Source organism: Ixodes scapularis, unplaced genomic scaffold, assembly GCF_016920785.2.
Source record: "Ixodes scapularis isolate PalLabHiFi unplaced genomic scaffold, ASM1692078v2 PGA_scaffold5__190_contigs__length_132052651, whole genome shotgun sequence".
NCBI classification, from domain to species: domain Eukaryota; kingdom Metazoa; phylum Arthropoda; class Arachnida; order Ixodida; family Ixodidae; genus Ixodes; species Ixodes scapularis.
The window spans coordinates 124,680,734-124,745,522 of NW_024609880.1; the positions used below are offsets into that span (position 1 = coordinate 124,680,734).

The 64,789-nt window shown below is 49.1% G+C and overlaps 3 protein-coding genes across 4 annotated transcripts; 1 reads left to right on the forward strand and 2 right to left on the reverse strand.

Annotated features, from left to right (window-relative positions):
* Nucleotides 1-8,044: 8,044 nt before the first annotated feature.
* On the reverse strand, nucleotides 8,045-31,409 carry LOC8023498 (lysosome-associated membrane glycoprotein 1). The gene is made up of 5 exons (XM_029977182.4): nucleotides 31,241-31,409; nucleotides 27,904-28,166; nucleotides 17,520-17,727; nucleotides 13,344-13,523; nucleotides 8,045-8,362 (listed from the first exon to the last, which is right to left on the reverse strand). The coding sequence occupies exons 1-5, from the start codon at nucleotides 31,293-31,295 to the stop codon at nucleotides 8,217-8,219; spliced, it is 852 nt and encodes a 283-aa protein (XP_029833042.2). The 5' UTR covers nucleotides 31,296-31,409; the 3' UTR covers nucleotides 8,045-8,216.
* Nucleotides 31,410-32,033: 624 nt separating this feature from the next.
* LOC8051838 (replication protein A 14 kDa subunit) lies at nucleotides 32,034-36,273 on the forward strand. Its single transcript, XM_029977181.4, has 4 exons — nucleotides 32,034-32,305; nucleotides 33,684-33,758; nucleotides 34,702-34,813; nucleotides 35,878-36,273. Exons 1-4 carry the CDS (start codon nucleotides 32,234-32,236, stop codon nucleotides 35,952-35,954), a joined length of 336 nt encoding a protein of 111 aa, XP_029833041.1. The 5' UTR covers nucleotides 32,034-32,233; the 3' UTR covers nucleotides 35,955-36,273.
* Nucleotides 35,829-55,465, reverse strand: LOC115332710 (GATOR complex protein MIOS). Of its 2 annotated transcripts, none has more exons than XM_040205607.2 (25): nucleotides 55,330-55,465; nucleotides 54,825-54,963; nucleotides 53,476-53,546; nucleotides 53,348-53,409; nucleotides 53,206-53,285; nucleotides 51,460-51,506; nucleotides 49,411-49,469; nucleotides 48,223-48,307; nucleotides 48,062-48,163; nucleotides 47,924-48,015; nucleotides 47,220-47,261; nucleotides 47,092-47,147; nucleotides 46,178-46,290; nucleotides 46,004-46,122; nucleotides 45,805-45,948; nucleotides 45,096-45,171; nucleotides 44,351-44,492; nucleotides 43,322-43,393; nucleotides 42,058-42,164; nucleotides 41,832-41,998; nucleotides 41,706-41,771; nucleotides 41,395-41,648; nucleotides 38,674-38,848; nucleotides 36,417-36,655; nucleotides 35,829-36,032 (listed from the first exon to the last, which is right to left on the reverse strand). In XM_040205607.2, exons 2-25 carry the CDS (start codon nucleotides 54,872-54,874, stop codon nucleotides 35,966-35,968), a joined length of 2,487 nt encoding a protein of 828 aa, XP_040061541.1. In that variant the 5' UTR covers nucleotides 54,875-54,963; nucleotides 55,330-55,465; the 3' UTR covers nucleotides 35,829-35,965. The 2 variants fall into 2 exon arrangements, with proteins under 2 accessions (XP_040061541.1, XP_040355093.1); XM_040499159.2 differs by having other exon boundaries at nucleotides 55,301-55,464.
* Between the last annotated feature and the right edge of the window lie 9,324 nt (nucleotides 55,466-64,789).

Sequence of the window (64,789 nt, forward strand, 5' to 3'; positions counted from 1 at the left end):
CTTGTACTTTACTATGTGTTCAAAGGAGCAGTATCACATCGAACACACCAATATCTTGTTTAAAAAGTCACGAGACGAATTTTAAAACGAATTAAACGATTAGCAATGAGCACCTGGTGGATGTCGCTAACGCCTCGCTTGTAATGCCCGTCTAGGAACCTTGGCAGCTAGTGACGGTGAGTATCTCGCCTCCGGGCACGACCAGAGAAGAGGGGAAGGAGGAACTCCCCTCTTAACGAGAATATCTTTTGTGTGTCGCAGAAGTCGCTATTGTCCCCCTACAAAATTATAAAAGATTAACCCGTCACTCGAAATTCGTACAAAAGCAGCCGCTTCTGTGGCGGGAACGACTAGGCCACCCCCTCGACGTCAACCTCGCCGTAGCTTTGCTCGTCCCGAGACGACCTACGTCACGATTGCGTCGGATGTCACGTGCTCTAAGCTGGGCCTTCTCCGAGCGCTTGCTAGGGTGGGCCGTTTATAACAAAAAATGCAGCCACCAAGCTCAAAATACAAACGTGCGATTGTCATTTACGGATACTGTGGATCATATTCAACCTAGTTTTGAACACGACGGGAATATTTCAAATTTCGTTGAAGTATCCCTTTAAAGTATTTTTTTCTGGTGCTTTCCGAGGAAAGTACCCAGGATCCCTGGGTTCTGCAGCGCGAGCTTTCGCTCTACGCCCGTCGAGCTGAGAGTGGGCTGAAGCGCACACCCAGCTCGACGCGCGTGGAGCGAAAGCTCGCGATACAGAACCCAGGAATCCTGGTTTTGAGCCCCACCCCTGCCCGTTTCGATCTGGATGAGCATCGTACCGGCGTGCGGTCGTGTATCACTACTGCGTGAGCACGTTAAAGACCCCAGGTTAACAGCCGTACTGCACTGGCAAAATACAGTGTAAACCAGTGTCGCCCCTACTGGCAGACCAACCTTACGCTGTATAAATCACTAAAACGTCCAATTTGACTTTTGACAACTCCCGACTTCAAAGTATATTCCTCCAATTTGGTCGCAAGGAAATTTAGCTTTTTGAAGAGCCACGCGCTCGTGTACCTGTCTTTCCCAGTACTGTACACAACTTCTCAGGTCGAGTATAAGAGTTCACCAACCTTTAACAAAACATATTGGCGTACAGTCATGTGAAAATCTACTATCGTACTTCGAGACGTCGTCCGGTCATTTCCCTGAGTGAAGTAATGGCGGCTATAAGACCGATGCAAATAATTCCCTTTTAAGTTGATTGTGTTGAATAGTTCGTAAGCGACAGTAAAACAACTACTCTGTGGCCACTTGACTTCATCCGAAATTCGCCGCCATTTCCTAAAATAACTGATGCACTGTTTAACCTGGTTCAGGTGGCAAATATATTTATTTCGAGGAGCCGAAACTAAGCATGTCTGGCCGCCAGGACATACAGGGCCGAACGTCCGAGCTGCCAGCCACACGAGCCCGTGCACCTGGCTTGATGGTGCCTTCGATGATGATAGCAGGCTATCTGCTACATGCACCACCATTACCCCTGGGGCAAGCATATCACCCTTATAATGATAATGCAATTAAATGCAAAGGTGCAAGCGAGCTGGACAAGAATGGCGAAAATAATCCCTGGAGAAGGGGAACAAGAGGGACGAAGGACAAACACAAATCTCCAAACACGCCAAACTAGGTAACTGGTGACTTCGTCCCTCTTGTCTACTCCAGGGATTATTATCGTCATTCTTGTCCAGCTCGCTTGCACCTTTGCATTTAATTGCATTATAATTATAACCTTAAATGGCAAGCTTCACCCTCGTTGGTGTTAGACTCGTGGCAGCTAAAAAAACCCGTTTGCCCGACTGACGTCTAACCCGTGGTTAGCTCAGTTGGTTGAGCGCTCTACCTGTAATGGAGAGGTCCCGGGTTCGGTACCCGGACCGGGCGGATTCTTTCGGTCGCTCACCAGTCACCTAGCTGTGTTTGGAGATTTGTGTTTGTCCTTCGTCCCTCTTGTTCCCCTTCTCCAGGGATTATTATCGTCATATCACCCTGCATATCCGCGGATACCCGCAGTAAACTAGCGGATGCGGATAAAAATTACTCAGATTTGGCGGATTGCGGATCAGATACGGATTCCAGGGGCTGCGGATGCGGATATCCGGATCTACATTTTTGCCCGGCCCATAAACGTGTGCGACCACAGTGTTGAGTGAATTAGTGAGTGATACCATGAAATGCATCATCAAATGTATTGCGGGAGAAAACTACTCTCTTAGATAAAAGGTGCCAATCGGGGAGAAAATCGTTCTTTTCGTCAAGAAAGATTTCTCACCAAAGATCGCTTTAGAACGCTCTCTCTCGCCAAAAAAAGTGCTGTCCCAAAAAAAAAGTAAAGAATGCAGGAGCATCAGTCGTCCCGGGAACGCGTGTTCTTGTTTGGCAGGGAAAGAGCAGAAAACGTTCTTTGAGCAAGGAAAACCCAAAACGTACAAGGCACAAAAAAGTAGAAGAAACCTACAAGTGGCTTCTTCGCAGTAGATCGAGGAGACGGAATTCACTCCTCTGCAGTGGTGGAACTTGCGCCAGTACGAGCTTCCGCACATCATTCTTGCAGCAGAGTTTGTGCATGCCACCCCAGGTCGTCTGCGTCACTGCCCGCCGTAGACCCTGGCAACTTTCTTGGCCCTATTTTTTACAGAAAGAGAGCGATGTTTTGTAATTTTACAAGAAAAAAACCGACCTGTGAAATACACCTTCGACGAAAAGTTTAGATTGCAACATGCAGGTGTCGATTTTTAAGGTCCATTTTAGATCGAGCCTGGTGACTTGGGTCACCCTGTATATTCGTAAGCTGCATTTCAACTCACATTTTGATGTATTTCGCGAAATTTTGCATAAACTTGTTTGTTGGGAAATAGTTTGTGAATGTGTCTATAAATGTTTATTTGACGCGTTTCATATTTTTTGCATAGAAATGAATTGTCTGAAATAAATGAAAAAAATTAAAGCCGTTTACAACTCCCTGTAACGCTGAATTAGAGCGCAGCATTTGAGAAGGAGGGAAAAGTACTGAGGCAACACCTCCTAGAAGAGAAGGCCATAGCGCTCTTCTCGTGACGTCGCGAAGGAAGGCCATCGGGGGCGCGCGTCGAAGCGAAGGCAACGCGCGTGGATCGACCGTCGTAACACGCTTTTAGTCACATACGCGTGTCTTATTAGCTAAAATCATCAAAAAGTCCCGCATTTCACACTGTCGTAAAATTCACTCCGCAACTCATGGTGCTGCCGAACAACGGGGCACACGCGGGAAAGCGCGGAGGTCGCATGGTAATCGTGTGAATCGCAATGATGCGCCATTTTCTATCCAAGCATTGCGGGAAGCAACCTTCGCTCTTGCAGGAGGTCCGACGGGCATGCGCCGTTGTGCCTCTCTCTTTTGTGGCAAAATATCGTAAGAAAAATTGCTCGCCAAAAGTTTAAATATAACATATTGTACTAATTTTCAAATTGCTGTGTCAATGCAAAAAGTTTGCTGTGGATGTTTTTTTTTTTTTTTTTTTTTTTTTAGTGAACGCAGCCACATTTGCAGCGGTCGAAAAAGACCATAATGTTAAAACACTGTGTATGACCATGTTGATAAAAGTAAGTGTTGGCAGGAAACAATAACCCGAAAAAGATTTCCTGTTTCTTATTTCCATTTCACGCATTGAGCTCTGATACAGTCGATTTTTATGTTTTCAACTTCGACACATTTAATAACATGTTTGGCATTAAAACAAATATACCACTGGGAGTGCAAATTATTTGAGCTTAACTGCTGCCATACAATTAGCAGGTGTATAAACAGTGCAGGATAATAAATCTGTTAACAGAGCCTAGGTTCGTTGTGTGCGTGTTAATATATTTCCTCTAACCCCCCCCCCCCCCCCCCCCCCCTTGCCCCGCGTGTCCCGCATTTCGCTAGGTCACCCTAAGCAACGGGTCTAGAAAACATTTTATTTCACAGGCAAAATATTTCACCGCTAAATTATCGGTATGAAATGGCACGAGGTAGTCGTATAAGAGAAAACCTTGAGTCACGCAATTATTGCTGTAGGAATGCATATTTTGAACAGAAATACTTCGACAAAATGGCAAGACTCAGCGATTGGACACAGCAAAACAGATCACAGTTAAAAATCAGGTAGACATTGTCGACGTGGATACGGCTAGACAAGGGTCACTTACGATCATGCAAGCGATGTTATCGCGTGCAGTCACTGAATCCTTGCATTATAGCCCGGCCACATGGCTGAAGTAATGTAATTTCGATCGAATGACATTATGGGGTCGACAAATCAGCTTGCGAAGCGGTCACGACGCCAACTGCTGCCAACGAACGAGCATAGGCGCCGAGAGCCGGTGTCATTAGCAGACGATCTTTTCGACTCAAAAGCGGTATGCGTTCCGCAGGCGGCGAGAGTCGCAGAACCAAAAACAGGCGCGGTAAGAGCAGGAACTGCGAAGCAAACGACATAAGTACCCCGAAAGAAACTGTCTAAATAACCCGACAAACCATTGTTTTAATCGCTGATGTGTCCAATCAATGCGTTTTATTAGTAAGGATGAAGAAATCATGCATTGGCATCTAATATCGAAAAAGCTCGCGCCGGCCGCTTTCGGGTCGAAAAGATTGTCTGCTAATGACGCCGGCTCTTGGCGCCGTATGCTCGTTCGTCGGTGGCAGTTGGCGTTAGGGAGTGCAAGTCCGGTCTCAGCAAGGAGGTTAGAAGTACTAGGAGAGGGCACGTAGCAATATTGGTGAATCCTAGTCATAAAAAGTTTAAACGATGTTGTGGCCAACGTGACCGAAAACCTCTCTGGCTATTGGTGCGCGTGATATGTCACGTGTGAGATGGATGGTTGATTGTAGAAGGCCTCCTTGCAGGCTTGCGCGCGTTCCGTCCGGTAGGTTTTATCAGATCGAAGGCTAGCCTGTGGTGAATTCTAGTACCCCATAGCTAGACGAAGGCTAGCTACGGTCACGTGACGTGGTCACGTTGGCGTGGTAAGTCAGGAGAGTAAGGAGGAAAATGAGAAAGAGGCGAGGCGTCAAGGGAGCATGGCTTGTGGAGGCTACACGACTGTCGTCATGCCCTCTCCTACGCTTCTATCCTCCTTGGGTCTCAGGGTGCCGCCATCTTGCCCGGTGGGGTGCGCTTGGGGGCGGCCATAATCCGATTATGACGCCTTAGCAAGGCTTTGTAATTGGGTTAGGACGCGTCCAAGCGCACCCCAGCGAGCAAGATAGCAGTGCACTGAAGCCGGACTTGCAAACGTGTATACACGTTTGCAAGCCCGGACTCATGGCGCCGCCATCTTCCTCAGTGGGGTGCGCTCTCGGGAGCGGCCATAATCCGATTACGACGCCTTAGCAAGGCTTCGTAATCGGATTATGACTGGTCCAAGCGCACCCCAGACAGGCAAGATGGCAGCGCCCTGAAGCCGGACTTGCAAACGTGTATATAAAAAAGAAAGGTGGGTGCAACTCAAAACCTGGAGAGCGTTTACATTCAATGGCGGCGCCTGAGAGAGAGGATTGGGAAAGGATATGCGCCAATGTTGCCTACACGATAGCAGACGGCCGCTGTTGCAACTCTTGCTCCGATGCGCCTTTCCTCCTCCCGCCTTCCATTGTAAGCAACGTTACTAAAACACTCAGTTGAGAAACTCGCCGTCGAAACCTGGGCCGCTGGCGTCCACCGAGACTGAGCTAAATGCGACAACAGCGCCACTCTTTGTCACTTGTCTGTACTGTGGTCACTTTGAGCTTTTTGAAAGCCTGTTTTTGCGTAAAAACAAACGGAAAAGACTTTTTGTATGAAATTTATTGGAGTTTAGTACAAAAAGAGGGGCGCATTATGTTTTTAAAATCTTTAGTTTGCAGGGTTTTGCGGCACAATTAATATTGTTTTTAAACAACCATCCCTCAGCGGCCCTTTCAGGTAGCGCGTCCCGACCTAGGTGCATTTTAACTTCGGTAGGTCGACGCGGTGCGTCCGCCGGGGAGACGGGGGTGGCGCCCTTGTAACCTCTTCCACTGTATCTGTTCTTAAAGCCAAATTAGGAGTCACGTGCAGTTCCTCGAGTGGCCGCTGCGGGAGAAATGGTGGAGTTGTGTTCGTCATTAGCTCGGTGCTCGGAGACAGATTGGGGCCACTTTTTCAAAGCTGTCTCTATGAGAGTTTCCCAACTGAGTGTTTTAGTAACGTTGATTGCAAGCAACGAACGCCTTGGCGTAGCCTTTTTCGCTTCCTTCTTGCTCATAGAAGAAAGCAGGGTTGCCAGATGTAGTGATTCCTCGTCGCCAAAATGTAATAATTAAAAGAAAATGCGTACACCCGTGAAAATAAAGAAGAGCAGGGCCTGCGTGGGCCTGCGGAAAACGAGGGGTCTTACATGCCGAAGAGGTGAACGGCGGGCCGGGCGCGGGAGCCCCGGACAGAGAGAGAGAGAGAGACGTCCGGCGAAATCGGTGGTTGAATCGTAACTAGTTTATTTAACGGTCAACAATGTGGGGTTGAGCGCCACGGGGACGCAACCCTGTTAACACGGGCAATGGTGTAACGGTGGCGCCATCTAAGCAGTGTGGCGAAATATACTTAAATGAAAAAATTGAAATACTACACCAGACAAGCAGCAACGTCCAAGATGTAACTTACCACTTTTCGCGTTAAACAAATACTTAACCTAACGGAACAAAACTGGTGGCTACGGAAAAGTAATCATTTTCACCTTGCGTAAATTATTCAAGCACATTAATGGGTTCTTATGACCCGAGTTAGGAAATATAACGCCCCTTTGCCTGATAGACACCCAGCCCGTGATCCCCGTTCTAGCAGTTGCACCCACCCTCACTTGAGCCTCCCTACTGAAATAGCATTGAAAAAGACCGCCCGCCGTCCCCGGGAATGAAACCCTAGCCCGCTACACGCCAAGCGGAGACGTTACCATTGAACTATACCACAGCATTGTTTTGTTTTGTTTTTTCGATGTCTTGTTACAGGTTTTGAAAGCTGTCAGAGGATAAATAGTTCCCCTCGATCAGCCACGCAACCCGGTGAAGTTTTGCAGAAGCTTGGGTTCACATTCACCGAGCACAAAAGGGACTGTGTTGATAGAGTGCATGAAACTCGTGGTCTGGCGTGCGACGTACATCCGGAAAATCAAGCAGCATTGCCTATACAACAGGTCTCCCTACTACGTCGAAGAGACCTGGGTTAATTAACACTGGCCACCACGGTCTAAGATTTGGATGGGTACTTCTGTGGAGACGCCAACTAATGCCTTCAACAAGAGCTTCCCAGTCTGACTCTAGAATCCCTCTGGGAAAGGAGACTTACGGTGGCCCAAAGTGGCGGCTGACAGAACTCTCAAATATGTGGAGCTCTATGGTGCCTTACCGAAAACTTACAAAAATGGGCCCCATGTTTGCTACATTTGGGAGAATAAGCATTTGGCGATGCATAGTTCTTTTACAGCGAAAAAATCTTACATTTTTGGGGGGACACACAGCACTTATGTAGTTGTGCAACTGATTACTACAGCTTCTTATGGTTCCTACTCGCAACATTGCAACAAGAATTATCTGTTATAAATGACAAGTTCAATGGTACATGTAGAAAGCACAGTGGCAGCTCAAAGCAATCACATTCTCAAATTAATCCACAAATGCAGAATTAAATCCCCTGAAGGTCTTGCAGAGCATTTGACGGATCGTAAAAGGCAGGGGGTACAAGGCCTCGGGGGTCAATCTCCCGCCTTCCGAACGAGCCTCGTACCGCCGCGAGATTGTCCATCACTACTGCATAGTGCACGTTAGAAGCTCCGGGCTAGCAGTCGTATACTGCACTGCCTAAACATCCTCGGCCAAGACACCAGACGCCCACTGAGGAAGACCGGCCATCTACACATACGTACAACACAGTCCACTCCTGTAGACCAGAGCAGCAGCCCTCTCGCAAGCTGCAGCACAGCCCCAAAGCAGCCTTGCGTGCCCACCGTGCCCGAGCAAAACCACCCAAAGGAGAAAAAGGAAAGCACTCGTTTATTAAGTCTCAGTAAAAACAGCATTCATCCAGCCAAAGTGCACTTGAAGCAGGGGCCATTCTAAACACTCCCAAAACATTAGTAGAAAGCCGAACATTTAAAACACCCACAGGTCCCCGGTATGTACAGTGGCGCCTCCGGCGGTCTTCTAGACGGACTGGTAGCCCTTCTGACGGCTGCGACTGCGTCCTACCAGGTAGGCCAGCAGCACAATCACCACCAGGGCAGCCAGGGCAGAGCCCACCGCTATGGGCACAATGTTGCTGATGTCGTTGTTCTGCACACAGTGCACCGCTGCAACGAGAGAAAACAAGTGCCAGTCAGCACACCCTTGGCCCATCCATAACTGCCCTCCCCCGTGCTCCCCAAAACTGTCGTTGCAAGCCGGTACAGCAGGTAGCCAGAGGAGACTGCAATCTGGCAGTGGGCTCGACAGGACAGAGTTTCTTCCATGGTCAACACACTGAAAACGATTCACCTGAGCCGAATGACCGATTTTCATTTAATTTAATTTATTTGACCCTTAACTAGCAGCGGTGGCGCAGTGCAATGGTGCACAGGTCTACCACGTGACTGACTAGTGGTGGCTCCCAATAGTGCCAACTACAAATTCGTTTCGTGCTATAAATATAGCTTCAGGAGATTTCTTCCGTTGTAAATTTATTTTATGACATCCTTTTCCCATCCCAACTGTTTAAAAAAATTGTTTTTCCTTTGCACATGTTTTTTTAAGTTCCAGGCACTACCAAGAATTGCAAGACAATATAGGGTAGACCATATCAACCAGAGGTCACTGGCAAACAGTCTTTCCCTCAACTCATTAAAATGCTCAGTCATGCTGGTGACACACAGGAAGATTGCCGACAGCCCGCCGATGCAGACTTTTGCAATCGCTGTAATGACGACAATAGCCGAACCATAACAATGTCTGGAACTCAGTGTGTGTCCAGTGCCTTGCCAACACCAGCGTGTGGCTATGATCAACGTTGGCGGCATATAATCAGCTCCAGATCGTGTGTGTGCTTGTTTTGGCAGCGAGTTGAAAGGGCAAACGCTGCTCTTTTTTGCTCAACTTTTTCTGAGACTTCGACTGCATGTGGTGAAAAACGTGCGAGTGTTTCATAAGTCAACATCAAGAATACATTCTGAGCAGTATTCGCGCAAAGTACAAAACTTCTTGTATCACTCCTTTAACCTTCCCCTTTTCTTTTTCATCATTGTTATTTTTTGCATTTTCTGTACTCATGTGTCATCTTTTCCCTTCATATTTGCATACATGCATGTATGTATTGTGTTGTGCTTTCTACTTCTATAGCTTACCTTTATAAACAAGGAGTCATACCTTCTGCTATGGGCCATTGGCCTTCTGTGACTGCCCAGCTCTCATAAAGAACTCTTTCCTTAACTCTTTCCAGCTGCACCCATAAGTCGTAGATCATCAGTGATCAATGGTTTCCAAGCGCCGCCAAGAAATTAAGTTTAGTGCAGAGAATTATGTTCCACAATCTTGTGGATAGCCAAAGAACTGAAGTTTCAATTTCAACTTAGGTTTGAGCCTTATCACAAGCTGGTGGGCTGTCAAAAATAGTCCTGGGAATGGTGGTTGCACCTGTCTAACACGGCAAACTGCTTGCATCGGTCTCCATAACAAAGATGGCAAGATTTACACAGCTCAACCGTATTGTGGCATATTTTTTAGACCTCAACAGCTCTGGGGACGCTTGAAATGATGGTATAGGCATTGCTTAACAGATGGTGTCGGTAAGCATCACTTAAATTTCCAACGCTGTTCTGAGCCGGCGTGCATGTTTTATGTTCCCAACAAGGTGGACGAAAATGCTAAATATGAAGGAAGTGCAATTAAGGCCAAACCAAGGTAGAACAGAAAGAAAGCATTCTGCTAGGGGTGTGAAGTGTACTATCTCTGTTTCATCAATAGAAGCACTCCTTCATTGAAAAAAGCACATGTCATGGAGGCCAACTCTCCGACGAACCAAAAATAGACATCATTTGGAGCACAGCAACTTCCAGGTGGTAATAGCTGTGAGTGTGGGGCACGTTTTGTATATTCGAAATTTTTATTTTATCTGTTGTTTAACTTGAATAGCTGCAGAAGTGTCGACGTTTATATGCCTTCTGCACATACATTGCATGTTAAATGTTAAACAATAGAATTTTAAAACCTTTTCCCCACATTATAATGACCTCGGCCTTTTTAAAAGAACAAGTACTTGACCATGTTTTGACGTGTCACGTTGCTCCATACGCAAACTAGTCAGGAAAATAGAAGCGTTTGCACGAATCCTTTTAAAATTGCTACTTTTCCCGTGGTTAAGAAAGAGCTAAAAATGAAAAGACAAATCTAGGAAATAATCACTATACAATAATGAGTTTTGTTCAGTCACACAGTCTAACAGAAAATTGGTGAATAACAAACTGCCGCTTGCGGCTTTCTGTACATTGCACGATCCCCTAGTAAACCCTTCAGAAGAAATTCAGTTCGCAGGCTCCTTGCACTCGCAGAACGGTCTGCGACGCGGGACATGCAATGCGAATATCCCGCCGAATGTTCAAAAGAGGCATTCCTGCGAGCCACTCTTCAATCGTCTTCGCCCGCAGCCACGTCTTCGAGCGAAGAAGCGTCAAAAATGTGTGCTCCGCCGAGGCGGCACTGACCGGCAGGGATGCTAGAATTAGTAGTAGCGTTCGCACATTCGAGTGCACATTCCCCGTCGCAAGCATCGAGGGAGGAAGTTGGAACATCAGGATTCAGGCGGAGAAGCCGCATGTAAATTGGCCACTTCCAGCAAACAGATGTGCTCTTCCATTATACGAATAAACTATAAAAAGAAAATAAACGAGTGAAGGGGTTTTGGAAGGGGAAGATGGGGTGCCTCTCCCCTTAATATTGCCACTGAACAAAGCTATCGATAAATTCTTGTCTGCCATCTTTGCAATGTCCGAACGAGCTCGGCATCTCGTCTGGTAGAGCTTCCACTCTTCCTTCTCGGAGTCAAAACGTCCCGAGATCATGAAACTGCCGGCGTCCACCGCGCTTCGGTCGTCGCAGCTGCCTTTCCTCGGGGGTCCCGGGTCCTCATCGCCAACGCGACCTTGTCGGATCGGCGCCAGGCGCCTTTAACCGTGCGTACCGTCAGGGCATTCGCAGAACAGACTATCGAGGCCCCAGAAACGCCGCAAGAAAGCCGACGGTGCCCGGGACGGCGATCGCAGCCGTTTACAACACCAAGGAACCCTTCCTAGTCCATCGAGGCACCGACAGAATAATGCAGAATCTCTGGTAAACAATACACTAGGGAGTGTTCAGCTCGATCAAATAGAACCGGTTAACTATCTTAGTTATCTGGGAGCTCCGCGAATGCACAACGATATTCTTTCCCAGGTTCTTAGAAACCCGTCCAAAGAAGGTTTTAAGAGAAGGCACAACTCCCGAAGGATGTTGTCAAAGTTTTATTCCTGTAGATAAAGTATTTACTTCTAAATAAATTATTTTCACCGTACCGGCGGCCGAGCACGCTTTGTAGAAACGCTCGCGGTCGCACAAATTTGCCATTCTCGAAGCATGCTCGCTCCGCTCCTTTTGGTGTAGAGCTCCTTGCGAGACATTGTGCACACGAACCGTGAAACCCCATACAAAACAACACTGCATGCTCTCTAATCGGCCACACTGGCGAAGAAGGAACTCAGATTCGCTCGAACCTGCCACGTGACTACATACCCCATGCAGCGTGGAGAGTATGCAAGCCTCCTGCCTTCATACTCCACTGACGAGGAGCCAAGGAACATCGCTTGTTCCACTGGGATGGACACCTGATGTCCCATGAACCGAAACAAACCCCGAGTAAGTGGGAGAATCACCAGCATCTCAGCCACACAAGCCAGCCTTCTCCAAGAAGATAGCGAAGGAGCTAGTGCCCTTGTGAAACTGCTTGTCAAGGAGGGATTTGTTCGAAAGATGTTCCCAGATGAAAACCCACACGTCAATGACTCTTTCAACATCTTGATTTGGAACAGGAGCCCAAAGGTAGAATCTGCTTCTCTAAGTACTGTCGAGTGTGCCGTGGCTCTTGCAGTCTTGGAGTTCAACCTGGGTCCTCGAGAAAGTTTTTTTGGAGATGGGCATTGAGCCAGGGAGCCACTAGACATCACAAGCCACAAAGGCCACTCAGACAAAAGTTACAAAGGGCCGAGTGAGAGCACTCAAATCCTCCAAGGCTTCGTGCAAGAGAAGAAAGATGGAAGCTGTGGCCAAAGCACAGAAAGACCGTGCAAAGGAGGAACCGACATAATCCTGGAGCATTTTAGGTCAAGTGGCAGGTGCCATCTAAAGTAGAACAAAATTTTCAAGCGAGTTTTCCTCAGCTTCATGTTTTGACCATTCTTTCATTGATCAAAAAACCATCGTTCGATGACTGAAGTACCCTTCATAACTGCTGTGCAGTTCTTTCTAGAGTGAAATTTACTGGAGAACTCAACTATTTGCTTATTCTCTCGAGATTGTTACTTTTGAGAAAATGTTGACTTTTGTAACAGTAAGAAAATTATTGAAATAAACAGTTTTCAAAGTCAACTTTAACGCTAAGTATGACACTCAACATTATTTGGAACTCATAACTGATTAATCTAGTCCAGGGGTGGCCAAGCTGCGGCTCGCGAACCGCATGCAGCTCTTCCCACGATACAGTGCGGCTCACGGCTCCCTCCGCAACCTCCCCCCCCCTCCCAGGCCTCCCTGCCGGTCACACGAGCACGTCCCCAAAAAGAGAAAAGGAACGCGTTTTAAATAGAAAGGCAGGTTGCGGTTTGGTAGTCTTGTGCTACTGGCTTACGTACAGTTGGACTGCTTTTGACTCTGTTAGACTGAAAGTAGTTAGAGTTTCTTTTGATTGCTATGAACAAAAACTGCTGCCCCCCCCCCCCCCCCCCTTGCGGCTCTTAGGCCGGGTCAGCCTGGCCACACCTGATCTAGTCACTTATCCTTATATCCAAGCAAAAAAACTGGGACATTTTGGTACTTTTGTGCAACAAGTTTTTCTCCTCTGCACTACTATAGTTGTATAATATTTTTGATGTACGAAATTTACCTTTTCAGCTGAACTTTGGTGTAGCCTCCCAAGTTTGCATACCTAGTACACCCTGCCAATTTCATTGAAATAGCACCAGTACTTAAAAAGCAGTCCTTCCAAGGGAGTGCCTCCTTTTAAACACTCCAAAGTGCAAAGAGCACGGTCGGAGCAACCCTGGGCAAACTCACCGCTGCCAAAGCCCTCGGGCTGCACGGTGGTGTTGACAAATGCCTGCAGCTGCACGTTGAGCACGTCCAGGGTGGTGTTGCCACCCAGGGGCACGGGGGAGTCCGCCCCGCACAGGTACGACCGGCCCTGCTCCACCCCGAACAGGTGCAGGCTCTCATTGCCCACCTTCACCAGCTCCCCTGCGCAGAGACCGCCACCGCTCAAGACGCCGTTCGAGAGGCGGTGACCGCGGTGGCCATCTGGTCCGAGAGTGTCACCCGGGTTGCGAGGGGCTTTTTCCCAGGATGGCATTCCGCTTCGCAGGAAGGAAGCAAAGAAGGAAGCAAACTGCTCCGCGCACAGAAAAGAATTTGAGTGCGGCCGGGCAACCACTCGTATCTACGATCGTACCATTAATATCGCAAAATAAAACGTCCATAAAGTTGCAGACGGAAGCGGAACGCAGCAAGTCCCGAACGCCAACATCAACAGTCATTGGCGCTCGCCTCAGCCCCCCCCCTTTTCAGGGAAAGGGGAGGGGGTTGAGGTGAGGGCTTTGCGGACCTTAGTTGAGAACCACTGCTCTAGATTATTACATTAACCCTACGGTGTCTGCGACTCTTGAATTGTGCATTAGCGGTGTGTCTGCAGCTTAAAACATAAAACTCAAATGCTATTTTGGGGAATGCTGGCCAAATCGCTCCTGCAAAAAGCATGCATTGTGCAGGAAAAGGGTCCTATTGGTCTCTATCAGATGGACTAGTTAGGAAAACTAACCATGTTGGGTGTAACTTGGCTTTCTGCCTACTTTCGAAAAAGTAACTTCTTAACTAGTAAATTGAAAGGCTCGATTTTATTTAGGAACTTTCTGGGCACTCTCCAGCACCGCTGAACGAGGCACACTTTACAAAAATCTAACAACAAACAACACATTTGGCAGTTTTACGTGCCAAATCAACGAAGGGCACGCCGCGGAGGAGGATTGGGGATTACTTTGGACCGCCTGGAGAGCTTTTGAAGTGCAACCGAAATCTAATTCTCTACAAAGAGGGGCCCCTCGACCGGATATTCTGACACCCGGGGATCCACAGGCTGGCGCTGTCCAAGCTTCTACAAAAATGTGTTACGAAAAAACGCTCAATACAAAAGCGCTTAGGAGTTTCAGTTTCTTAAAGCACATCTTCGCATCGACGGTGCCTCTACCCAGTGATGAAAGTGCTCAACTAACATGCACCACCATGCATTCTTTGTACGACTGATGTAAACTGAAGAATCAAAGCTAATTCTCACCATACGACTCGAACGGCACATTGCTTCATTTCGCAGTCTCATACCACATCTTTCTATACAAGGGAGGTGGCAGTTGCACGCTTTGTTCGAGGGGGCCAGACCGCCTGTGCAGAGATGAACTCTGATAGGAAAATAAAAACCTAGAAACGCAAGCATTTTTTTTTCACAACTTCATAAAATGCAGCATGCCTTATATTTAGGGTTCGGAGTTTTCGGTTTAAACCGATAAAAACCGATAAAAGTATGCCGAATCCATTTTCGTAAATTCGGTTTTAACCGAAAAAGGTCAGGTTTTAGGTTTGGCCTTTTCGATTTAAACCAATAAAAACCGATAAAAGTACGTCTAATTCATTTTCTAAAATTCAGTTTTAACTGGAAAAGGTCACTGTGACCTTCCAGTCGTACCGCAGAGCCTTGGCGAAAAAGGGGAACGACAGCGTCTATCGAAACGTGTCCGAATGTATGGGATACACGTATGCCATCACGACTTTTTGGTTTAGTGTGCGCATCATCGCACATTAAATCAAAACGTGAAGTTCGAAATTCTCCATGACTTCGCCATGTACGAGCGTGTTTTCAAACTCGCTGTGAGAAAAACTGACTTGACGCAAGCTTTGCATGTTGTGTTGTGCTTCAAAACGCCGCACGGTGTCTCTTTTCGCGGTCACAATTGGTTGATTGGCCGATTTTGGCTCAGGTGCGCTTCACCTCCTCAGCCGGCCACTGTCCAGTGTTAGCGTTAGGAGGGCATTCTCGAAGCTCAGGGTCATATTAACAGGCAAGAAAGGGTGCGGATCAACGAGGAGAACCTGGGAAAGTACATGTGTGTGTACTATAATAAGATCACGTAATCCTGATGTACAAAAGGTGAAGTTTCATGTTATTTCGGCATAGGCTTTGTATCTGACTTGCTTGTACTTCTGTTGTTGTTTTCTTGTTTCCTTTACAGTTGCACATATTTGCCAAATAAAGTGTCCGTTTATGTTTCAATGTATCTGTGCCGTTATTCTTTGAGTGATCACAAATACCAGAGTTAAAAGGACCATCTTATCCGGTGTCCGTTGGTGTTCGTTTTATATTCACCGAAAAAAGCCGTTAAGCTTTTGTGGGCATAAATATACGCCGAAAAAAAACCGAAAATTGAGTTTTAAAATAAACACCGAAAAAAGTACGCCGAATTTTGAAAAAATAGAAACCGAAAACGAGGAACCCTACTTATATTTCTGTAAAGTGTACCAATTTAGTAGTTTTAGACGATGCCCAGAAAGTTTCTAAATGAAACCACGGCTTTATATTTACTAATTAAAGAGGTGTTGATATGAAGTTAGTTAGGAACTTAATTATATAGAATGTTATTAGTTTTCCTAAATAAGCCCTAAGGGTGGGACCAAGAGGACATCAACCTTTTATTTGTGTTGCTCCCTTTTCAGAGGAGTGATTTTACCATTTTTTTGTGAAACAGCCTGTATAGCTAGAACGTTCCTTATAGAAGCCCAAAAACTAGCATAACAAGTGCTTGTCAATGGATATATTCTTACACGAAGTCCAAAAAAATCTGTCGACTCCCACGTACAAAAAGCAGGCCAGCTCGCTCGCTCGAGAAATGACTGCATCATTCAATATCTATAAGCGGGTGCAGCAGCAAGCGGGTGAATAAGAGTGGAATGGAAGAAAGCTGGTGCCTGCAGGGGTATGGGAAACGCATGCCTACTATGCAGGACTGCCCTGTCCTCCCGATAGCAGCCTGTGCCTTTGGGTGAATGGTTTTTGCTACTTTTAACGACCGTTAGCATCCTAAGAGACACGCACGTGTTATTGCCTGTCCACAAAGACGGGCAGCCGCAGCGTTTCCAATTTCTTCCCCACTTTGCTTCTTTTGAGTCACATACCCCCCGTGATGTTAAAAAAAGTATTTGCTTCATTACTTTCAAACTCTGTAGTCTTCTTTTTATCTGGCACTTTCTCGGGGTCTTTGCCCGAACAGGAGGATGTGCCAAAACATGCGCTGGGCGTCTCCAAGAAAGGCTGACATCTGCACCAAAATTCTAGCCAGCGTGTGTCCCAAAACAACAGGAACGGTGCACAATAGAAACTGCTTGCCGAGTGCTTACTCGTCCCTGCTGCTCAGGATGAGTAGAGGCGAGAGATCTGTTTTCGGCACTTTACGACTAAATGGTACATATCTATGCACTTTAAGGAGTAGAGCGTATTTGTGTACTTACACGTGATATTGTATTATATCCACGTTAATGGGGAGTGCAGGTTCATCTACTTCTTTTGCAGGTGTTTTGGTTATGTCAGAAGGCCGAGTTCCGATTTAAGGATAGAGGGTACACCTCAAAGTAAGCTGTCTTGAGGTCTACCCACTATCCTTCTATCTAAGGCAATCGGAGCTCAATGTTCCGACGTCACAACACCCCCTGCAAAAGAAGGAGCAGACAAACTTTCACTCCGCATTGATTTCACTTTGGGAAGCTTGTGTCAAAATAAATTGGATACAGATATTAAAGACTGTCGACGATGCATTTTTCATTTTACCAGATCATTCCCACCTAAGCCAGTTTTTCTTCGCGGAAAAATGGCAACCCTGGGCAATCGCTCGCTTCTCTCTGGGACCAAGAACGGTCCCACTCTTGGTGGACCATGTCGCTGCAACCACAGTATCGTACACGAGCCGACAGAAGTGCCACAAAGGCACTCTGCACTGCATCCAAGAGCTCTCGCCCTTCTACCCTCTCGGCAAAGGGAGCACCTGCAGCGGGCCTCCTGCGGCACTAGGAGCAAGCACTGCCATTCCCTTGCAGATTATGGTCCATGGGTTGCAGAGCCGCTTGCGCAGCAGTCACACCTGCCCTTCTAGCCCACCGGAACGTCCAGGCAGCAGCCCCTCCCCGAGCAACCCTCACCCTGGTGCTGGGCGTCCGGGAAGTGCACCGTGTCCAGGACGTACTCCGCCACAATGCCAGACAGGAAGTTGGTCTCGTTCTTGGTGAAGGTCATGCTGAGCAGGCTGGTCCCACACCTCAGGGCCAGCGTCTGCTCCGAGTGGCCGCACGAGCTGTTGGCCGGGTCCACGGTCGTCGTGTTGTCCAGCACCAGCAGGGCATCCCTCCACTGCGAGTGAAGCGAAACCGGTGGGGTACCAAGATTGCCACTAAACTCCACAGAGAAGCACACATTTACCCACGCCCTATGCGCCTCCAACCATTGTGCCTGCTGCATTTTTATTTTAAATGCTTTATGAGTCACACGAGAAAATCTTCCCTGACAAGCGACACGTTGGAAGTGTTATAGTCCATTGCAACTCAAGAAGGTAGGGCGAGGGAAGAAAGGCCTGCAAGGAGGAAGCAGATGGACCGCTGGAGGGGAGAGGGGGAAACCTCTCCAGCATTCGGTCTGCTTCCTCCTCCCCGGCCTTTTTCTCGCCTTACCTTCAAGTTGCAATGGACTATGGACGACATTAAAGGGACACTGACACCCCACAAAAATTTTTTTTCAATCTTTACCAGGCGATTTATAATGGTTGTCGAAAGACTACCCAATTAATAATTTGCTACAGAGTCATGTATATTTTTAATAAAGCCAAAAAACGCAACTGCTCGAAACCGAAACCTGCACACGGAGGAAGGAGAAGTAGAGAGGAGAGAGTGAGTGGCAGAAGTCGCATAGCTATACCCAACTGTCACCCTTTTTTTTTGCACGCAGCAGACGACATGTTTTGCAGAAACCCTTTTTATACACTGAAGAGTTGGAAATGAGTAGCGAGTGCCCATGGTGAATTCCCGTGATCGGCTTCGAAAGGAATACCCCCAAGATGTTGCGTGAAGAGCCGCCTCACATGTCCTGAATCTGAAAGTGTCATTGTGTGGCAGAGTCTGCACAAGTTTCCGAAAGATCAATGGGATCGGGACCAATGGCTGGTTGCAATTGCTGTAAAACAGTTATGGGCACCTCAGAAAGCGGACACTACCGATTCATATGTTTCTCGCATTTTGTGGAAGGTGACTACATGAGTTTGCAGGTGTCGAAAAAGAAATCCCGTACCATTTAGTTCAGTGGCAATTCATCCACAACATTTGTTTTTTTCAGCAATAATTGTAAAAAAAAGCAATGCAAATATCACAAAATGTTGGACAAAAAAACTGTATGCCCACACCAGGGTTTGAACCCATGTCCGCTGCGTGTGAGGTGGACATCTTTCCACTGGACTACAGGGTGAACTTTTCGTAGTAATGCAGCCGGCTGTAGGTCGGAAGTTTGCTACCGATTTCCCTCCAGCAAAGGCACTCCCGGCTAGAAGTTCGGCAGCACCACGCACTGGCCACATTCGTACCTGGTAGAAATCGTATGTGTGCATATTTAACTCGAAGTACGCACTTCGTGCTTGATCTTTGAGCGAGCGATGTCTTCAGCCACGTGAAGAAGCGACGGCTCGGCGACGTCTTCGTGCAATCGGCTTGGTGGTCGGGCGTGTCGTACAGGATGAATACCAATTCTTTTGATCGGTCCAAAATTCTTTTTGAAGGAAGACAGAATACGCCAGTACCGCAAACAACAGTTCTTAAGTAGAGGTCCCACACCCATCGTCCACTGCCATCGCCGTCAATCTGCCCCCGAGTCCCACCATATGCGAAACGACGCCATGCTTTAATATTGAGTGTGTGCCTTCAATGACCTACGACTTTGATTAAACTTGGGGGTTATGTCTAAACCTTAGAAAACGGCCCGTGACCACAGAAAAGAGAATGAGCGAGACTCAAACCGGCCAGTTCTCGATCGGTGGTTGTCGGGCAAAAAGAAAGCAAATTTCAAGCCGCAAATTTTGTTCTGGGTAGTTGGACTCTCGTCACGTACAACTAAAAACCTCGGCGAGCATAAATACCCTGTCAGTGTCCCTTTAAAATTATATCTAAATTTTGTAAAAAAAAAAGCAGCAGCAGAAATTATTACTGTTGGTTGCCAAGGAATTGAGATAGCATTCATTGTGAGACTCGCGACGCAGCTCACTGTGAATACGACGACGCACACTATTTTACAAGTGGTTTACGAAACGATCATCGACATCAGTGCGACTGCAGCGCACCACTCCAAAATTGAGTAATTGCTTTGTCTGTGTACAATCATTTAATCTTTGGTCTGTGTAATTGTTTTATGTTCAAGCTGCTTCCCCACCATCATTGCAGCTTTGTGCGTGTGTCTTGTCCTGCCTCTGTAATCGTTTAATGTTCAAAGTGTCTCACCATCATTGACCATGTACCAACTAGCTCAACCCTAACTGATAATTGCTTCTTAGCTTGGGCGCAAATGTAAATGTGTGCATACTGCTGCTCCGTGTATGTGCGGCGCGGATTTATCTGCTTACACTGCAGCCACGAGTGATTGCTTTGTAGCTTGGGAGCAAATGTGCATGTGTGCGTACTGCCGCTCCGTCTATGCACGGCACAGGTTCATCTGCTTGCTAGGACAACGTCAAAGACTACCTCTAGGGTGATCTCAAAGACTACCTCTAAGACGTTGTCTAGCGACCTCTAGGACAACTTCCAGGAAGACTTCAAGGACTACATAAGACAATGTCTAGAATGACGTCTTAGAAGACCTTAAGTATGACGTCTCTGACAATGTTTGCATACGGACGGCATCTGCACATGCGAACATCCTGCATTTGCAAAGGCGCCGTGCTGCCGAATGCAAGGCACATTTGAGGTCAGATCCTGTATTATGAAATAATGCAAAGCTATTGGAATATCCTGAGTACAGTGCGTGGATTGTGCACCTACGGTTTGTGGCTGTAGAGAGCCTGAAATAAGAGTGTGTTTAACTGTTCAACTCAAACCATGAAGAGCGTGTGCAATTTAATGGCGGCATTAGAGATGACGGATTATACCATTTTTCGAGTTTAAAAAATACTTATCCTATTGGAACAAAAATGGCATCTAAATAAAAGTTATTTTATTCTTCGCAATCAAAGTAGCCAAATGAGAAAACTTTTTGACTACGACGGGAACGATTTGAAATGCAAGATTGAAGGGTGTGGCATGAAGATAAAAGGAGACCATGTGGCTAACCTTGAGTGGCATGTCAAAACTTTTCACCCTGACATTCACGAGACAGCAAAAACGCGAGAGGCTTCAAAATCCTTAAATACACGCACAAATAAGCATTTGGCCTCGTTGATAAAAAAGACCTCGTTCAACAAGGTTTTTACCGTCCTTCCTCAAGTCAAGAAACATCCAAATGACAATCAACAAAGGAGTTATCATCGAAGCATGCATAGAAATGGTCACAGTAAATGGACGACCTCTTGCATTGATGTCTGACTAGGTTTTCCGGAAAATTGTGGATTACCTTCTCCAAAGCTCTGATGCAAGATTTCTTTCAACCCCTCGCAAGAGGAGTGACCCTTCGCGGGGTCCGGTGCGCAGCGCACAGGCTTCAACTGGCCGTAGAAGACTCACTCAAAAATGCGGACGTGAAGGCTCTTCTTGACAAGCGTCGTGCACTCCGTGAAAGCTGCATGTACTCCCAGCAATGATGCTAGTCAAGAAACTGAATCTCAAGAAGCCGATCCTAGATTGGCCAACTAGGCGGAACTCTACCTGTGACATGTTGGAGAAACTAATCAAACTCAAACCCTTTTGCATCTACACGGGGAAAGCGGCACTGACTTTGTGGTGAGTGACGAATCCTGGCCAGCTATGGAAGGAATCATTGCCAGTTTAAGGCCTGCAAAGGTCGCAACCAAGGCTCTTCAGAAGAAGCAGCTGGGCCTCTGATTTCTTCGGTATATGGCTGCAGTGCTCACTGGAAACTGCAAAGGTAGGTTTTTGTTCTGGCTGAATGACTGACACTTCCCTTAAAGCAATGACAAAAAGGTTTGCCTTGGAACAACGCTTTTCAAGCCAGCATCCTCGTTTAAACGTCCACCTAGAACATGAGAAAAAATCTGCCAGGGACCACCTGATGAAGACTTCGGTGGCTATGAAAAAGGTGCATAAGCCTCCTTTGGCAGCCCCAGTGTCTGCCTCGTCCGACGAAAAATTGGCAGCGGGTGACTCTGCCTATGATTTACACGCCTTACTGCGACTGAACGAGATGGAATAGAAAAGTCAACGAACAAGCTTACAAGCAGCGGATGCTTCGATCAGGCCACTGCTTGACTCCTTTGGAGGACCAAGACTAAAGAGATTGGAAGATATTTTCAAGTACTGGGAAAACCAAAAGAGTATAAAACCAGAGCTCTACGAAGTGGCGTCAGTCGTCTCAGATGTGCCTGCGACACAAGTAACAGTAGAGAGGAGTTTTCAAGTTTGAAGTTTGTTCTTTCCCCACAGAGGGCAAACCTCAGCGAAAAACATTGATCTCTATTATGCTTGTTCGTAACAATGCAAGCAGAATGAGCACCTGAGCTTTCACAGGTGTCTATCTTTCTGCACCCCTACCGTAACGTTCCGAAAAGACGCCCACCCAAAATGAAGAGATAAAAGGTGAAAAACATGCGATGCGCTATCTTTGGGGATGTCCCAGCAAAACTTTATCAAAAATTAATGATAAACAACCTGGCACCGGCTACAAATTACGTGACGCGGGAATTGATACCACGGATTGCGGACACCGCAAATTCACATTTTGCGATGCGATAAACACGCGGAAATTCACTACAATCTCATGTGTCGCGGGAAAAGATACCGCAAGTTGCGGACGCAGCAGATTTGCATTTCATGGTGCAAAGGACCCGCGAAAACCTGCCAAGAATTTGCATCTGACGAGAATGAATACCGCAAATCGTGGACGCCGCAGATTCCAGCTTTATGGCGAAATAAACATGTGGAAACCCGCTACAAACTTCCTTGTCACAGGAACCGATGTTGCATGTGCAGATTGTGGACAAAAACGCAGGAATCCGCTACAAACTCTTATGTTACGGGAACAAGTATCGCAGATTGTGAACGCAGCAGAATCGTGTTTCACGATGCAATACACACACGACCAACATGCATGGAATCGACACGCACATATCGCAGACAAAAATGCGGTAACCCGCAATAAACTCGCTTGTCAGATGTGCTGGTACAGCAAATTGCGTAATAGATGCGATTCCCGTCAAACATTGCGGGACGTCCGACAAGAATCGAGGGGTGAGCGATGTTTCGGAATTTTTATGTTACAGATATGTAGCCAGAAAAATGGGGATAACGATCTCTCAGGGGCAGATGTTCTCTCGGAACTTTACAGTAATTTATTTAGCAAAGTCGAGCGAAGACGAAGAATAACGAATACATGCCTATACTTGTGCGGCAGCAGCAGTACCCCACAAACTTATTATTGAATTACTCAGTGGCCTAACTATTTGCTATTATATTGAGTAAAGCAGTACAATTTGCGCAAGTGCCCTTCAGCTCATCGGGCTTCCAATCTGAACTAATGCGTCCTATCTCGCGTTCTAGTGCGGAAGGTCAGATTCTTGGGTGAGTTTGGGTGACCCCAACAACGTTTTCCTTTTTTTAAAAGAAAATTGAGAATGCACGATAAACAATCCACACCTCACAACATATTGTCTAATCAATAGTATTTAAAAAATTTATAATCAATTTTGAAAAAAAAAAAAATTACCGCAAAATTCCAAGAGATAGCCCAACTAACATCAAGAGAAAATCGGGTGAAAATATGGAGTGGGCTATTTTTGGTGTACAACAAAGAAAAGTAAAAAAATTGCTATATTTAGGTTGTGTCTTTTCCAAGCTTGTTTTGGTGGGCTTGGAGCAATGAAACAATGATGACAACGTTGCTGACTTCCTAGTCAGCAACGTTTGTTTATATCCAGCCATAGCTAACTAGTCACATTTACGCTAAGGCCCATCATTGATTCCGACACTAGTATTTCTAGGAGTGGGCTATCTGAAGCCTAAAATAGGGGTAGGCTATCTTTCAAGGGTGGGGTATCTCTCGGGATTTTAGAGTATTTCCTTGCTTTTGTGTGTAACATATTGCAAATCACTTATGGGAGGACTATGATTGGTCTGGTTGCTTCAGGAGTTCAGCTCTGCCCCACCACATTCCCATCTGTAATCTCCAAGAGTGATTTGAGTCTGAGGCGCGGTTGAACTTTGAACTCAACGGAAGTACAAAGTGTGGCAACACAAACAAGCGATTGCCGTATTTTTTTTTTCCACAGCTAAACTGTGCACTAGTCTTAGGCTACAGGTTGCGTTATTTCACACTCCAGGTGTAAACAGGAGGGAAAGACATGTTGGCGCTATGTTTCACGGTGTGCGTGTCATTTAAGCTTAACCATAACGCTAATATGAAGTCTTCATGAATCGATTTGCATCCCCCTTTGTGCACAGCGAGTCCTTCGTAATGTGACTTCTCGTTTGTCCTTTCAGTATTTGTCAATTTGTAGCTCTAAACTCTACCACTGACATATGACCTTTGTTTTCTACAGAAAAGATGATCACCTTAAAAACGTCAAGGCGCGATGGCTTGACATTGACACAAAACATAGGACCGCCTGCCTGCCCTGCTCCACCCCTTCCCCCCCCCCCCCCCCCCCAACCTTGTCTAATTGCCTCATAAATGACAAGGATGGATATTATGGTCAAAGCAGTGAAAAGTCAAGAGGGTATGGAAGAGGACGTACTGAGCAAAAATTTAAAGCACAAAGTGTTGTACAATATCTTTCACAAAGGCTTATATGTCATATGTGCGTTACAACTAGGGATGTCGTGAACCGCTGAGGTTCCAGTTACCACCAGGTTTGACTTTTCCCAACTTTTATTGGAAAGTTCAATAAAGTTTTAGTAGGGTTCGACTGTTATGCACATGCGCGACAGGCTGGCTCGGTTGGCTTTGGATTGGATGGTGATGACCAAGTGATCAAGTCAAACATTCTGCTTTTAGTAAGGGCAGCACTGTTTGGTTGTTTTGGTAATGCAGCAAGAATAAACTATGTTATTAACTTTTGAGTTATTAGAATTATGTTTCTTTGATTGTAACTATTTGTATAATAAAAACCTACCCGTAAAATTCCGAGAGATACCCCACCCCCAAAAGATAACCCACCCCAGTTTTCAACATGATTTTCGATTTCTTCAAAATCACCGAAAGATAACCCACCCCTGACAATAGCGTCATCCAAGCCGGGGGCGACGTCCACAAAAACGAGGTCAGCTGGCGTGAGTAGGGTGCGTGGAAGATAACCTAACAACAAAGACTGGCTGCAATAACAGGCCACAGGATCTAAAAATAACATGTGCGCACTTGGGTTGGCAATGCAGCCCGCACACATGTAAAGTCGTTGCGAAATATTTTCCCTTTCAATTTATTTCCTGTTCGGGAAATACCTTTGCTTTCCCGCACGAATCCGAAACGTGACTACCACGCATCCCTGAACAATCCGGTCATTCGTCGTTGCGAAGCAAGAACAGGAAGATGCAGCAAAGCTTCACCGTGGAGAAGAAAGTGGAGGTTGTCCGGTGGCACTGAAAGGCTGGCAGCAATGTGAGTAAGACCGCACGCCAATTTGGGCTGGATCGTAAGCAAGTAAGGCAGTGGAACTCTACGTACGAAACTCTCCTTCAGGAGTGTCACAGAAAAGGAAAGTTTAAGCGGTCTTTAAACAGCGGTCGACCAGTGTTTTCCAAGGAGATCGACGACTGACTTTTTGAATTTCTACAAGTAGAGGGCGGCGAGCAGGGCGCAAGCACAGAAGCTCGCATCGGAAGCCAAGGTGGGCAACTTCAACGCATCGAGCCAATACCTGTCCCGATGGAAGAATAGATTCAATCTGTTACTTCGCGCCGCCACCAATGACAGCCAGAAGCTCCCGATTGACCATCCGGAGGCGGTATCGGCCTTCCGAAGGACTGTAGGCACGCTGCGCCTACAGCATGACTACAATGACTTCTCTATTGCCAACATGGACCAGCCGATGGTGCGAATGGACAAACCCGCAACGCGAGCCAACAACGTCGCCAGGGAAGCAAGCATCCGGATTGCAAACACTGGATGCTCCCGTCGTGGGTTTACGGTGGCGTTGTGTGCGACTGCGGCGGGGATTAAGCTTCCGGTATTTATAATCCTGAAAGAGCCAACCGGTCGGATCCCTCCGAAGGTGCTGTTAACCCTCAACGTTCCAGGTATGATTTTTTTTTTTTTTTAATTGCAAAATGATTTATACTAATACCTTAATACTTTTTTATTTTTCAAACTAAGAAAATGTTCAGCTCGCTCACTATTACGGTCTGTTTTCCGCAATATTTTCGTTTTTTGCTTTTGTTTCCGTTCCGTGCTTTGAGGCGTAGCGTATGGCGGTTACGCCTAGCGACATACTTGGCCCTTGGCCCCGTAACGTCACCTGTGTGCTCGTGTTTGTATCTTATCTGCTCTCCAATTTGTTAAATTTCAGCCAATGTGCGGCTGTCATTCTCAAAAACGGCTGGATGACTTCCGATGTGCTTCTGGAGTGGGTGTGACGGATTTAGGGCCCGAACAGAGATGTCCGGCACCTGCTCGTCCTGGACCAGGCCCCAATCCACAAGACTGACGCCGCCCGCAAGGCGATCGCAGCAAAGGACACCAACGTGGTGTTTGATCCGGGTGGCTGCACATCGATAGTGCAGCCAGCTGACATCAGCTGGATGAAACCATTCAAGGACAGCCTTCGGGAGACCTGGGCAAGCTTCATTCGAGCTGGGGCAGTGATGCGCAAGGGCAATCTCAAGAAGCCATCTCAACAAGATGTCGTGCACTTCGTTTCCAAGGCTTGGGCGGCCGTGAGCGAGTAAGTTGTCGCCCGCTCCCTCAAGTGGTGCGTTATATCAACAGCCCTCGATGGATAAGAAGACTGAGAGCTTCATGAGCGGCTCGCCTCTGCGGTCCCTCCTTCCGCTGCCCTGCCAACCTCGTCAAACTCCATGCGTGAGGAGGTGCTCAACCTCTTGTTCGACAGTGAGAGTGACTGTTTGTTCGACGGTTTTGACGACGAATGAATACAGAGCTAATAAATGCGTGTGTTTTTTTGGCTGTGATACATTTCTCAACTTTTTTTTTTTTTTTTTATTGAACACTGAAAGTTAGCTTACGTCATATTTTCACTCAATTTGCTCTCGATTTTAGGTGGGCTATCTCTCGGGATTTTATGGTATTCCGTAAAAACATTTTCTCCAAACCTAGACATGCTTGTATCTAAGTCTAGCCACACTGTCCACAAAGTCGCACCTTGAAGAACCTGGTTAAAAGTTTGGAAGTTCGTCGATGTCGAGATTCGACGAAAAAATCTATTCAATGTAAGTTTGTGACATCCCTAGTTGCAACATATCTGTAGAAAAAGTTCTGCCTCCAAACCCCAGAAAAAAAAAGGGCACCACTATATAAATGCACAATTTTTCTAGCGACACAGGGTCGGACAGCGAGAAACATGCGCTTCTATAACCACATGCATTTGTTTGGAAAAGCAAACGTGACATAGGTGTAAAAGCACACAGCAATGAAGACTGGGGAAAGGAACGAACAACACAGGACATATTTTACAGCTTTTGGTGTTGTTCATTCCTCTCCTTAGTCTTTCTTGTTCTGCACTATTGCATTTACATTATGTTTAACTTTCACCAACTAGCACAGCTCTCAATTGTATTACTTCATTCCACTTAGCAGTATTTTACTAGAAGAGGGCTATACATAGTTCTGCTCCTTTCAATGTGGGCAAGGATGCATTCTAAGCACCGAAGGATAGGCACTGCCAATGCACAGGAGCCCCGCGAACTGCCCCTGGCAGATCGCGGGGTGAGACAAAACTGGAGAGCGCTCCGGTGTTGCCGGCTGCTGCCTCTTCGCAAGGGCTAAGGCGTAGCCAGACTATCAGAGCGTTTAAGCACGGACGCGGGAAAGCTGGGACACACCGCACTGCTCTACAAAGGTGCGGCACAGACTCCCCCGCAAAATAAACTCGTCCTAACTACAATTAAGCTTTGCAAGCGCTTATTTCGCAATCATCAAGAACCAGGTGCCCTCTCATTTGGACTTGGCGATTTAGTCCTGCGCCAATTTTTTTCTTAGCCGGCCGAATCTTTGCTTGCCCTACAGGAACGGAGGGGCAACCTCTGCAAGAAGAAATCATTGCAGACTCAATGTTTCTCACTTATCTCCGCACTTTTTCTAAAAATATTATGAGTTGGTTAAAGAATGAATGGTTCTTTGGCGCTTACATCTGTGGGCTTTACAGAAATTTCAAACAAAGTGGAAGCCGAAGCAAGGGCCAGGCAAACGTTTCTTTGAGAACGCCGGACTACGCACCTTAGAGTCCTTGGCGAGGTAGGACACCTTCAGCTGGAGGGCTGCAATCATCATCACGCAGGTCTGGTTGTCGGCATCCCTCAGGACATAATTGTTGACAGGGGGCACAGGCGGAGTTGGGGGCGCAGCAGTGGTCGTCGGGGCCAGCGTCGTGGGTGCATGAGTCGTGGGTGCGTGCGTCGTGGGGGCATGGGTTGTGGGTGCATGCGTTGTAGGGGCATGTGTCGTGGGTGCATGTGATGTGCCGGTCGAACTCTCCTGGCCTGCGGAGAAAAAGGACTTTACTCGACAATTCACCAGCAAGAGCAGTGGACGTTGGCGAGGCATTTGTAGGAATTATGAACACTACCCCCCCTTCCACCTTGTGCAGCTACAGCGCACTTGAAATGCTCCGCCGCAGCATTTGAGACGCACATTGAAGCAAAAGAATCTGACCAAAATTAACCAAAACAAAATTTTATGCAATCATAATTAGAAGCCAGAGACAAAATATCACACATCAAAGAGTGTGTCCTGCTGACGTTTTCAATTACAATTGCCTATCGCTAGGTTACCTATACACTTACCTCGGGTACCCAAGTAATAGCGAGACAAGCTGGCTAGACAGGTGCCAGACAGCTCATTAATATCTGCGGTTGCAAGTGTACGAAGTTTACTAAGGCCGTTTCACACGAGCGAATACCCCCGGCTTCGTGACATTGCAAAAGTGATGCTCTATATTTTGTTTAACGGCATCGATAGAAATACAATTCCATCGTACAACTTGGACACCGAGTCGTCTAGTAATGTGTTTATATGTCCTTAAATAGCGCCGCAAATGTATGCCAGAAAAAGTTAAATTTTATCGCAATAATCAGCGCCACATAGAGCTGCATGAAGGTATATGGCATCTCAGATTGTTGCAACCTCAAACCTTTCAGTTATCAGTTTCAGTCCAGATCAATGCTTTGTTTCTATATACAAATACTCTTGGGGCCTCTAGGGGCATTGCAGAGGGGAGTGGTTGGTTAGTGCCAGGCAAAACTTTGTGTTAGTTACCGGTGATGGTGACAATGTCATTGGGAAGGCCATTCTAGCCGACGATAGATTCGGTTAGAAGTGAATGCTGGTAGGCTGTTCTTACATCGAGCCTAAGGTACTGTTTTTGAGCCTGAACCTGCATGCTGGTTTTGTACAGGACATTTCAACAAACTTAATTTTACGTTACCCATGCAGCTTTGAAAGAAGAATGCTGAAAAATCTTTTCCTAGTCTAGATAGAATGATGGGCAGCTCAGATGGGCTGGTGAAGGCAATCAGTTCCATGGTATTATCTCTGCCAATATCAGTTGAAATGCCGCTCCGTGCGATACTATCAGAGTTGCCCGTGCATTTTTCTGCAGATCGATGCACGCCGAGGCCCAGACAACTCCCCTTCAGCGCTCGCTGCTCCACTATGCACTTACTTGCCATTTGCTACTGAGACTGCAGTTCACAACTGTGGCAGGACTGTCTGGATAGACACCTCGATTGCCGGGTTTTTTCAAAGTTCCCGTACCAATAGATTTACCTCATCAGCCAGTTTCGTTACGCTGCCGCTGTCACAATTCATCGAGGGAACTTTAGTCTGTCCACGTAGGACAGCCTCTGAGCTTTGCACACACAAAGCACAAGATGGCACGAACAAACTGCATGACACGCTTAGTGAGATCGGTCTATTCGAAAGATTGGAAACTGTACACCAATACAGCTGCGACTACCTAGTGGTTCTCCTCGTCCCTCGAGAACGGCTTTCCTGCGGTGCATTCCCAGGTCAATTTGCATCCCTGTGGGTGTGAATTATCCAATTCACGGCCAGTAAAGACCTTCTCTATACTACTGCCCGTTGCCAGTACTCTTTCAGACGTCACACATTGGTCAAATTTTTTGGATATGTCTCCAGCAAATGCAGAGAGACATCCATGTTTGAGCAACTCAACTGTGGACTGCTCACTCTGTGATCGTGAGTCTGGAACCTGCAGAAATTGTTTCAAAGAAGTTTCCAAGAATTATGTTGTGCCTTGCATAGGTTTTACAGTTTGGTTAAACAAATGGATGTCACCACCACTTTCTCGCTCGCAGATGGCACTGAAGTGCACTGCGGTACCAAGAGCGCCGTTGGGGAGTTGTCTTACCCTCAGCATGTCCTATAGTTCTAAAAAAAATGCAACAAGCGGCTCAGATAGTACTGCGCGCCACGCAGTGCAACATTTCGGCTCGTATTGGCCGCGATAGTACGGTCCGCAGTGATACGAGCATGGCCCTACTACGGAGGGCAACGCTTTGTCGTATGCACAGCTAGAGCCTGGCGGAAGACAACGAACGTGTGCTGGAGGCATAGCTTCCGAATTTCTTAGCCTGACCATAGCGCTAGCCGAAAGGGTTAAAATGCCGCACAGGTACCTCCAGCATGCCAAGTCATGGAACCGACTGTCGCATTGCGACAGCGAGAAATGTCCATCTCAAGCTCCTGCTTAAAGTACCTTCATGCGTGGCTTTTGTGCAGTTCTGGGGATGCCACTGGCCCAGTTCATACTGCCAAACTCTATAGCCAAATTCGCCGACTGGAAGTTTAAACAGCAGGTGGTTAGCCTGCAGTGGTGTCTTGTGTAAGCTCCAGATGAGCAACTTGGCCAGCGTAGCGAGACTTTTATAACACTTTCGGACGACACAGCCGCGTCGCCCGTGTTGTCCGGCGCATTTCTCAAGTTTATGCGTGCCCTGTTAACCGACACGCTCACCGTTCGACGGGAGGATTTTATGTTCTCGTCTGAAGAGCGTCGGTGTACACATCCCAGAAGCACGGCAGCTTCTTCCGAGGGTGTCGTGTTCGGCAGTCAGTTGTTCCCCTTTCGGGGTCGAGAGCGCCGAGAGCGTTTCCAAAGCACGGCCCTGGGTCGCCCGACAAGCTGAATATGCGGCGCGGCGGAGAATTACCGGCGACCCAGTTCGCGAATGAGAGCGTCGCTAATCAGTGCGGCGTTCGGGACTCGATCCCGAGCATTGCCGGCGCCGAACTGGACGGGCCAGCGTCCTTGGGGGCGTCCATTGCGACCCCCCCAGACCGCTGGTAGCGGCGGTAGCCCTACACTCGCCCCTTATCGCCTCCATTGTTGTTCGGGGGGGCGTCGTTTTATCGGGACGTAGCCACCCCCCGCGTGCGCGACAGTTAGGCCCAGCGGACGTATGGCACGGGGGACAGAACGTCCTCGGCCGGGCGTGAGTCAACACCCCGAGACTGATCGGTTGCTGCGCAGCCGTCACGGGCACGCGTCACCAGAATTCGCAAAGTGATGACCCGCGGGGCGAGCTTTACTCACCCGCTGCCAGAGTCGCCGATGCCCAGACGGCCACGAGGACCACGAACCACTTCATGCCGACCGCCGGGAGCGAAGCTGAACAACGCCGCAGAAGACCTTCGGGACACCTTTGAGACCGAGAGGATGATGAGCTCAAGTTGTTGCCAGTGCTGTATCTGCTCGCACGTCTCACATCAGATCGCGGATCACGAGAACGACCGGAAGTGCGCAACTGCCGGAAGTTCCCAAGTTTCTAACGTCGTAACGTTGGCAACGGCAGTTGATAAATTCGAGGGGAAAAACTGCTTCAAGCGGTTTCCGCAATACACGGGCCCAGACGTGCACGAACCCTTTCGTCCCGACAGTAATCACAAATACATCGCGCGCGTAGCGCCAAAAATGATTAATGTTGCAGCGTGTTGTCGATCAAGCCACCGAACGGCCATCTTGCATGCCAAAAAATCGCGTTTTTGGAGCGTTGCGGAGGCTGGCGGCAGCGCACTGATAAAACGATTTCCACTCGTTCGTCCTCATTCTTCATTGAAGTTATTTAAAACCTCGTGTAAGCCGTGGGACTTGCCGTTGAGAATACGTGGCAGTTTTTATGGAAGCGTAGTGCCGCAGGCAAAAGGTACAACTCGTCGAAAGCAAGATTCACCGGTCTCGCGGCGTGATTGAAGCTTTTTTGGCACGCGGAAGCGCTGCATCTCTGTGCTTTCGCACTGTTGGATACCGATCAAGAGTAGACACCGTGTGGATCTGTTTTGCGAGTGCAATATGCGTGAAGCCATATGTGCCTCTAAAGCAGCGTCCAACTTGCCCTTTTTTTTTTTTTTGTTTTGTAAAAATTAGCCGAATTGAGCCAGAAAAGGTATGGAAAGCTGGCAACACGGTGCAGCAGTTTCGCGCCCTTTTTATTGGGTGTTGTAATCGAGGAATCCGAATGATCTTGCACGTTATCCAAATGCAAGGATAACTTTTGAACATAACCCAGGTATTCGTGAGCGCCTGAAGATGAGGGTGAACGGAAACTTGCTGTCGAGCTACCAGCGGCAGACGGTGTGCCTTCTCGGCAGGGTGCTGCAGGTGGGTACTAGATACTGGAACGAAAACGCATGTGCGCCTTCCATTAACTCATCACCAGTGCTTTGAGGCTCGCGCCAACGTTCCTGGTGCTCTGCCGGAACACCGCGAATCAGGGATTCCTGGGAAAGGTGGATTCACAGCGCTTTTCGTTTTGAAGTAAAGAGAAATCTCACAACAGCTATTGGGCAGCGCACAACTGAACGAGCTGGTTTCCAAACAAAAGCTCTCTGGCAGTGGGGGCTCCTTCCTCGACATTTATAATTTACGCGTTGGTTCTTTTCTCCACGCAATGGCAGTCGTAGGAAACAAACGAACAGCCTTTAGCCCCTCAACTCGCAGCCAGAACAAGCGGCCACGTGAACTGGAACCGATTACTGCCACCAATCAGGGATGGGCAGTATTTCAAATACAAGTATTTAAAATATGTATTTAAAATACTTTGTGTATTTTGCATTTGTATTTAATTACAAATTGGGTAATGCATTTGACGTGTGTATTTAAATACTAAAACGTGGGCATTTCAAATACAATTGTAATTAAATACAATTATGTGGGTGAAAATACATCCCTCAAATTTATTGTCACTGTCCAGAGCAGGAAGACGTTCTGCACCGAATGCAGTGTCTCTCAATCAAGCACAAGCGTTTAGTGACTTTGTGATTACGGTGCTAGTCCAGGGCAAGAATAGTGACGAAATCGACGTTCAAAGGCAGACTGGCTAAATTAGTGCCTTTGACAACTTGTCATGCTTTCCAGCCTGATTTCCATCCATATTTTTGCCTGGAACATTCTAAATGTGCAGGTTGTCCAGATTTTCGTAACTGGTGCGAGTTGCAACGATAAAAAATTCTCTGGCTAGTGATGCGCGTCTTGGTCGTCTCGGTTCTTTGTTGGTCTATACCGAAATGTAATCGACAATAAAAACTGCTTGAAGCTCTGTACTTTGTTCACATATTACGTCCAAGCTGATTAATTATTATTAGCTGATTAATTACCCAAGCTGATTAATTATTACGTCCAAGCTGATTCACAGGCAGACTGGCTAAATAAGTGCCTGTGACAACTTGTGATGCTTTCCAGCCTGATTTCTCTCCATATTTTTGCCTGAAACATTCTAAATGCGCGGGTCGTCCAGATTTTTGTAACTGGTGCGAGCTGCACCAGTTACAAAATGCCGATTTTTTTACTCCGATTTTGGGAGTGCAAGTTTTTATTTGTTGCATGCCAGGCGTTAAACTTGCGAGGCACAAGACGAAGTGCCGGTTAACAACTGGATGCGAGGAATTGGAACATTATTGTGCGCTAGGTTGGCCATGGTAGCCTAGCTTGGGCCGACGGCGCATTTGCCTCAGTGTCGAGCGGCGTTCTCTCATTGCAGAGCGAGGTGTCCGGCATGTCCCTGAAGCTGGAGTCCCCCGACAAGCAGGTGGTGCAGGTCATCATGAAGAAGCCGGTGAGTGCACAACCGCCCTCCGGGGAGAGGGGCCTCGGTGCGACAGAGGTCCGGCGGTCGGAGTCGCCGACCAAGAGCAAGGCGGTGCTCGGTCTCGACAGCGTTAGTGGGAGTGCCTCGGAGCGTCTGGGACCTTAGCCCCCCTCTGGAGCCCGCTTCCCCGCATGCCCGTCTAAAATTGGGGTTTTTGCGATGGACAAAACAAATTGGTGACAGTCTAGTGGCTCGGTAAATGTATACTTCGGAATAAATGTTTCAGCCGTAAAGGGTGCGATGGGTATCAATGTCAACCGTTGAGCGAGTTGGTGTGAAATCTTTGAAAACATGGTCGTGCTTAAAGACACGGGCACGCGAGCGAGCGGTGTTCTCCCATTGCTGTGTTGTCTATTCTTTTAACTCCACTAGAGTTTCAGAGGTCCCCTACACTGGCACTCTCTTTTCTCCAAGTAAAAGTAAAACACCTAAAGACAGGTCCAGAAGGTAGATGCTAACAAGACACGGCATAGCAAGTCCAGAACGCCATTGCGGCGTTTCTGGGGCCTTGGGGCACATCTCTGGAGGGAACCGTCTTGGGCCCATCTTTTGAAGAAAAAAAAAACTAAAATTGCATTTGTTACACGGTCTGCCACGTGCAGGGCCGAGAGGGGGCGCTACTCAATACTTCCGGAAGATTTGTGTTTGCTGTTACCTAGAATGTTCAACGCTGAATGTTCAAGATACCGAGTGTAATAGATAAGGAGGCCAGTGCGGCCTTGCCGACTCACTTTCCCGCTAACCAGCTGTCACACCGACACCTCAACGCTCGCTGCAGCTTTTTTCACACTCATTCTTTTGTTTCTGGTGCAAGTTTGCCAATTTATTTTTAGGTTTCCGTTTGTCTATCCCTTTTCATCCACACCTTTGCATATCCCTGATGCCCGAAGGCGCTTCTAACATGCCGCAGATTGAGGAGCCCCTGGAGGGCCTGCTGGAGGTGGTGGGCGAGGTGACCGCCAAGCTGGCCGTTGTCTGCCACAGCTACGTCCTCTTCCCGCCCGGCATGTCGCAGGGCTTCGGTGAGTGTCTCCGAGCCCGGATGTGCACGACCGTTTCAACCCCCGAGGAATGACTTTCTCCAAGTTAACTGCTACTTCAGCCGATCCAAAGCTCCCGTCGATGCGTAACTAGGAGCCAAACACTCGCCCGTGTGCGCATTATAGTCTGCAAGGTTCCAAGGCTTGTTCTGGGGCGGTTCTTTACCTGATCGGTGAGCGGAACGGGGGTTCCTCGAGGTCAGAAAGTCCGAGCTAGAGGATTCGCTCGCGCACTCTCTGTGGCAACCAAGTTTTGCTTTGGACCACTTCAGGAGCCACAAGTCTAGTTTTGTTGCAGTATAAGTAAACCTTGGAGCTGGTAACTCGGGTCAAACTTGGGCTATAACCACAGAGGTGTTTTTCTAAATACAAAAAGATATTGCAATGAAAAAGGATCTCTCCATCCGACGTTCCAGAACCATTTCCACGATGGCGCAATGGCACAGCGCTTCCACGCATGTCTTTCTATTCTCTACTGGTCTGTGCTGTAACCATATCTGCTTTCTGCCTTATAATAGTACTTTATTATGTTTACCACTCTACTCCCCTCTGTAATGCCATTGGCCTTGAGAGTATTCAAATAAATAAAAAGTGTACATCATAAGACGCTCATTTTTCCACCTCTGGCAGGCGAGGATTTTAGACGTGTTCAATAGCCCGCGTAATACGAAAACGAGTTACCAATGAAAAGAGCAGTTCTAAAACCGTACGCAAAACATAGTGTTCATTTTGAACATAGTTTGTTATCCAAAAGCATAAAGAAGGGTTCCCGACAATGTCGCTTAATGCGTAACACGCGCAAAAGAGCCCTTTCTTCGGAGCAAAGTTTTGCACTCGAGTCCATCCAACTTGGCACAAGCTGTTTGAGCGGCCGAGGAGCAACAGGCTGCACACGCCACTCCTTGGCCGGCGCGGGGACGTCTCAACGGGTGGTTTAGCAAGAGACGTCGTCGGTCGATCCTCGGGGGACGGTGGCCCTTGCGAGAGAGAGAGAGTGTGCTGGAAAGACGTTTATTGGCCGGCCGTACGTCTCCCCCCGCCCGCAGACATGGAGACCTACAACCGGCTGGTGGAGCTGATGAACGAGCGCAAGGAGTACTACCCGACCATGGCCAGCTGCTAGGCCCCCCCGGCTCAGTCGATGCGGTCCATGGCCCCGCACTTGCAGCTGCAGCCGGTCACGGGACACTCTGTGTGGTCCCTGCAAGACCAACCAGACGTCGGCACCCATGCCACCTGGCCGCACTCCCTTGCGCGCCCCATTGTTTGTCCTTCTAAAATTAAAGGATTACAAACGCTCCTTTGTCACGAGGCGACACGCCGTGCTTGTGTCGACGCTGGCTGTCGCAAGCGAGTGAACCCTCTGTTACTGTTACAGACTCGTTCTGGAGTTCCAGAAAGAAAGCCGACCTCCGAATAAATGTGCTACTTCTCTAAGACAACAGAGTCCAGAAAAGAAGCTTTCATACGTCCCTCCAAAAAGCGTCGTCGATAATGGCGGTTTCCCAAAGAGCGTTTAGGCGGAGTGCATTTATCGTCCCCGGAAGGAGCTCTCGCACGGTCGGTACGAGGGGCGGCCACCCACCCGAACCAGTCTGCCAGGTGCACGGCGTGTCCCCCGTGGCGGCAGCTCTGGCACCAGGTGAACCAGGTGGACAGTCCGGAGAGCTTCTCCTCCTCGGCGGGGTCCGGTCGCCCCTCGGGGTCTCGAGGGGGCCAGTCCCCGTCCCCCTTCTTCCACAGGCTCCCCGCTGGGGTCCCCATGTTGGTCAGGCACAGGGCGCACCGGGGCAGGGGCTTGCGGCAGCTCGGGCAGCACGACACCTGCGCACGCCGGGCTTTCGTCCCTTCTCGCCGGTCCCCCTTTTCCCACCCGCCATTTTGGACTCGAGTCCACTTGGCCGGTATTTTGCCGAGAATGAGCGCACAAATGATTCTCGTGGCGTCCGATGTGCTTTGTCCTTGGTGCTCCTTCGTTCGTTGGTCCACGTCAACTCGCGTACTGTAGCAGAATGCTCGCGATTTCGGAAGAAAGCGCAGGACGTCGATCGCTCCAGAAGCAAAATAGCAGCGATTACGATGTCGGCCTGCATGCCATATTGCTTCGCCACGGTAGTCTGTTTGCAGTGTACTTCTTTTTCGTTCGCTAGCGGACGACACGCGGCGTTCTTTGCGGACAATGCTTTGTAGCGGACCGACCCCATTCTTAGCTCGTGTTGCTGAATGTACTGTTTGCAAACGACGTCCAAGTTCGCTGCCCAAGAAGCAAGTCGGCTCTAGTGGCGACCGGGGAGTTGACCAGGCAGGACATGCCCGGTGCTCGTGCCCCCTCGTCGCACACCGGAAAGGAAACATCGGAGGAGAAACGAATAAAGTATGGTAGGCCCTCCCCGATACATTTTAGGTCGATGCTCTCCCGGCAGTTGCGTTCACAACCGCCATCGCAACTCCCGCGGGGAGAGTCGCATATATTTTTAACGAAGTAAAAAAACTCAACTGCTCGAAACACGAGCACGGAAGCTCGTGGCCACACCCTACCACAGTTTTTCTCCAGCGTGTGAATAAGAAGACGAAGTTGCATGCACCAATTGTCGCGCGATTGTTTTGCACTTGTATCTCTTCCACTCGACGTTCTGCAGATCAATTGGCCGGTAGCACGAATGACAGTTCCAAAGTAGCGGCCCTACGTCTGCCGCAACGTCGATCTGTCGTGCGCCACCATCGCGTCCAGCCCGCGGTACGTCGTCGTATCAAGAATGACGTGTACATGTAATTTTCGTAATCTGTGCAACACTTTTTTTTTTTTTTTTTTCAATGTGTTTGCAGTTTTTGGGGGGCCACAAAAATAGGGTTTATATTTTGTATTTTTAATATTGAATGTGCGTCTTGATGACCCACAACACTGAATATATTTAGTACACATAGTTTGAATCCCACATGACCATAAAAAAGAGTGAGCGCTACTGAAACTGGCTAACTCGCGAGCAAAAGAAAAAAGAATTTCGAGCCGCAAAATGTGTTCTGTGTAATTACTTGTACAGGTCACGTTCAAATAAAAACTTTGGCGAGCATAAATATCCTGTCGGTGTTCCTTTAACGGTTGTTACGTCCAAAAACCGCCCCTTGCCGTGGCCACCCTCTTTTAACATCTGATTGCATTCTAAGAGTCGTTTTCTGCGAAAAAATGGAAATGAAAAAATTCTAAAAAGCGTTACCAAAAGAAAAAATGTCCGCCGACATTTGAACACGTACAATAGTTTTTCGAAGCCACAAAAACTTGCAACAAATAAATAGTGGTGCCGGAGTTGCTCCCTGCCTTATCTATTCACCCTTAGGTTTGCATATCTGTAGCCCGGAGTGCACTCTCTAAGACCAGAGTTCGTCGCTAGCAAAGCACTCCCCATCGCGAAAATGCCAACTGGTACCGGCCCAATGCCCTTTGTCGGACCAATATTAGCGGCGTTAGGTGCGAGTCATAGCAAGAGGGCACCGCCCTATTTCGTGCCCCGCCTCGCGCGACGCCTGCGATTGGGTGACGGTGCGAAACAATAAGAAAATCAAAAGCGTGTGGGGGCACGCTCATGGCGGGCGGCAGAGAGCTCGCTAACGACGAAACACCAGCCATATGCCCACAAAAACATGATTGCTTGTCGCATTTTTTTTTATTGAGGTCCTCCGCCAACCCGTCGACAAAGTCGTACCCCCGCAATATCGATCGTCCCCATAAAGATGGGAGTCCCCACATTACAGCACCAACGCAGGATACAATCGGGTCGCCTCCGCGAGGATTCTCAAGACGGCGACTTTCGGGACGACGGGGGACATCGGAAAAAAAGCCGTACCTTGGTCTTGTTGAGGGTGGGTGCGCCCAGATGGGGCCGCGGGGGGGCCCTGCCCTGCGCCCCAAGGGGCAGGTACGGGGTGGCTGCCAGGCCACAGAAGTTGCAGCTCACCACAACCTGCGGGGGAGGCACGCTCGACGCGTGCTGCCGCACCCACTGGCAGTCGAACTGGCACCTGCACGGGGAGGCCCCAAGGGTCACGCTTTCCTCCAAGTGCGTTGCAGGAGGACGCTACGGTGCCCGGAACGTGCTTTCCACCAGTGCGTTCCCCGCCCGTGCGTCTGAAGCAGTCCCAAAGCGGCAGCGAATTGCGTCGTGGGAGCCTGCGCATCGGACGTTGCAATCCCGGCAGCCGGTCGTAGAAACGCTGCCAAAAGGGGCAGACACAAGGGTCACCGCCCATCGTGTTGTCTTACATCTACTTTGGTTTGGTTTCCGCCGAGAGTCCGGCTGCAGAACGGGCGTCTGCCACCTCTGCCGTCGGGATAGCAGCGGGCAACAACGTAAGCTTTTACTACGTCCTCGGGCGGTGATCAAGGGACCACGTTTGAGGACGTAATAAACACACCGATCGGAGACACTTCACAAGCACCGTGGCAGCACTTCCGAGGACAAGATTCTGCCCGGGCGGGCATGTCAACGGCTCTTGGTCGTGTTTCAAAATTTACTCAGTCTCGCTCCGGAGTAAAGGTACTTAGGTGCCGGATGCCAAAAACCTATTCGCGTTGGGTGCCATTTTATCTGCAACTTGCGAGAGAAACTGGGATCTGGCCCGGTGAGATTTGGAATGTGGCCGGCGCGGGGAACCAGAGTTACGCTGCTCCTCCCACAGTATGTCGTTCTATGTTAACAAGTATCCCGTACTACCCGAGAGACTCACCCATTTTAACTGTTTTCTTACGCGTGCGACAGGAAAATTTCCCAAAGAAGCTTAGAAAAATGCGGCAAGCCTGTCTCCACCCGAGCCCCGTTTTTTTTTTGTTTTTTTTTTTTGTCTGGCCACGTCTGCAGAAATTAAGATCACACTCTATCCGGAGACCTTATTTGATCTAAGCTAGCTGGCTTGAATTCTCTTTGTCTCTTTCATTCTCTTTGTCACTAGTGCATGCCTCGGCGTAAAAGAACTACACGACCATACCTCGAGCATTGTGTCATTTGTACTTGCAATATGGGCGGTTCCCATGGAGGCAAGAACAATGTTGTTGCCCACATCCAATCGCAAAAGCACATCGGCCAATGTTTCAACCAAGAGGAATGACGGCAGCTAGTGCAATTCTTTTAAAAATGGGACGGTGAAAACAACATTTTCTTTGCAGAGTGCTCGTTTATTCGTATTTCTACTAGAACACAACTTCTTTTTTTGCCGCCGCCGACCACGTGGGTTTGCCGCTCCCAAGACGTTTCCCACTTCGGATTCTGACTTTTTTGAAAATGGCAAGAGTGTATAGCTTAGATAGGTGCTGAAGATGCGCGAGAGCGAAACTTCCAAAAACTCCTTTTGGGACATAACGCTCCGGGAAGGGGTGGCTTCAGCTGCGCTTTGAAATTCATTTTCTGCAGCCTCCATGCACCAAATTGAAAAATAATTTCGATATTCGTGACCCTGGAGGCCAAATGAAGACTATTTACTAAATGTTTTTACTCAAATACAGAACCACTTGGTTCCCTTTAAGCTCAGTTGTATGGCATTCTACGCCATAGGTATTAAACTTGGTCTGTGATTAAAGGAAAGACGAAACAAGTTTTCAAGTTGTTCTTTCTAAGCTTTAATACTCGACTCGAACGCGAAATTAGAAATCACGTGTTCGTGATGTGCTGAGGCACCGGAGGCAATAACCCCGAGCTTCGACCGTGCTTTTTAGGCGCACCATGGAACTTATCATTCTCAAGAGAAAATAAGTGCAGTCTCGGCACTCATAGGCCACGAACATGACTTCAAATACTCGTTGACAGATCGATCGCTGACGAGTGTATACTTCCGAGCTAAGCGGCGCTCGCGTCCAATGCGTGAACTGGGTTTGGCTGATGTGCTCGGGCACTGTGGATGCATCAGAGTGACAAGGCAGGGAGCTTTCGAACGAAAGAAGGTTTAAAATAGTCCGCTATATTTTCAAATTGTCTTGTCGAAAATTGGGTTTTAGCTTTTCTACACTCATGCGCTAGTTTTATTTTGGCGCACTAAACAATATGCGATTAGTAAAGGCTTAGGAAATCTCCCCGATTTTGTTTCTCTGAACCTGGCAGGCGTGCCATAGAAACCGTCTCGAAAAACATCCCGCGACGACATGCGGTGCACACGAGAGGGCGCCGGCGTTCTTTTGAGCCGCCCGCGAGGAATTGGAGGTATTCGACCTTCGAGATGTGCCGCAAACTGAACGAAGTGTGGGAGCGGCAGTAAGGAAGAGTTTGAGAGGAATCGGAAAAAAAGGGGGTCGTTCGTTCAAGAGCTCTCCGACTACGCCCTGCATACAACCGAACCAAAGGTGGGGCTCTCCCGCATTGCCTCAACACCTGCAACCATTGATCCAAACCCGTCCCAAGCGTGCCAAACCAGATGAAGGTCACGCCAAAAAAAGCCAGACGGCATCCATTGAGGCGAGTCGACTCTGCCACTCCTCAGCGTGCAACTTTCACGTCGGAGGGAGAAATTGCCGGGAGTTCTCCACATGCCCAGCGACCGTGTGGCGAGCAGTCTTCGGGCGAGCAAAAGGGGGCCCTCACCGCTGCTGCCAGAGGCGCCACTGGTCCAGCAGGTGGCGGTAGTGGTCCACCCAGAGCTGTGCCCGGGGGGAGACGCTCAGGACACTGGGGTGGCTCTGCAGGGCCACCAGGCTGGCCGTCTGCACGTCCCCCGTGCGGTCCAGGTAGCGCTGCACCAGCTCCACTCCGTCCTCCCCAAGGCCCGTGAGCAGCACTGCGTCAAGGTTGCCTTCTGCCACCAGGCTGTTGGTCAAGTCCCCGATGTACTGCGTCAGCTAAACGGAGGAGGAAACGTTGAAAACGCCAGAAGCTACCCCTCCCGGAAGACCCACCTTGGAGTCTGGCAGGTGCAGGCAGGCGAAGGCCACCCGGTCCTCCACGGCCATGTCGCACTCGTACTGCGAGTGGACCCGGTCAAAGAGGCAGGGGTTGAAAATGGGGGAACAGGGGGGGCTCACCAGCAGCTGGCGGTAGGAGTCGTCCTGGGCCGTGAGGAAAGCAAACAGGGCCTGCAGGTAGGGCTCGCTCAGGGACAGGCGCAGCGAGTGCCACACCTCCCGCCAGGCTTCCCGGGTCTCTTTGGAGTAGCCCGACAGGGCCAGGGCCACCAGCCCCACGCTGCTGCCTGCACCGCAGCCAGGGGTGTCAGACCGGCCACCCCCGGAGGGCAGCACCCCACCTCACCTTTGCCCGTCGTGGCGGCGTCCCTGAGCACGGCCACGGCCTCCTTCAGCCGCAGGTTGAACATGTGGATGGCTGCCTTGCGCGCGTAGTTGGCCTCCTTCTCCAGCCTGGGCAGACGAAGCGGCCGCTCGGTCTCTGCCTCGAGTGCAGTGCCCCCTTTCGAGATTGTCGGAAAGTTTGGGATGTTTTCGACCGACCTTCGACGCCGCCGAGACGCACTTGCTCGGCTCCGCTCAATTTGCCCACAATACGACACTGGTCGCAGGGCACCAAAGGGAGCGCTTCGTGCGGGAGAGTGCACCTCCGACGCTTCGTTTACGGATGATTCTACCGGCTTCCGAAAAGAAGAGAGACTATGGTTCTTACGTGCACGAGACTCGTTTTTTTAACCTAATTAAGAAAGTATACATTTTTAAACGGGGATCGTAATCCTTGGTTGTGGGGCGGTTTTGAAGAGGGGCGTCACAGACAAATTTGGCGGGCAGTGCTTCCGCGGGAACCTGGTTTAATCCGGAAACTCTACGGCCGTGGATTGTTTCTTTGCGGGAACTTGGCGGCAAAGCCCAAGCATAGTTTTTGCTTATGGGGTTTGAACTCGTTAGAAGCAATGCTTCGAGAAACGAAGGAATCGAAAGCATGTGGGCAGATCAGAACACCGAGCTCCGATTGGAGTGGGTAGACCTAAAGCTAGCTGCTTTCGTATCCACTGCACTCTAAGAATGCCGGCATTTGTCTTTCACATTCAAACATGTGCGACCAGAGCAGTTAAGACAAAGGCCGCGAGCTTTAGGTCTACCCACTAATCATTACAACCAGAGTTTGGTGTTCCGAAGTCCCCGCTCGCTCTCGTCTCCCGCTATTCGTCAGTTTCTCGGTGCATTTGATCCTACTGCAAAGTATCCAAATTTTGCATCGACCCCTGGAGCTTCGACTAGAGGACTACCTTAAACTGGGGCCTCCGGGGAGGACTCCACATTCACATCTTTCTCTGCGAGTCGATGGGACGTACGGGGACAAACGTGGGCATTAACTCCGTGATGGAGTTCCCCTGGAGCAACAAACGGAAACGATTGACACGGACCGATCTTGAGCACGTGCAGCATGCGCACTAAGGTGCCTTCGTAAGACTCCTAGTGCTCGAAAAATAAGCATGTGTGACCGCGGGCCTGCCCAAGAAACGTGCTCGAGTGTGCTCGCTCGAGCGTAACTGGAGCGTTTACCTGCGGGCAGCGTCCGACAGGGCGCTGCGAAAGGATGCACCCACCTCCTGTGGAAGATGTTCCCAGGCAGGCCGTCGTGCTTTGCCTTCCAGCCGCACAGCCACAGCACACGCTCCCTGCAGCCCAAGGCAAGGGGTCACAGCCTACCTCGCCACCGCCCCTGCACTTTCTCATTCCAGAATGAGCCAGTAATTATGAACGAGTCCCCCACCCGACCAAACTTTGCAGCAGGGTGCGAGGAACGGAGGGGCTTGCCGGAAAAACAGCCACCCGCGCGAAACGGGACGAAATTTCCCTTTAAGTACTTTTAGCAACATATTTTAGTGTTCTGCACGGTGACGCGCCATTTAGACGTACCATGGATGCAGTGTACGGGCCATCCTTCTGTTTACTTTTTTCTCCCCGCCTTTTTTCGGCACTGAGATGTCTGCAACGGGCATACTTTTTCTCCACACTTCTTCCAACCAATGGGAAGCTCCCGAAACAACTTTTACACCAACATCACTATGCCTACCTCGAATAAACATTAAAAAAATGCAAGAAAGCACCGTCTGTGAACTGGCATATGCAAGCAGAGGAAACTATCTTGAACCAGAAATGGGTCTCGTGAGGCAACTATTGCATTAGTTTATTTTCTTTCGGAGAAAGTACACCTTGTTGCATACTATGTGGTCTATCCGGGCAGTTCTTGATGAAAGTTATTCTTTTAGAGTTCCCTCTAAAGAGCAGAAAAAGGCACAGCACAAGAAGATTTTGGTCTTGCCTCCTTGGCGTGGCACCGGCAAACAACCAAAGGGCCCGTAATTGGCGAAACGGTAGAGAGCCCAGACAGGGAACGAGCGAAACCACGAAGAGCGTCCGCATTTGGCAGACGCCCTTTGTGGTGGATGCCTCCGGGGCGAATCGAGTGCCAGAGCAGAGGAAAGGCAGAGGTGCTCGCAGACAACTGGCGCCCCTTCCCGCAGCCCATACTGCAGACGGAGACGCTCCAAAACCTGGGCCCGAGGCAATCGACCCCAAAGCTCCTCCGCTTTGGGTATAGCAGGGTGCAAACGGAGAAGAGGGTGGCTCACCGCTCCCTGCTGTGGTAGGTGGGGCCCAGGGGGCCCCGGGAGGGGCCCTCCAGGCTCGAGGGGTCTGGTCCCAGCAGGGCCCTTACCCCGGCACACTCCCCGCGCCTGCCCCGCATGCCGGACTCCTCCAAGGAGCGCACCAGTGGGCCTTGGTCAAGGAAGAAAACGGCCCACGGGGTTCCGCCGTCTTGTTGCCCGTGGAGAGCGATTGACGACGGTTACCGTTTCAAGATGCAATTTGAAGTGGCGGCATCGGAAAGCCCGAGCAATATCGTATCGCTCCATCACGGACCTTTTTAACATTCCCGGAGGACGGAAAAGCATATCCCGTAACTCTGGGCCCCCGGCACCGAGACCGCCCAAGCATAGCTTATTTGGTGGCTCGAGCATGCACAGGCTTCAACCGGCGCGTGGGAGCCCGCCTCTTTCCCAACCGCGCCACATTATAGAGCATGTATTTGCATTAGGCCTTTTTCGTCACCCTTTCACAATATCTAAAAAGGCCAACGAATGAACCGACGGAACGGGAACAAAAGTAGGACCCAGAATTGGAATCCCACCTCCGCCACACTTGGTCTTCCGGCGACTTTCCGACCTTGATTCCAGCTCAGCTGTTACGGTTTGTGCTCGTCCGCGCATTCCAACAATTCCCGTTTGTCGGAGCCTCGGTCGGCGGGAAGGAAACGATTGCAGCCCTCGGAAGGCCCTCCGAACGGCGCCCAGACCGACCGCCATGCAAGGATATGCTCAAGCCAGGACCAGATGCCCCGCAGGTGGCCGTCGCCGTCGCACAGCTCCGCGTTGCGCCACAGGTCTTCCGGCTGCGGGAGAAGGTGACCCCGGTGGCCGTTAGCAGACCGCACGCACAGGCCGCTCTCGAGCCTCGGGAAGGGGTCCTCCAAGAAATGCCCGGGCAGCTGCGGGAACGCTCTGGGCTCGCGAGATCGAGGCCTCGCGGGTCGTGACCACCACCTGACACGGGTGGACTACGTCTCCATCCCACGAATAAAGTTGGTCCGTGCATGACGCAGAGTTCCGACTTTATTTGTGGCACAGATGTGAGTCGAGCGCGTAAATCTGTAATCGCGCATACTTTACGTTTCCCACAACGTCAAACGCTTCCCTGATCTACCAAAGCTCTTTCAAATCTTTGCGAAACTTCTAATCGCACAATACGGGCAGACGACGGGTTATCCACGCGCTTTCCGCCGTCGGCACCAAGAAATTGTCTCTCACCGCCCGAGTTTCCTCTCGACACGGCAATAAAGTGTCAAACTCGCAGTTTCGGGGGTCCGACTCTCGTCAGGGCGTGTTCGGAATTTCATTCTCCTTATCGCTATTTCCGCTCAAACGTGCATTCTTCTGTACCGACTCATCCTCCGAAATTCACGACGGGCAATTTTGTTGCACTTCTTTAGAAGATCCCGGAAGGGGCGTCGGAGAAGGACGCCCACCTCGAGGCCGTAGTTGAGCAGGGCCCTCCTGCGGATGCGCACGGCCGTGTCGTCCAGGCAGTCGTAACCCCGGTCCCGGTCGCCCCAGCAGTGGGCCAGCTTCTTGCCTCGCATCCAGATCAGCTCGCACGAGGGGGACCAGTTCTGCGAGGGGAAAGAGAGGCACTCTTCGTCTGGCGTGGGGCAGAGCTGCACTTACCAGGGTGATCCTGTCCAAGACGGTGTAGTCCCGGGCCGCGCTGTCGGGGGTCACCGCCAGCATGCGGTTCTCGTGCTGCGGGTGCCAGCAGAAGGAGCTCAGCACCGCCCCCGGGTAAGCTGCACGGGCAGACGTGAGGGCTCGCTCCGGGGCGTCTGGGACGGGCTCACTCACGCTGCACGCTGCGCTCCACCAGAGTGGGCTCCAGGTCCTCTGCCGGCGACTGCTGCACGTCGTACAGCTTCACCACGCCGCTGTCCCGCGTCAGCACCCCCATCAGGTGTGACCTGCAAGATGGCCGTCCTCACCGGGGAGGCCCCGCGCTCTGACGCCGGCATTTGGGCACCCTTCTCTAAGCAGGCCGGCAGCCAGCGCTCTTCCTCGTTTCGCCCGTCCTTCTCTAAGGCCGGGAGATCTGCCGTCCGACGGGCGCACAACCGAGAAACAGTGCTCGGAGCTGTCCTACGCCAAACATTTGCTGCTGCCATCGCAAACCACTTGGCGACGGACGACCCGAAAGTGCTTACTGTCCTTTAGTTCCTTTGGTCTTGCACATGTGCACGTGCTGTGTTTTCTGGTTAATAGTACTCCAAGCCAGTCGTAGAAACCGACTCCGAAACTGCTCGACATGGCTCCCTGGTCAAATGCCACCTCCCTCGAGAACCTTCTTTCGGTCCACTTGCCTGCAGTCGAAGATTGCTATTCCTTGCTCCTCGTGGTACGAACACCGCATAATGCAGCTACGGCTCTTGCGCAAGTTCTTACCACCTTCCACGAAAGATTGTGTCGGTCGCGACGAGGCTACAACCACAGTCCCGCAAAACAGCCGTGATTCCGGCGGCTTGCTCGACTCGAGTGCGCAATTCGGCCAGCGGCATTTTGGCAGCACGGGGCCATGCACCTTGTCGCATATTTTGCGCAATGCCAACCGAGCGGCAGCTACGAGGTTGCAACGCACATTTGCCATAAAACTCCTTGAGAAAGAACGGAAAATTCACAAAAAGCATCTCGACAACGGGATGTGAAAGAGGGCCTTGCGACTCCCGCAACCTGCAAAAACTTTCCCCCAGAGAACTCTGGGCGCTTACCTCGTGGGGGACCAGGCAATCTTCACGATTTGTCCGTTCTCCGTCTGGGTGGTCACCTGTTCTGGCGAGTCAAAGAGCAGCTAGGCCGAGTGGCATGACAGAGAGCTCACAGCGAGCAAGAAGGATACGGGCTTCTCGAAATTCCTCACGTCCCAGAGGACCAGCTGGTTCTGAAACAGACGAGAGATTCACCCCCAACGTTGCAGCTCTCAACCCCCGCAACCCCCGTCTCCCTTCAACGCCGGCAATCCGATCAAGAATGCCAAGGAGCTTATGTCAACCAGTACCCCGCAGTGTATCGCCCAAATCCCAAATCTAGAGCCCGTCGCAGTTGTTTGTTGCTTCGTACGGGTATTCGGGTAGCCGAGAAAGGTTTTTCGACCGAACGCACGGCCCGCAATGACGCTTCGTGTCTTCACGTTTCGGGCAGCGCTCCCGGCCGGTTGCTCCGTGCACCTGCCGGGGAACAAGGCAAGCAAGGGCTCCTCCGGCGCTCCTTCGGTTGCTGAGCGACGCCGTCATTTTCGTCGTACTACTCACGCTTGTCGGGAAGAGTACAGCTTTAAGAGAGGGTGTCCCCCACGAGTACCCTTACCCACATGAGTTTCCCGCATCCAACGTAGTTTACCCCCCTTCAAACTTTTTGGGAAGTCTGTCCGTTAAATCCTCCATTCCAACTTGTCTTTTCATTGCTCAAAAAAACAAGACCTACCAGTTACTTTACGCTTCACTCGAAATCCTTTCCGACGCAACGCCGGGCAGGCATAGACTTGTAGTTTTGGTCGCGGTCAAAACCCCATTCGCCAAATGGCTCGCGGCCGTGCGCACCCACCGCATGGAAGGAGGCGATGCGGTGCTCCGAGAAGGGGTCCACGCACACACCACCGCTCGCCTTGGTCGTGGTGCCGCTGCTGCGTGACGAGTCTGCGCCAGAGGTTGGGGCCATGCCCGGTGCGGGCGGGGCGCTCACCTCTCGTGTCGAAGATCTTTAGGTGCTTATTGTTCATGCCACACACGAAGCTCCGGGGCTGGTGGAAAAACCAGCTGAAGGACTGCGTCGACTCCGAGAAGCCTGCGTGGATGCCCGGAGTGCTTTCTCGATTGCTCACGCGACGCTCCAGAAGCACCCACCGAGCTCTGTCTGTCCTGGCAGGTGGTTCAGGTCCCAGACCAGGATGCAGTGGTCCCCCTTGTGCTTGTCCAGGCCCGCGGCCAGCTGCGAGGGGACGTGGACACTCTCCAGGCGGCTCCCAAAGACGCCGGTCCAGGCGACCGTGCCGCTCTCCAATTCCCATCTTCTAAACGTTTTGTCGCTTCGTTGGAAGCTCACTGATTCCGAGCACAACTCCTAAAAGTTTTCCGGAGGCACCGCCATTCCCGTCCCGAGGACCCACACCAAAATTGGCGACGGCTCTCTCTCCATTTCCAGGCGATTAATTTTTTAGAGCTTCATATTTCTCGCTCGCATCGCCGCTCTATTATTTTTAGCAGTGTCTACACTCGTTATGATTAATCTTTTCCGTTGATATTCGCGTATGTGCGTGTATATATTGTATTCTGCTTTGTACTCTCACAGCTTACCTTTAGAACAATGTGTCGCAGATCTTTGCCTACATCACGAACTACCACTGTCACAAGCTCCTAACTGCATCTTGCTACACAATTGTCTCATCGCCGTGACAACTCTCGCAACTTTAAACACATATCTGGTTCCACTGGTGATTTTAATCAATCATTTTTGCCACTCATTATCGCTAACTAGAAAAATCACTCTCGCGTCAATTAGCGACCCAAGGTTTCTAGAAAGTCTATTATTCCGCATTTTGTTAGATGCAATTAGACTTGACATACGCATTCTCCTTTATGTTAGGCTTTTGCGTGTTGTTTCTCGTTCTCTCGTTCATTTTCTTATCACATTCATAGTTCTCTCACTGGCGCTTTGTTTTCTTTGGGACTGCACCTTAGTGCTACTTTAGGCTTACTCACAAAAATGCAAATCTTACCGTTTTTTTGTTTTTTTTTCGTTTTTAAAGTTTTTAGTTATTCAGCGTCGTTACGTTTGCCATCCCGCTCCTTACGCAATTCCCTCCAAACGAGGCTCTTAAGGAAGAAAAAAATTATACGAACGAAAGAGGTTGGGGATAGCTCATCCCTACGGAGCTAAGACAACCTTTGCCATGGTGCATGTTCGTGGCACGTCTCCGCCCTTTACTCAATTTTGTCGATACACTTCTCGCCAAGATTGACCGCTCAGTCGTCCCTGGCGGGCCGGGAGAGTGCCGTTGTGGGTTGGTGCAGGCACGGCACGGTCCAACTCACCAGGCTGAACTCGACGGGGTTCCAGGCCACCACGTTGCAGCGCCGTGGTTGCTTGGGTGCTGCCGGTGGAGAACAGACAGAGAACAGGCACTCACTATCGAGGGACGCCTGAAACTCTTTCCTGCCATCCGCAACTTTTACGCCGTTTGTTGCCGTAGGAAGTGGGCAATACGGGACAAAGCGGGAAACGCTCCCATCTTGGTGGCGTCTCGACGCCGAAGTAGAATCAAGGACGCACATTTACATTACTAGTGTAAGTTTACCACGCTCATTGGTATTTACCGACACCTATGCCAAATATAAATTCACCGAGCCTGCGCAAAAAAGCGTCGCCAGGCGTATGACCAACCAATCTGATACCTCGCACCGGCCAATCTCATTGTGTGGCACAGATAACATTGGAAAATATTACAGTGTAGAAAATGTTCTTTGAGCATTTCTTTAAACTAAAATATTTCGTTAGATACGGCAGCAGTTCCCGAGATTTCGAGAATCGGCACGGTCGTCCCGGTCCACGCGAGTGGTACTTAATCGTCTCCTTTAAATTACAGACCTATCTCTTTCACTTCTGTACCTTCGAAAATACTTAAGCGCATAATCCACAAGCAACCCATCTTGACTCCATTTCATTTTTAATGAGGCACAATGTGGCTTCCGTAGAAATTTATCTCGTGAAACACGGCTTCGTCTCACTAATGACCTTTATTAATCTTCACTCCAGTTTTCCTACCAGTGCTACATTTCTTGAGTTTGCTAAAGCCTTTGACAAAATGTTGCATAACTGACTGCTCCTAAAACTTGTGTCATTAGACCCTGACATACTCTCCTGGATTCAACCTTTTCTCTTGCAACGTCGTCGGTAATGCTAACGACACTTCGTCTGGTTTAGCTCCCGTAACGCCTGGTGTGCCTCGGGGAACAGTTCTAGGTCCCCTTCTCTTTCTCATCTACATCAACCATCCACTTCGAGTATCTTCATCAATGTGCTTGTTTGCAGACGACTGTATAGTTCGTCGTAAAATAACATCCTCCCACGATACCACAGCGCTATAAAATGACCTTGACTCCATGAACAGCTGTCGTAATATTTGGCAAATGTCCGTCAACGTTAACAAATGCGCTTCTCTCGCTCCTCTAGAACAAACTAACAGATATAAAAGTGTTCCCCTAAGCCTTTCTTGGGATACGTAGTCAGTAATGTGTTCTGCCAACTGAAGCTTGGGTTACCCTTGTCGTAACCTCTCAACTTAGAACGGCTCCATTTCTTTGCTTCAATCTAACTTAGAATACCTACTCGTCTTCAATTTGGTGCCATAAGCTTTCTACATTGACAGACAGGTCAGTTTAAAGCCACCCGTTTCATTCAATCCGATTATTTATGTTTTGCCAGTGTTTCCCTACTCTCAACCCGGCGAAAAAATTTTCGTCTTTGCCTTCCGCACAAAGTCCTCTAGTCGCCGCCAGCTAAATCAGCGTCCTCTCTCCACCAAACTATTCTTCGGCAAGATTAGATCATTATAACAAAATAACCCGGCTGCTATGTTTTCCTACGGCACACCAAAACGCTCTTCTCCCCGACGCAACTGTGGACTGGAATGACCCTTCCGAAAACATTGCTAGTGTCGAGGGCCTCATCAGATTTTGGGAAGCCATTTTCAACATTGTGATTTAACATCCAATCCCCTCTCTAATGCCTCGTGACCCCGAGGGTATTGTACATAAATAAATAAATAAATAATTAATGAAAGAATCGAGTCCAATGTAGACATTGCTTTGGCATAACCCCGGACGACACGAAATTGGAAGGATGCAATCGTTATGTCGCATGCACGTGCACTTAAGTTTGGTGCGTTGCTTTTTCGCGCAATTTAGTAGAGATCCAGAAATTCATGCAATATCCAACCGCCAAATCGTTGGACGAACAAGCGTCGAAACCAGAGACCTTGACTACGGGTGGAGAGGCACCGGCCAACGCGTGCCGGCCGAGCTCCGAGCGAGCAAACCGAGCCAACGAGGAAGAGAAGAATGCAAGCGCACTCTCGGACTCACCAAACTCCTTGCCGACCCAGTCCGTGTCGTTGAAGGACCTTCCAAAGCTGCAACCAACCAACCCAAGGTGTGAGGTCCCGGCATCCAGAAAAATATTGCCACTACGGAAACCCACGGTGCAATCTTTGACTGCCCATTGTAATTTCTCAGGTTAGGTGCTTTGGGTGAATTATCGTAGGCAAGCAGTATGACATGAATTAGAGTCTTGCATCAATCGAGTTTCGGTCGGCGAGCATTTCGGCGACTCGCCCTTGTGAAGTGATACAAGTGTTCTGTTTCGGGACACGTGCACTGCAGGTTAAAATGTGCCCGCCGGTGCCTATTCCAACTCCAGCAATCGAGTTTTAAGACTGTCACGAGTGTGAGCCTCCAAAAGACAACTTCGGATTTCACTATACTGGAAAGACAGGTAGGTGAGTGTCTAACATTATTTCCGCGAAAATGTAAAAAGAAAAAATATGGCCCCGACCAATTGACTGCTCTACATTGGATCATCCTTTTGTTATTCGTGGTTTCTTGCATGTCAGCGCTACAAAGCTGACACTAAGTCTGACTTCGGTTGGGCCATTACCGCTTTGCTTCGACTACTGGCTACCTCAGACTAGCGCAATAAATAGAAGAGCACGCTCTATACTGCGGGGTTTCAACAGTGTTGTGCTCCGCTGTTTTTCATGATTTTGCCCATTACACGATTAGGAGTGCCATCCATACTAAATGGCTAAATTAAGTACCGATTAAATCTCGGCGAAATAAAAACAGCCTTTTTTACGGCAAAGCGAGCGAGAAATAATTGTCAAACACCACAAAGTCAATCAATAACCAGAGGACCCTGTTATAGCAGAAATGGTAACAACGTTCACAGCCTACGGGAAAGCAATGCCTAGGAACAGAACGTCAAACTCGCTCGCGGTGGTGCCGGGGGATCGAAGACACCTTCCTTTTTGCACGAACAACCAATCACGACGCAGGAAGGAATGCACAAAGAATCAAACTCTCGCGCACTCACAGACCGTCGAGCACAAGGAGAGCCAGACGTTTTCTTTGTGTTTACCTCATCTTAAGAACGTACACCGTGGGTGTCACAGTCGCATCTTGCACAGTGAGCTGCCGGATTACCTAGAGCTCAAAACTGCTTGCAAGCATTCGAAACAACTTACATTTTTCCAACGTCGTGGAAAAGGCAAAACTGAAAAATCGCGGCCACTTTTCGTTCTAACATTGAAGCACAAAACCTGCTTCGGAGAGCCTTCTATCGACCCACCTCGAAAAGAGACCGCATTACGTGCCATATTCCTGTGCCACGGTTTGTATGCATTGAATTGTCTAGAACCGAAATAAACCAGTTCCCAACAAACAATAATCCGGCAGCCGAAATATGATAACTTGAACCCCAAAAAACGGAAACAAAATCGATTTTGTAGTTTAACGGTTGTCGTCCGGGGGCGAAGGCCTGGAATGGGTTTCCAACCGGCGCATTTAGCACATCCTCAAAATGATCCCTCGATTTCTGCCCCACGACATTGCAGTAGTGTATGCTGGCGTCGCAGTGGCGGTACTGAACGTGCTGCTGCAGGATACTCTTCAGCTCGTCCACGGAAGTTTTGACAGCCACGAATTGGGACCCGACGCTCCCTCCTACTTTTTGCATCGTCGTGCCAACCTCCCACAACGAGCCCCCTTCTGCGACGTCATCGCCCAAGCTCCGAGACCGTTTCTCAGCCCGAGAAGTGCCCAGAGGAGACGTACCCGGCAAGGCTGACTTTCCCGTCATCCTGCCCCACGGCGAGCAGCAGCTGGGAGTTGGGGTTGAGGTAGCAGGAGAAGCACTGCGGCAAGAACGGGAGACCCTGAGCGGGCCGGGCGCATTAGCGGGCACCCGACAGCTTACCCTGAGGAACTGGAAGTCGGCGCACGTGGAGAGCAGCGCCGCGCCGGGAAGTACGTCTCGACCTGCGAGGCCATGTCCGTGAGACAGCGCTTTTCTCTGCACAATATAAGCTTTCTACTGGTACGCACCAGCCTCCCGCGTCGGGGCATCTCCAGCGGCCACCTCGTACAGCCGCAGGTCCCCGCCCACCAGCAGGAACCTGGGGGAAGTGAGCGTTCCTCGTACATCCTTGCGGGGGGCTCTCACCTGCTCAGCGGTAGGGTTTTTGTTGGTGCTAGAGCTTCCGAGCGAGCTGCGCTCCGTTCCCGGATATCCTCGGTTTTGGCGCCTTAGTGCGGAGCGGGCGCAATCGGCTATCGTTGCGACTCGAAAATGTCACTTCCAGACCTTTAAAGGGATGCTGAACCGAAATCTGGATAAAGCACGGCGGCAAAAGCATGCAACGGGATGCTAGAAACACCAAAACATCACTCATACAACGATATATCGAACGGATGACCGTATTTTTCAAAAAAGGAGGTGCATTTGACAGATATGTTCATGTCTTGTTTCTCCGAGAAGGAGAGGGAACGGCCTCACGTTTTTTACGCCTCGCCGCCTTGAGGGGGCAAAACGAAGAAAGGGGGAAACAAGATATCTTGATGTCACGCTCCTCGTCAACCTCATTCAATCTCAACCTTTTTTTTCCAAAAATATGGCTGTCGCTTCGAGATATCGCCTTACAAGTAATGTTGTAGGGATTGTAGCAATGCCGCCTACAGCTTCTGCATTGTTTTCTGAAATCCAGATTTCGGTTCACCATCCCTTTAAGGGGTATTCACAGGGGTAGAAGTCCCTGCCTTTGCTCCTTGGGATGCGGATCACGCGGTAACGACGTCACGCCCTTGCAGGCGCCGACATAGTTGTCCCGGGGGAATGGGCGAGCTATTCCTCGGGCTGCACAAACTGTCCCCGCCTCGGCGGGGGATATCTTCGCAGTTGGCGGTATTTTGTTCACGTGTCTGCCAACTTTACAGATTTTGCTCTACGGGATATGAAGACATGTGGGGGAACCACCCTACTTGGCAGATTATTTTTGGGTGAGATGCAGTCAATGCAAAGGGGAACAAAAAGGAGGCAGATTGGGAGTGCTAGTGAAAGGACAGGGCTGGGAAAGGGTGAGGGATAGCTGCAGAGAACACATGTGGTTAAAGGGTAATATTGGAGGTTTAGACACACTGATAGGAGTTCTCTATCTGAAAACGGGAACCTATTCAAAAGAAAATGCACAGCACTTGACCTGTATTTCCAAAGATGATGGAGAAACTGGCACTCACTGGGGAATAATTATCTAGGGAGACGTGAATGCACACTTGCCACGGTAGGAAGGAAACCTGTACTCCGGAGTCGGATCGAGTAACTTTTGGAACGCATCAATAGAGATCAGGGCTCCGAAGCGTGGCTCACTCTGGCTGCTCGGGGTCTCACGAAGACTCACCTGTCGGGGTGGGCGGGGCACCAGGCGACGTCAACGCGCGGACTGGCCATCGTCCGCGGCCGGCACGGGGACTGCGCGGAGGTTGATCACCGGGCCACGCCGGACACGCTGCTCGGTGGCTGTGCGGCACCTGCGTTGGCTTCAGTCGCCAACAAGCAAAACGACACGCTGTGCTTTTGGGGGGATCAGAGGCTCGTGTACTTTGCGTAGGAAATATTGGGGGAGGGGGACGGGGTAGGAATTCGAGCTGTTTAGTACAGCCCATGACAGCGGCTGCGTTTTCTCCCGAGAGGCAACGGCACTGCCCTCGACGCACGAGCGCCATCCATACATAGTCGGCAGTGCCACTGCAGACAATAGGCACAGCCGACGACCTGAAAACATAAGCGACTAGGCGACAGAACTTGCTCGAGTTTCTCGACTCCCCCAACAACCACCGGGTACGCGTTCAATCGCGTTTAACCGTTTCAACTTACAGGCTGTGGTGAGATAAAAGTCTACACACCGATGGTTTCCGAATGCAGGAACACCGAAGCTTTGACAGCTCGGGCGGTTCGGGTCTTCGTTTTCCGACAACGACGATCACACAACGCCGAAGCTGGCCGACGACCCCCTCTCTACAAACAGTACAATCGCGGCGAATGACGCGGATTGGATTGGATTATGGGCATTTAATCCTTCACGAAATAAATATAAAAAACGCGCACATCGTTTCAAACTATTATCTCTTCTTTTTTTTGTCTACGGCTTTTATAAATTTAGTCTACTGCGCAAAATGTGTTCGCTCTTCGCGCTAAGATGCCGCTTGATAGTTTTGTCCGTCCGGTCCTCGGCTGCGCGGCAGCCTCTTTTCGACCGGCGGCGGCGTGGCGGTCGTTTTGCGTCGACGGCGGTGGCGTCGGCGGCGGCGTCCGGTTGGTTTTGGTCAAGGAGGTTAGAAGTACTAGGAGGGGGCACGGTGCAATATTGGTGAAGCCTAGTCATAAAAAGTTTAAACGATTCTGTGCCCAGCGTGACCGCAGATCTCTCTGGCGATTGGTGCGCGTGACATGTCACGTGTGAGATGGTAGCGTTAGTTTCGCAAAGTAGGCTCTGTTTGAATTTTTGGCGGGAAGAGACGGTTTGTTCCCGGTCTAGACATGGGTCTAGATTTGGGTCGGCATGACAAGGGTGGGGACGAGTTGGTGCAGTGCGAGGGGTGTGGGAGGTGGTGTTACCTGGAGGAGACGGGTTTCGGGAGCCTGGAGGTGGCGGCGGAGGTGAGTTTCGAGTGTCGGCTTTGTGTGAAGCTTCAGCAGGTAACTGGGGAATGGGAGGGTAGAGTTCGGGAGATTGAGGCCCAGCTTAAGGCAGAAGGAGAGAAGCGGGTGGGTCTCGAGGCCCAGGTAGAGGAGCTGACTAGGCAGCTTAATCATGAGAGGGAGCAGCGGGTCGGCCTCGAGAAGCAGGCGGAAGAGCTGGGGGAAGTATGGAAGGCGGGTTTAGAGGAGCGTAAGAGGGAGTGTGACAGTAGGGTAGAGCGCCTGGAAGGGGTAATTCGAGCGAGTGAGAGTAGCGAGGGAAGAAAGGAGGAAGTGTCAGTTCTAGCGGGACGAACCACCAGTCTGCAGGCTGGGGTCCCTGGTGGTCGGGAGTCCGGCCTGTTGGCAGGCGGGCTCGACGACGCTGGAGAGCTGATTGAACCTCAGCTCAATGGCGCCTTCGAGCAGCAGGCGTCGGGCAGTCAGGTGACAGGAGATAAGTCGCAGGACAAAGGCGCGCAGGCACCAGGGGGATCTAGGGTACTGGTAGTGGGGAGCTCTAACGTAGCACGGGTTAGGAGGGGTGTACATAACAGGGTGAAGGGAGACCAGAGGGTAACCGTAGAGGTCCAGCCAGGGAAGTGTATGGTGGATGCTATGACCGCAGCACGTGAGGGGGTGTGGGATAACCGGGAGGGAAGGAACCTAGTAATAGTTCATGCGGGGCTTAATGATGTGCTGAAGGGTAGGAGCCAGAACCTCGGAAAGCAGCTAAACGTGGGAATACGTAAGCTGAGGGACGTGTCTGAGAATGTGCATGTGGTTGTGTGCACCATTCCAGAAGTTCGGGGGCAGTCCGGGTTAACGGAGAGGAGGGTTGTCGAAGCCAACGGAGTAATTAAGGGTATGAGTCGACAGCTTCGGTACGACGTAATGGAAGTAAACAGAGAAGTGTACGAGGCTGGCTCCCGCCCTTTTGCAGATGGCATTCACTACAGTGAGGCCACGGGTTACAGGGTGGGGGATAGGATGGGCCGCACGGTGACTGCTTTTTTGGGGGGACCGAGGGCCCTGGGGGCACTGAAGTAACTGAAAACCCAACAAAGTCAGGAGAGGCACCCAGGGTTAAAAAGAGGAGAAAACGTAAGAACAGGTATAAAAAATCAGCACAATCAGACATTGGATATATTAACATGCAGGGTGGTAGAAATAGGTTAAAATGGGAAGAGGTAGAGGAGCAACTAAGAAAGGAGGATTTAATGGTGTATGGGTTTGTGGAAACACATCTCAGAGACATGGAGCAGCCACCTTGCAACCCTGACTATGTGTGGGAAGAATGCAACAGAATGGAGGGAACGAGGAAGGGAGGTGGAATTGGAGCATTCATTAAGAAGAATATGAACTTTCAAAGGATCAGAAAGGAGTGCGCCGAACATTTGTGGCTGAAAGGAAAAGTCGCTGGGGAATCAACAGTCCTTGGAGTGGTTTACTTATGGACAGGGACAGGTGCTAAAGAGGAAAACAGAAAAATGATTGATTGCATATCAAGAGACATTAGTGAACTAGGGGAAGGCTCCGAAATAATTATTATGGGAGACATGAATGCCCATATTGAGGGTCTGGATGGGTATACGGACTCAACTGGAAGCATATTACTAGAACTGGTGGAAAAACATGACTTAGTTTTATGTAATACCAGTCAGAAGTGTGACGGGCACATAACTTGGGAAACTGGCAATCTGCATTCAACTATAGATTACGTACTCATGTCACACAAAATATATGGTAAGTTACAAGTAATGAAAATAGATGAAGAAGGTTCCAAAAGTCTTGGTAGTGATCACAAACGTATTAAGCTGAATTTTGCCAGAGAAGTAAATGCTGAAACTAGACAACATAATTCAAAGCAAACTTTCTGCAGCGACAAAGAGTTGGAAATAGTTGTTGAAAGAATAGAGGCAGCAGTTTCAGGGCAACGGCATACAGATTGGACCTATGAGAGCCTAACTAGGCTTTTTTCTCTAGAACTAGACAAAGTTAAGAGTAAACGAAAGGGGAAGCAAGGACATAGACCAAAAAGTTGGTGGGACAAAGAAGTGAAGCAAGCGATACAAAAACGTCAGGAAGCCTCTAGAGAACACAGGTATTCCAAGCGTAGTGGGGAGTCCGAAACGGAAGTAAAAAGAAAATGGGACAATTTTGTAACATGTCGCCGAGAGGCATCCAGTTTGATCAATGCGAAAATTCAGAGAAAGGGTGAGGAATGGATGAGTAATGTAAGTAAGAAAGATAGAAATGCTGCCAAGAAGTTTTGGGAGCACTTGAACTCGCTCGGTGAAACAACGCAAGCTAGACAGAGGTTTATACTCTCGCATCAGGGAGATCAATTAGAGGGAGATGATGCGATACAATATATAGGAGCAGTGATGGAGGAGAAATTTCGGGAACGGGTACATGTGGAAGATAGGAGAACCGAAGGAAGTAGCAGTCCAGTTTGTGACATCGCGGATTTTGGACACAGAGAATGGGAAAAGGCGGAACGAAGAGTCCCTAGTGGCACGTCGACAGGCACAGATGGTATCCCTATCAAGCTGGTGAAGAATTTGGGTCCTAAATCTAAGGCAAAACTAAGGGAGGTAGTGAGTACCATGATAACAAAAGGAAATATTCCAGATGAATGGAGGCTTAGTAGGATGAGTATGATATATAAGGGAAAGGGAGATAAGTCTGATATTAGGAATTATCGTCCTATAACCGTGACACCGGTTATTTACAGGTTGGTAATGCAGATTATAAAGAACAGACTGGAGGAATGGGTAGATTGCGAGGGCATACTGGGCGAGTTACAGAACGGGTTTCGAAAACAAAGAAGGTTGGAGGACAACTTATTTTCTCTAACACAGTGTATAGAAATAGCGCAAAAAGAAAACAGACAGCTCTGGCTGGCATTTCTGGATATCAAGGGTGCCTATGACAATGTGAACCAAAGAAACCTGTGGGACATAATGGAGAACTTAAACCTAGATGAAGGACTAACAGCACTATTAAGGAACATTTACAAAGATAACAAGGTGATTATAACATGGGAAGGAAAGGCGACAGGGAAAATAGAGATAAGACGAGGCCTTAGGCAGGGGTGCCCGTTATCGCCTTTGCTGTTTATGTTGTATCTGAGAGGATTGGAGGATAGACTAGAGAAGAGTGGGCTTGGGTTCAACCTTTCTTACAGTAAGCTAGGCCAAAAAATTCAGCAATCCTTACCGGGATTGATGTATGCGGACGATATTGTACTAATGGCTAACAACAGGACAGAGTTGCAGGAATTAATGAGCATCTGTGGTAGGGAAGGAGAGGAATTAGGTTTAGAATTCAGTAGCGAAAAATCGGCAGTCATGATTTTTAACGAGGATGAAGTTGAGAGGCTGAAGATACAGAATATTACAGTTGAGAGAGCTAGTAAATACAAGTATCTAGGAGTATGGATATGTGATGGTGCAGAATATCTCAGAGACCATGAAAAGTATATAATAGGTAAGGGCAACAGAAATGCAGCTGTAATGAAAAATAGAGCACTTTGGAATTACAACAGGTATGAGGTGGTGAGAGAGATTTGGAAAGGGGTCATGGTGCCTGGCTTGACTTTTGGAAACGCAGTGCTATGCATGAAATCCGAAGTGCATGCGAAACTAGAAATAAAACAGCGCGGAGTAGGTAGACTGGCTTTGGGGGCGCATTGCAAAACGCCAAACCAGGGAGTACAAGGAGACATGGGATGGGCATCATTTGAGAGCAGGGAAGCGGTGAGCAAGGTAGAATTTGAGGATAGGTTGAGGCTAATGGATGGGGAGCAATGGGCACGAAAGGTTTTCAGCTATTTATACATGAGGAGTGTAGACACAAAGTGGAGACAGCGCACTAGGAAATTAAGAGGAAGGTTTTTGGGCTATAGCGAAGATACGGAAGAGCAAGTCTCAGTTAAGAAGAAAGTTAAGGCCACAGAAAGAGATCGGTGGCTAGAGGGAATGCAGACAAAGACTGCTCTGGAAAGCTATAGATTAAACAAAAGAGTTATTGCCAAAGAAAGCATTTATGACAATTCTAGGGGAAGCTCATTGCTGTTTGAGGCAAGAACGGGTGTTCTGCGAACCAGAACATACAGAGTGAAGTACCAGGAAATTGATACAGTGTGCACTGCTTGTGGAGAGGAGGACGAGACGGCTGAGCACTTGATACTCTACTGTAAAGGGCTTCACCCTATGCCTACCGAAGACAACATAGATTTAATAAAGTCATTGGGTTTTAGAGACAGCGAAGGGAGAGTGGATTTCAAGACTGTAGAGATTACCAAGCAAAGATTAAGTGAATGGTGGCAGAAATCGAGAGAAAACTAGGTATTTTCTTAATCACTGATGGCAAGGGGGTTTCATAGCCTCACTTTCTTTGCACTGCGGAGTGAATATAGATTTCACATTTAAATATTCTAAGCTTAAATGGTAAAACAAAATGGCTAGGTGGCGTAAGCTACCGCCCGATCCAAAGGGCTCAGCCGTATTCATCCATCCATCCATCCATCCGTCGACGGCGGTGGCGTCGGCGGCGGCGTCGGCGGCGGCGTCCCGGTCCGGTTGGTTTTTGTCGGCGGCGGCGGCGGCTTCGGCTTTCGCCGGCAGGGCGCGTATTTTCGGCACCGATGTCCAGGGGGCGTGGCCGCTGACGTCACGGGCGTCAAAATTATATTTTTGGTTATTTTAACGTAAACACGTTTTATTTTGGATGCCGCCGACTGCATTTATTTATTCTTTTTTTCGGCGACACGTGCGGCCATCTTGCGTTGGCAATGTCATCTTGGCGCGAAATTGAAAATCGAAGGGGCCTTTTTTGCGACATACCATTAAAGTTAAAACGTCGAGAATGAAAGGTCGACATCACAGTGGTCGACATACAGTTTTGCCCGCCTCCTCCTTTCCTATATCTAGGGTTCGGAGTTTTCGGTTTAAACCGATAAAAACCGATAAAAGTACGCCGAATTCAATTTCGGAAATTCGGTTTTAACCAAAAAAGGTCAGTTTTTAGGTTCGGCTTTTTCGATTTAAATTGATAAAAACCGATAAAAGTACGTCGAGTCCATTTTCTGAAAATCAGTTTTAACCGGAAACGGTCACTTTAACCTTCCAGTCCTACCGCAGAGCCGTGGCGAAAAAGTGGAACGACGTCTATCGAAACATGTCCGAATGTATGGGATACACGGATGCCATCACGACGTTTTGGTTTATTGTGCGCATCATCAATCGGAACGTAAAGTCTGAAATGCCCCATGACTTCGCCATGTACGGGCGTGTTTTCAAACTCGTTGAAAGGAAGACTGACTTGATGCAAGCTCTGCATGTTGTGTTGTGCTTCAAAACGTCTTTCCGTGTCTCTTTTGGTGCTCACAATTGGTTGATTGGCCGATTTTGACTCAGGCAGCGCTTCATCTCCTCAGCCTGCCAGTGTCCAGTGTTAGCGTTGAGAGGGCATTCTCGAAGCTCAGGGTCATATTAACAGGAAAGAAAGAGTGCGGATCAACGAAGAGAATCTGGGAAAATACATGCGTGTGTACTGTAATAAGATCACGTAATACTGATATACAGAAGGTGAAGTTCCATGTTTTTTTTGGGCATAGGCTTCATATCTGACTTGTTTTTACTTCTGTTTCTTTTTTATTGATTCTTTACAGTTGCACACATTTGCCAAATAAAGTGTCCATTTCTTTTTCAATATATCTGTGCCGCTATTATTTAAGTGATAAAAAAATATCAGAGCTACAAGGATAATCTGATCCGGTGTCCGTTGGTGTTTATTTTATATACACCGAAAAAAGCCGATAAATTTTGGTGGGCATAAATATACGCCGAAAAAAACCGAAAATTTAATTTTAAAATAAACACCGAAAAAAGTACGCCGAATTTTGAAAAAATAGAAACCGAAAACGCGGAACCCTACCTATATCCTTGCCCAAACTTGGCTCCCCTCCCAGCAACTTGGTGTACGCCACTGCTGAAGCGTTCCTCACCAAGCTGCTCTACGCTTTCTTCAACGCGGAAACGTGGACTTCACCGAACCTGTTATTTATTTTCATCCTCGCTTTTTGACAATAAAGACTGGTCAACCTTCCATTTTGTGCAGTGTTGGATCCAACCAACATTCTAGCTCGCCACGTCCGCGGATCAATTTTCAGGTCACCTTTTTACGGCCATCCTGGCAATCGTTGCCGTCCTATATTCGCGCTCTTTAGTGCAGCGCCATAATGAACGTTCGTACCTTGTCGCCCATCCGGCTTGGGTGGACGTCGTCGCGGCCGATCCACTGGTGCCACTCGTCAGCCAGCCCGTCGAGGAACCTGAACCCTTCCCTGCGACACGACTTCCGCAGCAGCGAGTTCGCCTCTTGGTATCGATTATTCAGAGCCTCGATCTCTGCAGCGTAACTACGCTGCCATTTCAATGAGCAGGACCTATTCTTCCGTCTCGGAAGAACGGCAGAAAAGGCGATCGCCTCATTGGGTTGCGTTCATAGATCTGGGCAGCTAGACGACGATATTTGTCGATGTAGTACACGCTTGCACTAGTATTGAAGTTAGTAGTGCCGACGTGCAGGAAGACAAGATAAAAATCGGGTCGCCTCTCAGACGTCTGGGAAAACAACTGCTCGATCCTAACGCCACTAAACGCCGCAACCTCAACAGCCATCCGGTTAATCAATGGAAAGCACTCTGGTGCAAGCACTTCACCATCGAATCGCCGGCTACCAAAACTCGAGGCATAAATGCTAAACAAAACGCTTCAAATAGTGCGAAAATCAGTCAAAATAGCTTGCGTGACTGGAGCCGACGGCAGCGCGGGTGGGAAGGAATGGTACGTGCAGTACGGGCAGTGGCGTAGCCAGGATTTTATTTCGGGAGGGGTTCAACGGCTCCCTCCTCCCCCCCCCCCCCCCCCCCCCCCCCCCTCAATGACGGAGGGTGAGCTCGCCGAGGCAAAGATTAGGGAGGCGCTGTTAAGATAAAACGGGTTACGCTGCATTGCCATTTTTAAAACGGAGCAGGCTTCATTTACAGGGAATACAAGCGGGCTGGCTCACTGTTCGACTGTCCCATCAACTTTAAAAGCTTCCTCAGAACACACAACTCCCTCCGCTGTTCGAAGTAGCACTGCAATACCGACGCGTGAAGGCCAGACAAAACCAAAGAATAACTATACTTTCACAAAAATAAAATAAAAAAATAAAAAAAAATATTTCGACACTGAAAAATTGGAGCAACCGACCGCGCACAAACACTAGGGCCCATATTTAGGGCGAAGGTAATTCTGAACAATCACAAAATCAAAATCTAATATCTATTAAAGGTTTAACAAATTCGTGCTACAGAACCAGATGCCGAAGGAAAGAGAGTGTTATCTTTGCTAGGCCGTTTTATCTTGCACCATGTTCCAAAGGCAGCAGCTGCATATCCTCGGGGTAAGGAGAAGTCATCAGTCCGAACTCGTCGTTCCGTACCACTTGGAGAAATGACATGACGCACCATAAAGAAACTACACGCCGAACGTGGAAAGGAACTTGACTAGCTTGCGCCTGTGCGTAGTGAGAATATGAAGGGCTTGTCTCTTCAAGTTTCTGATGTTCCGTGCAACAAAGAGATTAAGCTAATAGTAATAAGGAATTGCATCGGACGCCACCTTGGTATACAAAGCAGAAAGCAAGACGGACTTCATCGCATCCGTGAGCCACGATTTTCGTAGTCAGGGAAACTTCGCCAAAAAATAGGGAAATTTTAGGCGTCCAATGCAAGAGGGAGAAACGTGAAGCGCCCGTATATAGCCCCGAGAGCGAACACAAGCGTCGCTGCGGTCGCCGCGCCCTGATTGGGTGAGGTGTACCGTGACGTCAGGGCGAGTACCCCCGCTCCGCGATCTCGCATCGGGTCGCTTCCCAGCACCGGTTCCCTGGTTTGGCGTTGTGTGCCGCAAGCTCTTCGAGGAGGCCGGACTTCGTTTACCCGGTGTACAAGACGTTGAGTTAGGCCGATATTAACGTGCTTCCGTACATTTTAGAAGCCTGCTTGTCCCTTTTACCTTTAATAATTGGGTTACAAATCCCGAAAACTATCGGCGGAGGCAATTACGCCGATGAACCTCCCCGTCCGTCCACACGACGCAAGGCAATCTTGAGAGGGGTCGGTGAAGCGGTGATGCAAGTGTTTCAGACGCTGGAATTCTGTTCCTTGCAAGTTCATGATTTAGGACGATATTACATCCCGCTTTCAAAGGCATCTGAAGCGGCCTTTATATCATGGGCCTTTCGGTGGTCGGCAAATTAGCTCGCGACCTCGACTCTGCGCTGGCACTCTGCATGCGCTGGTTCGCAGATGTTTTAAAGGCCCTGCGTCTGTGATCTTTGAAGAGCTCATGGAACAGGGTTTGTTTTACATAAATGTAGCTTTTTTCCCTGAATTAATTATATAGTTTATACGCGTATGCAGGCATATTTGTCTTAGAGGATTCACTATTACCGGAAATTAGCTTGTATGGTAGCAGCAAAAACGGCCGAATTCCCCCAGTTGCCTCTATGATATGTAGTAAAACTGCCCAAAATATGCACAGCAATAGTGCCGTAAATTTGGAATTGTTTATACTTTTTCCTGACATTCTTTATTCCAGCCTTTGGTATTCGGTAAATACACCGTTT

Excerpts from the sequence above, each read along its gene's own strand:
- LOC8023498 (XM_029977182.4), bottom strand. The coding sequence starts at position 31,295 with ATGAAGTGGTTCGTGGTCCTCGTGGCCGTCTGGGCATCGGCGACTCTG. Across the intron at positions 17,728-27,903 it reads ACCTCGCCAAGGACTCTAAG|TGGAGGGATGCCCTGCTGGT; the intron begins GTGCGTAGTCCG and ends CTTCACTCGCAG. Across the intron at positions 8,363-13,343 it reads GCCCGAGGGCTTTGGCAGCG|CGGTGCACTGTGTGCAGAAC; the intron begins GTGAGTTTGCCC and ends CTCTCGTTGCAG.
- LOC8051838 (XM_029977181.4), top strand. The coding sequence starts at position 32,234 with ATGAGGGTGAACGGAAACTTGCTGTCGAGCTACCAGCGGCAGACGGTG. Across the intron at positions 32,306-33,683 it reads TTCTCGGCAGGGTGCTGCAG|AGCGAGGTGTCCGGCATGTC; the intron begins GTGGGTACTAGA and ends CTCTCATTGCAG. Across the intron at positions 33,759-34,701 it reads AGGTCATCATGAAGAAGCCG|ATTGAGGAGCCCCTGGAGGG; the intron begins GTGAGTGCACAA and ends AACATGCCGCAG.
- LOC115332710 (XM_040205607.2), bottom strand. The coding sequence starts at position 54,874 with ATGGCCAGTCCGCGCGTTGACGTCGCCTGGTGCCCCGCCCACCCCGAC. Across the intron at positions 45,949-46,003 it reads TCTTGGACAGGATCACCCTG|AACTGGTCCCCCTCGTGCGA; the intron begins GTAAGTGCAGCT and ends TTCCCCTCGCAG. Across the intron at positions 43,394-44,350 it reads ACCTACCACAGCAGGGAGCG|GGAGCGTGTGCTGTGGCTGT; the intron begins GTGAGCCACCCT and ends CTTGGGCTGCAG.